Here is a 63,151-nt window from a genome sequence, read left to right on the forward strand (position 1 = left end):
GACCACAGATGTCACATTCAAAGTGCTTTGGCATTTGTTCCTGTCAAGCCTTTAATTGGAGAATGAATTCCAGTAGAATTGTCATGGAAGATATATACCAAGTTTTTTCTAGACTACAAGATTCTCACATAGTCCTAGATTGGTATAAGATCGATTGTGTAGTGTTTGCTTCATGAGATTGAGGCTGTGGATCGTAGGTCTAATGCATATTAGGCATGAGTGACGATGAGTTGGAATGTTTTTGAATTTTGCATTATACATAGCTGTATCTATTAAGATATTCAACACTTATAACTCTTAAATTTAGAGATTTAAATGAACCAAATGGTTTGTGAGTTATTCGAAGTTCGGTTTGATAAAAAGCTCGCTCAAGTTCGTTCGTTTATCTTATCGAGCCGAGCTCGATTTCGAACTCGACAATTTTATCGAGCCGAGCTCGAGCTTAAGGATATTCGGCTCGTGAGTTTGCGAACATGTTCGTTTGTAAGCTTACGAGCCAAAAAAACGAGCCTTAAAACGAGTCTTGAAATGCACCTTCAATCGAGCAAAAAAAACGAACTCTAAAACGAGTCAAAAAATGGGTTCTAAAACGAATTTTAAAACGAGCTAAAAAAATGAGCTCTAAAATAAGCTCGAAAACGAGCCCGAGCTCACTTAACGAATTAGGCTCATTAATTATGATAATCGAGCTAATAACGAATCGAGCTCGAATTGTTCGTGAGCTTGATAATTCCAAATCGAGCCGAGCTCGAGCCTTGTAATAAAAGTTCGATTCGAGCTCGAGCCGAGCTCGAACCCGAATATAATTTAAATGAGCCGAGCTCTAACCTAATATTGTTCAGCTCGATTCAACTCGTTGAAATGTTGAGAGTCACGTATGAATCATACATGGGACGGTGAGCACGATATATATCAGACGTGGTGGATAGTGGAGATCTCCATGTGACAAGATCGATTTAGAAGTTAAGCCCTTGGTCAAAAGTCAAGTAGAGTTGTAAGTCAGGCGAGTTGATGTTTTTGAATTTTGCATTATATTCTATCTATTAAGATATTCAACACTTGTAACCCTTAAATTCGATTGTTAAAAGATTTTGCAAAGAAAACAAAAGAAGAAGAAATCTCTTCCTGTTATAGCACCTCATCATTTGGGAGACTAATAATTAATTATTGTGATAAAAGGTGAATACGTTTCCCCCCAATGTCCTCGTTAATCCGTCTCAAGGTCAACACGGAGGAGGTAAATTACGGGTGGCTACTAGCCGTTGGAATAGTGACTAGCACATAAGGGAGACATTTACCTCGACTTTGTCGAGATTTGAACCCCAGACCTCATTATGATAACACCTCATGCACTAATCACTAGACCCATCCGAAGGACAACTAATAATTAATCAAGCATATAGAAGTTTGGAGTTCGTCTTACAATTTAATAAGGATTAGTATATATATATATATATATATATATATATATATATATATATATATATATATAATAATTAATCAAGCATATAGAAGTTTGGAGTTCGTCTTACAATTTAATAAGGATTAGTGTATATATATATATATAAAGTTTGATATGATGGCCAAGTTACTTCCACACCTCATTTATATGACTGAGATGAATTGGAATATCCCAAAATGATTTGGGTGCCCCGAGTGACTTTCGATACATGTGACGAGTTGCTCCTAGCCGAGATTTTATATGTGACGAGTTGTTAAACATAGTTGTTAATATTAATCTTTGTAAGATTTTTAGGAATGGGTAAGAAGAATGAATCTTCTAAAGTCGTATGAAAATAGAAATAGTATGATCCTTTAGATACATGTCAGGAAAAACAAATTGCAAATAGAAATGAGGTATAGGAGTCTCATAGAGAGAGGTGAAACTAGGGCTAGAAGTCGGTAGAAAACCCTATATGCATGGAGAGGAGACGACGGTGAGCACGAGCGAGAGGAACAATGAAGGAGAAACTTTGCTGCCCAAGCCTCGCTACCCTAGCTTCGATGCGAAGCTTCCCTGTCGAGGGAAGAGGACACCGCACAGCGAGGGAAAGCTTCGCTGTGAGAGGATGCGACAAGCGTCGCGGCGAGGATGCTGAGCACAGAGAGCGTCGCGAAGCTTCGCGGCCGAGAGAACTTGTCGCGATGAGGACGGCGTCAGGGCGACGAGTTCGGCTCTACCCTAGCTTCGTGAGGGAAAGCTTCGCTGTGAGAGGATGCGGCGAGCGTCGTGGCGAGGATGCTGAGCACAGAGAGCGTCGTGAAGCTTCGTGGCCGAGAGAACTTGTCGCAGCGAGGACGGCGTTAGGTCGACGAGTTCGGCTCTACCCTAGCTTTGTTTTGAAGTTCTAAGTAAACCCAATATTATGTTCTGTGAAGTGGGAAGTCAAAGAATCCACGTCTGCAACGCCAGCACAGGAGTCGTGCACAGGCGCGTTTTCGAAGTCCCGCAGGATAACAGGATTATATATATCTATTTTATATGACGTCCAAGTTACTTCCGCACCTCAATGAATTGGAATGTCCCAAAATGATTTGGGTGCCCCGAGTGACTTTCGGGCATTGTGATTCATCTCAATCGTGGAAAATGAAATGTGGAAGTGAGTCTGGCACCATATCAACTCCCTATTATAACTTATGAGTATCCCATAAACAAACTCTTTTTCATATTTCTCTTCCACGGCAATGGAGCAACCATTTGTTACCTCACCGAGCTCGTGAAGGAGCGCAACACCCAAAAGCCCGTAGAGGGCCAGCTTCAGTCGCCATGAATCCATGGCCTGAGATGCCTCCTTAATGAGATCACAAAGCATAAAGATTCACCAGGTCCAAGATGCCTCCACGAGTGTAATGTAGTAGTAAAATACCTAAAAGAACAATAAAAGAATCAAAGTTCAAAACTTAAATGGAACAAATATATGTTAGGTTGCATGGTTTACAAGTTTCTATTGTTACTTTAGAGGAGGAGAAGAACGCAGAAACAGAATGGAAAAAACAACTTGATTTGATATCAAAAAACCAAATCTATATATAGGCTTTTACAATGAACCTATTCAACTCCACGTTCAACCACGCAGCAAACGATTAAATCAAAAAACTCGGACAACACTAAAAACCCGGACAAACTTTTATCTACAGAAGACTCGGACAAAAACTTATCAACTCTTAACACCCTCCCTTAAACTGAAGTCGGCAGAAAACAGTTTAAGAAAAAATAATAGCAGTACGCGAACAAACTCCAAGTAGACCACGTAACCTCACAAATGTAGCAATTTTGAGAGGCTTGGTCTGTATATCTGCAACTTGATCTTCACTGCGGCAATAAATCAGTTTGATTGTTCCATCATTGCTGAGATCTCTTAAAAAATAATACTTCACATCGATATGTTTGCTTCTGCCATGTAGCACAGGATTCTTAGAGAGTTTGATTGCTGAATTATTATCACAAAAAACTGTAGTAGCTTCAACTTGTTTGAACTGAAGCTCTTCAAGAATTTTTCTCAACCAGATAGCTTGACAAGCACAAGCTGTTGCAGCAATAAATTCAGCTTCTGTAGTTGACAAGGAAACAATTGGTTGCTTCTTAGAAGACCATGATACGGCTCCTGTGCCCAGCATAAATACATAGCCTGAAGTACTTTTTCTATCATCTTGATCTCCTGCATAATCGCTGTCAGTAAATCCGAACAACTCCAATTTTTCACCCTTCTTGTAGAATAGTCCAAAATCTTTAGTTCCTTGTAGGTAACGAAGGATTCTCTTGGCAGCTAACGGATGTATTTCTGTTGGATTCTCCATGTATCTACTTATTAAACTCACAGAATACATTATGTCTGGCCTTGTCGCAGTTAAATACATCAAACTGCCAACAATTTGCTTATAAATTGTACTGTCCACCTTCTTCCCTTCATGATCCTTGTTTAGCTTCAAGCCAAACTCAGTTGGAGTGCTTACAGGATTGCAATCTTTCATTTGAAACCTGTCCAAAATTTCTTGCACATACTTCTTTTGAGAAATAAAGATTCCTTTAGTTGATTGCACTACTTCCATGCCAAGGAAGTAATGCATCATTCCAAGATCAGACATTTCAAATTCAACCATCATGGATTTCTTAAATTCCTGAAACAGGAAATCATCAGTTCCAGTAAATATGAGATCGTCTACATATAGGCAGACAATGAGCAATTTCCCCTTATCTCCAATTTTAATAAAGAGTGTGTGCTCATATGGACATTTGTGAAAGCCTTCTTTGAGGAAATAAGACTCAATGCGACTATACCAAGCTCGTGGAGCTTGTTTTAATCCATAGAGAGCTTTCTTTAATCTATATACTTTATGCTCATTTCCGATCTTAATATAACCAAGGGGTTGTTCTACAAATACCTGTTCCTCCAAGTTTCCATGCAAGAATGCCGATTTGACATCTAACTGGTAAATAGACCACGAGTTTTGTGCCGCTAATGCAATCACCAATCTGATTGTGTCATGTCTTGCAACGGGAGCAAAAACTTCTGTATAATCAATCCCATACTCTTGCTTATATCCCTTAGCTACCAGACGTGCCTTATACTTATCAACTTCACCATTTTCTTTTATCTTTGTTTTGAAGACCCACTTCACACCAATGGTTTTGTGCCCTTTCGGAAGATCAGTCAACTCCCAAGTATCGTTTCTTTCAATGGCTTCAATTTCATCATCCATCGCCTTACGCCATTTTGCATCTTTGACAGCACTTTCAAAGGTTGTCGGATCACAATCTGAAAATAAAGCAAAATGTGTAAGAGGATCATCACCTTGATCAATTCCAGTCACCTCGTAATTAGACATCCATGCTGGTCTTCTTCGAACACGTTGTGGCCTTTGCGATTCTGCTTCCATTGGACTTTGATCTGTTATAGGAATATTTTGAGAGACTTCCTCATGGTGCTCATCCTCCATAGGTTGTTGTACTTTCTCATTATCATCAATATCTGCTGGGATAATTTTTTTAACGCCATTTTGATTCCATGGCCAAGTGTCTTTTTCATCAAAAACAACATCACGGCTTATAATGATTTTCTTAGTGCAAGGATTATATAATCTATAAGCTTTCGATGTATTACTTATACCAAGAAAAATGCATTTTTCACCTTTGCTGTCTAGCTTCTTTCTCCTTTCATCTGGAATATGGGCATAAGCGATACATCCAAAAACCCGAAAATGATCAACCGTTGGTTTTCTTCCACTCCAAGCTTCCTCTGGTGTCATATTTTGAACAGATAATGTGGGACTTCTATTCAGTATATGGATGCTCCAATTAACTGCTTCTGGCCAAAAATTTTTAGGAACACCACTTGTCGTCAGAAGGCTTCGCACCATATTCATAATAGTGCGATTCTTCCTCTCGCATATACCATTCTGTTGGGGTGTGTAAGCAGCTGTAAGTTGCCTTCTGATTCCATGATTCTCACAGAAATTTGCAAATTCATGTGAGTTATATTCTCCACCACGATCTGTACGCAAAACTTTAATCGAGTTCCCAATTTCTTTCTCGACAAGGACTTTATAATTTTTGAAAGTAGTAAAAGCTTCGGATTTTTCTTGCAAAAAATAAATCCATATTTTGCGACTGTAATCATCAATAAAGGTAATTATGTATCTTTTACCTCCATTAGAATGTGGTGTTATTGGCCCGCAAATATCTGAATGCACAAGCTCCAATGCCGCCTTTGCTCTCCAAGATTTTCCTTGTGGGAATTGATTACGGTGTTGTTTGCTAACAACACATTCTTCACAAACTTGAGAAGGAGTTGTAATTTGAGGGAGACCGACTACCATATTCTTCTGTTTTAGTGTTTTTAACCCACTAAAATTTAAATGTCCATAGCGAAAGTGCCATAGCCATGCTTCATCATCAAATTTTGCTGAAAAACATGAATGAGATGTAGTATGAAGATAAAGCGGAAACATACGATTAGCTGTCATGTTAACTTGCGCAATTAAGCCCAACTTTGCATCTTGAATGCGACAAACTCCTTCTTTAATAGCAATTTCATATTCTTTTTCTTGTAGCTGACCCACACTAAGCAAATTAGTCTTTAAATCTGGCACAAAAAGAACATTAGAGATAGTATGGGTAGTATCTCCTTTTGCTTGTATGGTTACCTTTCCCTTTCCCATAACAGAAATTGTAGAGTTATCGCCAAATTTGACAGAACTGCGAAAGGTTTCATCCAAGTCAGAAAATGTATCTTTTTCTCCAGACATGTGATTGCTGCAGCCTGTATCCAAATACCATACATGTTGTTGTGTTTTTTCTTTCTCATGACACACCATCAAAAGAGACACTTCTTCTTCTTCTGCAAAGTTAGTCTGATCTCCATTTTGCCTTTTCAAATTAGTATAACATTCTGATCTATAATGGCCATACCTATGACATCGGTAACATTCAACATTGGACTTGTCTATTGACTTTGTTCTATTCGTCGTTGAATAATGACCTCCACGCCCTCCTTTTTGAAAATAATTCTCTTGATGTTGATTGTGTTGTTGGTTTCCACGATCGTTGTTATTTCTACCTCCTCTTCCTCGACCTCTGCCTCTTCCTCGTCCTCTATCACTTCTATAATTTGTAGAGTGATTTTCTGATAAAGCCTTCAATGCTTGCTCCTCTATTATCATGACATAATAATCCCCTTGCCGACCCTTGTAATGGAATAACAACTCACACACAATGTCTGTGGAAATGGTCGCATGTATTGCAATCGAAGCAATCTCCATATTGGAGAAGACACATTCAAAAGGTTATGTGCATGGGGATGTGAAGCCTGAAAATTTTTTACTCGGACCTCCTGGGACTTCTGAAGAAAAGAAATTGTTTCTTGTTGATCTTGGCTTAGCCACTAAATGGAAGGATAGTTCAACAAATTCACATGTTGAATATGATCAACGGCCAGATGTTTTCAGGGGGACTGTGCGCTATGCTAGTGCTCATGCTCACCTTGGGAGGACAGCAAGCAGAAGAGATGATTTAGAATCCCTTGCTTATACACTTGTCTTTCTTCTCCGTGGTCGTCTACCTTGGCAAGGCTATCAGGGTGAAAATAAAGGTTTCCTCGTCTGCAAAAAGAAGATGGCTACATCTCCAGAGTCTCTTTGTTGCTTTTTCCCACAACCTTTCAAGCAGTTCGTTGAGTATGTGGTTAACTTGAAGTTTGATGAAGAACCTAACTATGCAAAGTGCATCTCTCTTTTTGATGGCATAGTAGGTCCTAATCCAGATATTAGGCCAATTAACACTGATGGAGCTCAAAAGCTTATATATCAGGTAGGCCAAAAAAGAGGTCGTCTAATGATGGAAGAAGAAGTTGATGAACAGCCCAAAAAGAAGATTAGAATGGGGTTGCCTGCAAATCAATGGATTAGTGTTTATAATGCACGACGACCTATGAAACAGAGGTACCATTATAATGTTGCTGATATGAGGCTTGCACAACATATCGAGAAGGGGAATGAAGATGGTTTATTCATCAGTTGTGTGGCTTCTTCTAACAATCTTTGGGCCCTGATCATGGATGCAGGCACTGGCTTCACTGCTCAGGTTTATGAGCTATCTACAAACTTTCTTCACAAGGAATGGATAATGGAACAATGGGAGAAAAATTATTATATTAGCGCACTAGCAGGGACAAACAATGGCAGCTCCTTGGTGGTTATGTCCAAAGGTACTCTATATGCGCAGCAATCATACAAAGTGAGTGAGTCATTTCCTTTCAAGTGGATACATAAAAAGTGGAGGGAAGGTTTTTATGTTACTGCAATGGCAACTGCTGGCAATAGGTGGGCTGTCGTTATGTCTCGTAATGCTGGTTGCTCTGATACCACTGTTACTTTAGAGGAGGAGAAGAACGCAGAAACAGAATGGAAAAAACAACTTGATTTGATATCAAAAAACCAAACCTATATATAGGCTTTTACAATGAACCTATTCAACTCCACATTCAACCACGCAGCAAACGATTAAATCAAAAAACTCGGACAACACTAAAAACCCGGACAAACTTTTATCTACAGAAGACTCGGACAAAAACTTATCAACTCTTAACATCTATTATATAATTTTTGCATTACCTCTCACACATGCTCAATTTTTATTTGCCATCTTGGGCTATTTAGCATGAGCACATCTGGTAACATTACATGCTTGTAACACATCATTTGAAGCTACAGATTTGCACAATCCTCTTATTTACAAATTAAACATTTTTTATGCTCAGATACATGCTGAAAATATTCTATGGCCACTGAAGGCGAGGCAAAATACCATGTATAATGCTGACAAATAGGCATATATATTCATCACAACAATATCGACATGAGCTGCAGCGAGAGATAGAGCTGTATCGAATGTATCAGCAGCAGGAAACAGGCCTGACAGGTTACAGTTAGAACATCTGCATCGCATCTGAGGAACCTGCCAATAGTATCCCGGGAGATGAGTACCCGACAGTGTTAGTGAATCCTGCTGATGCCTGAACTAGAAAAGTTGGAAGAATAGGCTGGTAGATCCATCCGCAAATGACCGGAGATCTGCTGTTTTAACCAGAGCCCTGCACAATGGACATGTCCGTTCTCTCTCGAACCTGAGAATGATGCAAATGTAATTATTAGAAGTGCATTGGGAGAGGACGTGTTCCTTGTTAGTAGCTAAGAGAAAAATACTGCATTAACAAGGAAAACATTTGGGAAGCAAAGTTGCTATTAACTTATCCAACTGCAGTTGCATTTGTGATAGCAAAAAATTCTGTCAATGGTGTCTGGAACTTCAATTAGCAAGGTCATACACATTGAGTTTGCACATAAAATATAATGTTCAGTTGAATTCTATCAGCCAAGTCAACTCATAAATAAAAATAATAATAATAAATGGCAATGCAATTCTGAGAGATGTCTACATTACAGAATATGAAGCACAGGGCAGGCATGAAAGGATACAAAATGAACAGACGAGAGAGTTTACCATTCAGAGACACAGTCCTCACAGAAAATGTGTTTACATTGAAGTGAGATAGGAGCATGCATTTTCTCTTGGCAAATGGTGCAAAGATCACCAGCTGCAACTACCTGCATCAATTCCATGACATGAGAATATATCAAAATTTTCATTGTCTTCAGATCACAATGAAATTCTTATGTGACTTTATAGTTAATAATTCAAGTATTTAAGGATAGACACAAATGCAAATTTTTTAACAAACTGATGTCTCAGCGACAGGATGTAATTTATGGTTAAAGCACTAACCAAACTAGATATGGTCGTCTATGGCAGTTCAATGTTGTTTCAGTATATAACAGAAGTGCCTTAATTATTTTCTTGCTTGCAGGGTGGTTCTCATCCACTTCCCCTTTCTATTTAATGAAACTGGATTGCCCAAAATTGCTTAATGAGTTGTGTGAAAGGGTGTAAACGAGTTGAGCCGCTCGCGAGCTATTCGGGTCTCTGTTTGAACAAAAGTTCAATTAAGTTAACAAGCCGAGCTCGAACCTGATTTCAAGTTCGAAAACAATATCGAGCCAAGCTCGAGCTTAATAATATTTGGTTCGTGAGCTCGCAAACATGTTCGTTTAGAGGCTTGCGAACATGTCCGTTAAGAGGCTCGTTTATATATATATATATATATATATATATATATATATCTTAATAATTATAATAACTAAATATCTTAAACGTACTCGAATCAAGCTCGTTTAACTTTTAAACGAGTTATTTTCAAACCGAGTTCGAGCCATTTGCGAGCTATTTAATTTCATTACAAACCGAGCTCAAGCTTAAGAATTAAAGCTTGAATCAAACTCGAGCCAAGCTTGAGCCTCTTGCTATTCGGCTCGGCACGACTCGATTACACCCCTATTTGTGTCATATTCTTATGCCCTAAAAAAGGAACGGCTTAAAACTCAGTATTCCAACTGGTAAAGGAAATGGAGTTCATGATTTTCCAATAAATTATCAACAAGTTATTAATCAATGTCTCTAATGAGGCACATGCAAAAAAAACCATTATCAGTATCCAATTCTTGCCTTTTTTTTCCATCTCATTTTTCACTTTGTTACTTTTCCTGTTTGATTTCCATCCTCTCTTGTTTTCTACTCTGAACAGAATGCAGCAGTAGCACTATAAATTCAACTCGATGGCAAGTTACCTAGGGTCCCGACTATTTGGGGCTTCGTACCTCAATCGAGTTGTATGGGTAAAGGAGCTAAGCATTCAAGAAAATATCACTTAAACCAGGGTAAAACTGATCAAATATCTAATATATAGCAAAGCATTTGGCAAAGAATGCCCCACAAGAACACACACCAATCAGAATCAGATTATAATAGGTTTTCATATAGTACAAATACTAAAATTTTACCTGCTCTGTAGTTGCATAAGAACCATAATATATTTTTTGTGATAGGGCTTTCAATGCAGCAAAAAATGATTGAATCTGCAAAAAGAGAATAAACAATATGGTATTGTTTCTAAACAAAAGTGAAGAGTAATTGTTGGATTTATAAAAAAGTACCAAATTCAGCAGACGAGATACTAATTTCATAAAAGAAGAACAACATACTTTCTCAATGACTGAAGTCAACTTGAAAGTCAGGTATAGCCCTGTAGTGAGGGATGAGAACAGGCTCCCATATTCCTTGTTCAGGAAGAACCGGTACCAAACAGGTGTTGGCAAGAGAGAGCGGTATAGTAGCAGGAAGTATTCAACAAGCGTTAACAATTTCCCCTGAAAAGAAATAAAGAAACAATTAATGTTGTGCTTCACCTAAAGCTGATGTGCATCTTGAGCTAAATACATCTACGACGTTACTTAATCACCAAATACTGTATCAAGCTTAGCAATTTCACATAATTACAAACTTGGATTGAATATTCATGTACAACTATTAGATTATCAAATATATTCCTATGTATGCATAGAAAGGAGATCATACAAGAGGTAACTAATAACAAGCCTTGGCATATTTATAGTCTCATGTTGTGGATGACTATCTCAAGGCCAAAGTATGCTTTTCCACACCAATACTTTATATGTTCAGATGATAACTCAACATGATCCTCACAGTTTGTGTTAAAGGTACTAACGAGATTTGTTACTACAGATACTTCCAGTAATGACGCAGAGAATGGCACTAGTACACCTAAGAAGACTTGCAGAGAGGATACTAGTATTCAGAAGTTGGAACTAAGTTCGAAGTCAATAAGAAAGACAACTTTATTCAACTTTGTTTCCAAATTCACAATAAATGATATAAAGATCCATACGAAGTGGAACAGTCAAACCACACTTCAAGTTACAAAGCAGCTCTACTTTGAACACCATTCAAATAATAACAGTTAATACCATTAATATTCTTCTAGAGATTATTTGTCACTTGTTAGCATGGTATCTTATCTAAATATGTACAAGCTACTTGAAGAAAAATTATAGACATATTTAAGAAGAACAATTTCAAACGAAACATGCTGGATTACCTGCTTTCGATAGTTATGCCCTCTACTATTTTTGTAGCAGATCAACAGCAAACACTTAAGAACCATGGCTACCTGACGCATTAAAATATCTGAAATGTGTGCAACAGGTCAAGATAAGCTATCACTCCAGGTGATAATTTAAAGCAAATGTTCACTACCCAATAGATCTCTGAAACTTAACAAGAAATCAGTAAAGGAATAATTAAATCTTGAAAAATACCAATGAATAAAAATCAAAATTTAAAAAATTGATTGCCCTTAATTTTTTTTTCATAGTGAATGCATGTATTCCTAGGCATTAAGGTTCTCTTTAATAATGAAAAGTATAAAAGTTGAGAGAAAATATGTTTGCAATTTGTAATTATAACAAAAACACTTTATATGTAAGACTCCTAGAACACCTACTAACTAAATACCGCATCAGGAACTAAACCAATAACCATATAACTATAATTTTTATAATTCTAACTCAAATAAAAAAGTTACAAATCTCTAGTATTTTTATTTACATAAAATAGAAAATATCTCGTGGGGGCAAAAAGAAAAAGAACTTGAGATATTTGACAAAGAAAAAGAACTAAGATATTTGACAAAGAAGAGGATAACACAACACTAATACAACAATTGAGGAACTCTGCTGATGTAATGCCTTAGATTGATCTTCAAAAAGTTGAAGGCTTGCCGAAATTATGATTTCATCTAATTTTCACGTGGATACAATTTTCTATGGTACAATCTACTCTCATACCTCTCTAAAGTTTCAATAAGATTTTGATGTTAGCGAAGATGGAGGGACAATAGAAAAAGGAGAGAGATTAAGATTCCAATATCTACTCTTATGGTGAGGTAGTTGAGAGAAAAAGATATTGCAAGTGAGATTAAGACTAAATAATCTTTACAAATGCATCTAATAGGGAGTGATAAAAGCATTGTGGGCATAAGTGAGATTAAGGTTTTAACATTGTCTAAGAGGGAATAAATATTGGAAACAGGCTGAGTTTGGTCAATTTTCTCCAGAAGTAACAAAGACACTATAAATCATATATACAAAATGAACTAAAGATGAACATTTATGGTGAAAGTCAAATCATGAGTTTGTTGTACTTACTTGAAGCAAAGAACTTTATTTTTTTCAGGTATTTGTATTTTTAATCGAGCCGATATTGATTTGATTCTTTTTTTTCCTAGTTTTCGCTAATTGTTTAAGTGGGCCTCTTCTTTTAAGGGCACAACTGGAACACTAGCCTTAAGACTAAACTTTTTTTTTTTTTTTTTCATATTTCCCTAGTGGGATTGGGCTACTAAGCCTAAACTTTAGATCAAGTTTGGGCCTGTTTGATAGCTGCGTACCAAGGTGCTAATACAAAGACATGGAGAGAAGGGGGCATAGCAAGGAGCATAGGGCACTCCGTCACATCAAACTCTCAACTTCCACCTAAGACATTTGGAAGAAAACCTCAAACCTTGTTTAACCCACTAAAATACTATGACACCAAGTTGAGAGGAAAACTTGTGTATGGTGGTGTTGTATTGGGTATTAAGAGATAACAATAACACCATATATGCAAGGCTCAAATATAACACCCAATAACTATATAATGGATGTTCAACTTAAATCATAACCATGTAACTATCAGTTACAACAACTCTGACAAAAACAAATACAATATTGAGATAGATTTGCATGACTAAAGAAACTGGTACAGTGGAAGCAAGTTAATGTATATGGCATCTTAAAAAAAGTTTACATTGTTGAAAAGTAGAAAATTTGATCAGAGTAAATTAGTCTATTATGTAACAAGGATGAAGTTTCATCCAATTCATAACACTAGGAACATAGAAATCAGTGTTGCATATACCATTGACCACGATGATAAAGATGGCGTGCCAAAATGGTGGTATCTCTCTCGGGGGTAGCATGATCAGTGGGTACAGAAGATCATCATTCCTGTACCACCAGTATACTCCGAATATATGAATTATGAAGATGAAGGTAATCCCAAAAAGAACATATATTTTTCTCTCACCCTGCACAAACCAAAATCAGAACATCTAGTTCATTGCAGAAAATTCTTCATATGAAAAAAATCCAGATATAAGCAATATACTCAAAAAGTGAAACTTGACAAAAGATTTTCATTATATCCAATGTTCAATTCTCCCTTAGTTAGGCTTCCTAATTATCATCTATATTCCAAAATTACTGGAGGCAACCAAACATTCCAAGTACCAATATAGATCTAGAAACAAAGCTTGGATAAATACGCACTTTAATTTTCTCATGGAACACTATTAATCTATTATCTATCATTAATTTGCATGTGGCCACAGTAGATTGTTAGTTCAAAGAGCGTCATAACAGTGGGATCAGGTATATATACCTTTAAAGCAGTCTGTTTTCTCAGAATATCATTAGACTTGAACATCACTGCAGCAATCCAAATAGTTACGAAGAAACCTGTCAGGTTGCACAAAGGTAAAATATCGTATAGGAGAAAAACATAAAATATATGGTCTTTTCAGTCAGTCTAACAGACATGACAAGCCTATTTGAAGAAGGTTTATTTTATAAGGATTTGATACTACGGTAATAGATTACTACAGTTCACAGCTTGTAAATATTGGACACATACTCCGATAAAAGATGACGTTGTAGAACACTCCGAGTGAGCAGGTAACTTGCTGAATGGAAAATCGATGAGCAAGAAGGCATCATCTTGTGTACCCAAACTATCATACGCTTTGTCCAAATACATCAGCTTAAGGCATGGAGTGTTGATATTTGATAGGGATGATAAATCAACTCAATGAAACAAACAAAAAAGACAGAGAATGATCGAAATTACTATCACTCCTGATATAATCCAAAGAATCCCCTGGAAACCAATCAATACTATCACATAAGCATAACCGCATGGCACCTCTTTCACAAGTTTTATTAAATTTTAGAAGATAGCACGTGAGCTTATGAAATGAATCAGCTCATGCAGAGATTGAACTCATGGACATCACAGTGGAGAAAAAAAAATTGGAAGAACGGATGTTGATACTTGATAGTCATACCTTGCAAGTGCTGTCTGATGAAAACCACCAAGAGCAATAGCGAGAATGGTAGTATCTGTTCGATCCACCTTGCTATTTGCTGTATATCATATCTCTGATACACAGAGTCTCTACTAGTGCCTCCAGTGGCGTTCGCCTCTCCATCCACACTCCTACCACCGGCGGACGAGAACGACGCCGGCGATGAAGATGCTGATGAAGCCGACTCACCAACTTCATCGCCACTCCCTTCACCTCCTACTTGTCTTCCCGGTGAGGAAGAAATGGACTCAATGGGAGAACCAGGCCCACCGGAACCCCCGTCTGTCCCAGTTCCCGCAGCAGGAGGCAGCGGCACGCTCGTCCCCGCCCGCAGACTCTCCTGATCTCCCGCTCCAATGATTCGAATCGCCACCTCACCCTCGCTGCCGATAGATGCCGCAGGCACACCGGTGGTCCGTCCGGAATCACGGCCTATCAACGCGGACGCCTCCGAGCTCGCCTCCTCCGCATGACCCGCCGTCGTGCGCAAAATCCCCAAGTGCTCCAACGCATCCGAAAGCCGCGCGCGGATGAAATTGGAGGGAGTGAGCTGTAGACTGTACCTCCTCGACGAGCTGTCGCTGGGAGAAGCGGACCGGCTACGTTGGGATCCCAAACTTCCGCCGGAGGACTCCATCGGCGATCAAATTGGAGCAGTAAAACCTCAAAACAAAACTTCGATGACTGAGTCTGATCGACGGCAAGAGGGTGAAAGAGAAACCTTCAACGATCTCGATCGAGATCGAAGGAGGAAGACGATGGTAGATGATCTTTCAAACGTAGAAGATGCGTGAGGATCGGGTCTCAGCAGGTGACATCTCCCTTTTTTTATTCTTTTTCTTCCAATTTACACGAACATTTCGACAACGAGGTACGAATTTAGGTACGAGAAGTTACAGTCTGAGAGAGCGTCGGCAGATTTTTTTTTTTTATTGCCTTGCCTCATTTAACCGAATATTTCGTTAATAGAGAAAATTACATTTTACCCCTTGTAGTTTTCAAATATCGTCCCTTTGCTCTCTCCTATTGTTTTAAAAGAAATTTTATATAGTTTTTTGGAAAAAAAAACATTCTACCCGATAAATATTTTTAAAAATGACCCTATAATTTTTATAATCAAATTAGAAATGAAGAAATATTTTTATTCTGTTATACATTCTAGTCACATGGATTCAATGCAGAGACTTTAAGACACGTGTTTATCTATCAGAGTGGGCAATGGATAAATAAAATAAATATGTATAGAAAAAAATATAAATGGAAAGAAATCTTTTTCTCTGCCTGTTTATTTATCTTTGATTGAAAAAAGTTAATATATGCGTGTAATTTTTTATAATTAAAAAGGATATATATATCATTTTTGGGTATATGACATAATTTTATGAGTTAGAAATGGTACATTTATTATTTTTTTGGTATATATAGTGCAATTTTATCGATGGAAATGGATACATACGTCTTGTTTTCCATCCGCGACTTTCAATTTAATTTTGAGGTGATCGATTTTAGCTCCAAAATTATCCGTTGATGGATTATGTTTCTCTTCCTTCTTAAAAGTTTAATGAAGTAAATGACATAAATATTTTTACCGTGGAAACTTTTTCTTAGTTTTGTTTTTCATTCTCCCAAGTAAACAGAGCATCTGTTTATCTAAAGGAGGAGACAATGAATGGATGAAATAAATCTAGGAGCATGAGAAGATAATGGAAAGGGAAATAAATCTCTTCCTCTACATGCTTATTTACCTTGGTCCTTGTCCCCGGGGCCATGGTGCCGTAGTAGGACATCCAGGTTGTTTCACAGGCACCCGCGGTTCAAATCCCAGCTACGACGTATTTGTAGGAATTTTTCCTCCAAATGGGGGGCGTAATCAAAGGATGCTGGGCTTCTGCATTGGTCACCGCGTGCGCTTCCCGATTTACCCTGGTGGCCGGTGGAAACTTCCGTGGGACCGGGCCGATCACCCCAGAGATAGTCATTGAGGCTAACTGAGATTATCATTTTTTTTTTGTTTACCTTGGTCCTTGATTGAGGAAGGTGGGTACATGCTGTAACTGAAAAATGATAGATGTGTCATTTTTTTATATGCAGTGTAATTTTGTAAATGAAAGAATACATGCGTCATTTTTTTTTATCCGTTGTTTTTTGTCTGATTTTAAAATGATTGATTTTAACTCCCAAATTATCTACTGATAAATTGTATTTCTCTTCCCTCTTAAAATTTTAGCATAGTAAAGGATAACAAACTTTTTCATTACTAAAATTTTTTTTAGTTTTACTTTTCATTCTCCCAAATAAATAGAACAATAAATTTTTCATTCAAAACTTAAAACTTGTAAGTAATACGTCAATCGAGTTTGAACTACTATAAAAGTTGGGCTTATGGACTATCAAACTATTTGCACTTTCGGATTTATCTGAAGAACGCATTAAAGGAGAGGGTCATCCACCTATAAGATTAGTCGAGTTACTAAGTATGGATAGTTCGAATCTTCTATCCCGAAATTTCTTTGTTCTCGTGTCGCCTTGTCGATCGGACGGACCAGATTACATCTCAATGATGTCTTGCACATCACGAGGATACTGCACACATCTTAAGAATGTCATGATACCTTAAAATATAATTTGATTCATTCGATCGACAGGAAATATGGGGACAGAAAAATTTGAGGAGAGAGGATTCGAACTGCAATTATCAAAGGAAAAAAAGGGACTTTCAAAGCTAAATTAATAAGAAAAAACTTCATATTTTTTAAAATAGAGTTGGTCTTAAAATTCATTTTTAAAAAATAGAATATCATAAAGAGTTTGGTGGGGTCAAGAAAGAGATAAAGGAAGGAATGAATGAATGAAAAGACAAATAGCATCATTTTTGCGGTTGCATGAAGCAAAGCAAGCCATCACATTGCAAGCTTGGAAGACATCTTTCTCGCCATCATTTGCTTGATTCTGTTGTTTTGCCTTCTTTTTTTTTAATGTTTATGCTCTTCTTGATAAATTATCTAGTTTGTCATATTATGATCGATTGAATAACTTGTTATTTATTCAAAGAGAAACTTATAAAGTAGATATCAAATAATTGGCTCTCCAATATTTTATTCATAATTAAGGGTTAAGTACTGAAAATAAATAGACACATCAACTAGTCGAATATGAAATGGAGGCGTTCAATTAAAATTGAATTAGATTTAAATCTAACGATAGGTAGAGAAATAAGAATTACTTTAATTCAAATTGAAATTTATTTGAAATTGATTTGATTAAATTATAATCGAGTTTAAATCAATTCGATTGATTTAAAATGAATTAAAATATTTTTAAAAACTTTAGTTTTTTTATATTTTCCTTCTCTTTTCTTCCTATGTAACAGTCATCCCACCGCGCAGCCATCCATTTTCTTTTTCCATCCTTCCTCTTCTTCCCCATTTCTTCTCCCTTTCTCTTCTCCAACGGCAACAAGCAGAGCAGCAGTCCTCCCCTTTTCTATCTTGTTTTAGTTTTGTTTACATGGCGAGAACAAGTCGGTTTTGCCTTTTCTTGCTTTTTTGCGTCATTGTCGAGTCCGTTGGGAGACTGTTAAGCGAGCAACCCTTTTTCCCTTTTGTCCAACCATCATAAGGAGGTAGTTTAACAAACTACCTAACTAATTTAGAGGTGATCAATTAGGCTCTATAAAATTTTCTTATCGACCACTTGATAAATCAAAAAGTACTTATAGCTGACAGTTAATCATTCATTAAACAAAATTTATTCATTAATTTACAGAGCCGTAACTTACATGAGGTCAGAGCGGCAATCGCCTCAGGGCCCAGCCCAATGAATGACTCATTTTTTTAATTATATTGAAAAAAATGAGAGACATGGATCCTAAATGGCCATTAAAACTATTCTCACGACTCCGAGGTACACATCGACGCACGCTCTTCTTTGCATGCGATTTCTTCTCAGATGTTCTTTCTACCAAGGCACGGATCCACGAAACAAGAGTTAATCATAATCTTCTTCTTCGACCATCTTCTTTGTCTTGCAACACTTGGCACTAATTGTAACCTACTCGTGCAACAAGGATCGTTTGTGCGACCTAATTGCGTCGATTCTCGCAGTGGCTATCTCACTCGACGCGGGCTGGCGATTGACCTTTGCTCGCGTGATCTAATTGAGTAGCACAGGGTTGTCGCACGCTACCTCAGTCGCTTGTGCGAATTTGCGACCTAATTACATGGTGGTTACTACTTGTCGTCTTGCTACTACCTGCAGCCACCGCATTGGTCTCAGTGTTACAGGATATACTAACTGGACTATCAATGTTATCGATTGAAAAGAAATAGTTCAACGAGTAGTGTTTATATAATTATTTTAAATATTTATTAACTTTTTATTGATGTAATATATTTACTTTTAGTTTATTTATATATTTAGTATATGTTATTTGTAAATTGAACTTTATTATTATTTACTGTAATAAAAGAGTATTTTTTTTAGTATGTGCTTCAGGTCCCGTTGAATAAAATAATTCGTTGAAACTATAATTCAATCCTTAGATGTATGAAAAATTGAGAAAGTGTTTTATCACTGTATCGTTGCCTCGAGCCCAACAAAAGAAACAATTGTTTAGTCAATTGGAGGAAACTATATGGTATATATTTATGTTAATAGATTGGTTAATAAATAATTATTTGATTGTAATAGTCAATATGGTAATAGTTCAACACGGATCCTTTGGACCCGTGCTCCCCTATTCCCCCAGACCACAAAACTCGTATAAAAAGATGAATCACGTGTAAATGCAGAAACACGACGGAGACCTAACCTCATCTCTCGCAATCTGACACCTCCACCGACATACCTGAGAGTGGTGCGTCGTGTCCTCTCGCGCTCCTCCTGTGACCTCCCTAAGCAAAACCCAGAGATCCGCCGGCGACGACCCAGTTCTCGCACCACGCAAAAAACGCAGAAATGCGACGGAGCCCTAACCTCACCTCTCACGATCCGACACCTCCACCGGCATCCCTGAGAGCGATGCGTTGTGTCCTCTCACGCTCCTCCTTTGACCTCCCTAAGCAAAACCCAGCGATTCGCCGACGATGACCTAGTTCTCCTACTCCTCTGAGCCCTCGCCTTGTCTCAAAATCCTTGACCTCTGCCGTCGTTAGGGCTAATTTGCGGTACTATTTCACCCTAATTTCATTCTCAGATTTGTGAGTCTATAGTTTCATATTGAAGTTCTAGCTTATTGTCTTCTGCTTCAAGGTTAACTCAAATATCAGGTTTTGGTACTTCCGTTGTTAACTTTGGGTAAACAACCTCCCTTGTCAACGTAATCTTAAGAACTTAGATATCAAGTTTTGGTACTTCTGTCCCGTTAGCATAAAATGAATTTGTTGAACTATCAATCAAATTTATGTGACTTGAGTTTACAAACAAGCAGATTTAATGGACAACATTCATCAAGTAATTCATGTAGGGATTCATCAACCGATGCTTGAGAGTTCAACAAATTCATTTTATGCTTTCGCCGAGCAGATTCTTACCATATTTCTATTGGGACTATAACATCTCCTCCATAGACTAGATGGAAAGGCGTCATCCCTGTGCTTTCGCGAAGCGTGATTTAGTAAGCCCATAAAATGCTTGACAATTCTTCCACCCAACTATCTTTAATATGCTTAAGTTTGACTTTAAGCCTCTAGACAATGTTTTGATTGACAACTTCTATCTGGCCATTACTCTCAGTATAAGCTACGAAGGTGAAGGTTTGAAAATGTCAAAGTCGTCACACCATTCTCAAAGCTTGCGGCCCTGGAATTGATGACCATTGTCCGAGGTAAATTTGTGGAGGTTTTATATCGACAAAGGATGTTCTTCTATAATAATTTAATAACCGTCGCTTCAGTTATTTTGGCTAGAGTTTTAGCTTTCACCCACTTGATGAAATAATCCACCGCTAGCGATTTAGGGTTTAGGAATCTTGGGAATTCAAATATAGGGTTATTTCCCCCTATACATATTTTGGTTTGTCAATAATAATTCAATAGATTTTGGTACTAACATTCATGTGATTAGATACTCTTGCTACCATTTAGGGCGGTAAACAAGTTAAACCAAGCCAAACTTTGAGGTATTCAAGCTTATTTGATAAAGTAACAGAGTCAAGCCAAGTCGAGTCAAGACAAGCTGAACCAAAAATGAACCAAGTTATTTGAATGATTGTTCAAACTTAACTTAGTTTATTTTTTATGAATTTGAAATTGATTTAAGCTTAGTTTGAGTTTGATTCATTTAGATATTATTGAATTCTTAATTCAAATTTATTTAATTTGTTTGAAACTTTTGTCTAATTAATTATTGAATTTCATAAATCAAACTTATTTATTCATTTTATTTTATTTTTTAATTTAGTATGTTAATAAAAGTTTTATGAATGAACAGGATTTATTTACAAATATTATTCATAAATATTATTTATGAATATTGTTCATGAATATTTTTCCAACACAGAACAAAATATTTTACCTAATAATTACCTTTCTCTTTGCTACATTACTATAGTCAAAAGCAAAGTGAGTTCCTTCTGGTTCAGTATGCCTTTTCTAAATTGAAAATAATCATTTTTAATAGTAGACTCAGATCCAATAAATTCTTTCTATTCCCTCGAGTTTCACCACACTCCAAAAACCCTTAACTCGAACCAGGGGCGAATTTAGAAATTTTGTTTAGACGGGGCACAATTCATATAAAATGACAAAAATATAATTTATATATATCAACTAAAAGACAAGTAAAAGAGTTAAAATATCATTATCAATTCAAATTCAAATGTGACTTACAATTAATTTTTACAACCTTTTATTTTTTCAACACTCCAAAACAATAAAAAAGATTTAAGATTCCTACTATCACATATATATGAAAACTCAAAAGTGCCAAACTAACAATTAAGACATAAATAACAATAATAAATGAATATGATATATGTTTCTAAAATGTCAAAATAGAAAGGCCAGTTGTGAAAGAAATTGAAAATAATGTTTGGTGGCTTTTTGGCCCATGACTCGAACCTTTATTGATTTATAAAAATTATTATAAAAATTCAACTTTTCTCTACTTTTGACTTGTATCAATGATGTACCTTTGAAATTTTTAAACTTTAACATAAATATTAGGAGAAATTATTAGGGCTCCTCTAACACAAAGCATGTAAATATGTGGTCCTGGAAAATTACTTGATTGGTTATTGTAAATTAGAGATATCTCATCCAAATATGAAATATTATAAAAGCAAAAAAAAAAAAATAAAGGATAACTTAATATATAAAACTCCTATCAACGTGAAATCCCCAAAAATGACCTATTGTAAGCAGCCTATCTTGATTTGCAAAATATATTTTAAAGACTTGAATCCATGATCTATAAGATTATACAATAATAATTTTATCATTATGCTAAGGTTCTTCTTCTTTAAACTTTTTAAATAATTTTTCTAAATTTGTAAGGAATATGAATCAAGAATTTTTTTTAGTACAATCAGAATCATGAGAGTAAAAAAAAAACTATTGGATAAAATTTGGATTGAAATTAATTTATTTACGTCATCAATGAGTTTTGGATACTTTTCAAATTTTGAAATTTAGGAAACTATTGCTATTGTTCATTAAATCAGATGCGCATAAGTCCATATATCAGGCAGGATCTTCTGGACCACTTTTTGTGGTCTAGGGGATGTGTCACTCGTATTTACGGTTAGATTGCGATCGTGATCCGACCGCAAATGATTGCGATCTCTTCTTAAGTTTACCTTCCCTATCAGGTTATAGTTTTTGTTTGGAGCGGGTGGTCGGAGGTCACCCGGAGGACACTCTCGCTCGGCGCCCAATAACCTAATCACTTATCCACCACCGGAGGCCTTCGGTCGGCCTCCGACTATCCGCTCCGAACAAAAACTATAACCTAGTGGGGACGGTGAACTTAGGAAGAGATCGCAATAATTTGTGGCCGAATTACGGCCACACTCCTATCGTAAATATGAGTGACACATCTCCTGGATCATAAAAAAATGATCTAAGAGATCTGTGCTCATCCATATATCACACTATACCAAAAGTAAAAAAGATTACGTTTTTTAAACAATTTATCTAAACTAATAAAGGTTATGAATAAGAGTATTTGAGTCTGTTAGACCAAATTTCTTATTTTGGAAAATTAAGATGGTGATGTTTTAACGAAATTAATACCAAGATGATATTTTGATCAAATTAATAGGGTGATGCTTTAATCAAAACAATTTTGAGGAAGTGACGTTTTGAGTTTATTTTTAATTTTTATTTATTTGATTTTGTTTCGGTTTTTCTCTTATAATTAGTTATTAAAAAACATAGAAAACTAAAAAAAAAACTTTTATTATTCTCCTTTTATAATTTTATATTTTTATTCAAATTTCAAAAATAAAAATAAAATATGGATAAATATTGACGATCATAATAAAACGAGGTAAATTTAAAATTAAATTAAATTGTATTGAATTGTAACGTTTGGTCAAAATTCATTGATGAATTTAAAAATTTTATTTTTTTTAAAAAAACTTTATAAATAAATTAAAGAGGTTATTTAAAGTAAATAATATTAATTCGATATAAATTTTAGATTTTTAAGGTTGTTTACTCTTTGAAAAAAATAATTGAATTTTTATTTTATTTTATTTTATTTTATTATTAATTTTATTTTACCTTTTCTTATTTCCTTATTTTATTGTAATTAGATATTAAATAATAAAAACACCCCAAAAAATAATTCTTTATTAACTTTGTTTTATATTTTATTAAAATTTCAAATTTTCAAAAATTTAATAAATGAATGCATTTAGAAGATTATCATCAATTTAATGATATAATTTTTTAAAAAAATTAAGATTTAATGATTTTTATATAAAACTTCTTATAAGATAATAAGTTTTTATTTTTTTTCTTGATCTGGTTCATTCGATTTAAATAAAAAGTGATTTTTTTTACTTTAACTTAGAATTGAATTAGATGAAAAAAAATATTCTACAAATTAGAATATTAGATATATCTTTAATTAGAATTAGATTTTTTTACTATCGCTTCTGTTGCTAAAAGCCAAATCATTTAATCCCACATTGTAATTCTATTTATTTCTTGTGTCTATATTTGATTCCTTCGACACACAGCTTGTTGAGCTGAGTTGCATTAGCCTGTGATCTATGCGGGGGCATGAGTCATTCGGATCATGTGGCTGCGTTCTGCTGAGTGGCATCACTGAGCCTTCCCTGGCTTGCCCGTTCAAGTTGATTGTGAGCCGGATAACATTGGGCGAAGGTCAAGTCTGGCTGACCAGGTTGGCTGCCGTATCACAGAACTCAGTTCTATCAAACCAATCACTGTTTTTTTTAAAAAGAATCTTTGTTCTTATAAATTTTCAAAGAATCGTTGTTCTTATTTACTAACAAGCTTTCCACTGCCAAGAGAAGCTCTACCATACGATTATTCCGGCTAGCCCTCACTCGCTGGCTTGAGAACATGCTGGAGGAATCACTCAACTCTTATTAAAAGATAATCACACTGTTCTGCAGCACAATATTGTAACACTGTCAGATTAAAAGATTACTTCAAAACCAACTAAGAAAAGACACTTTCTCTTCCAAAGTACAGAGCGAGCTGAGCTCCCAATGCTACGATTTGAAGAATCATCCAAAAGAAAAAGTGCAAACAACTGCTCTTGAACAGAGGTGAGATCTTCTATTGGCTTTGTTGTTAATGTTTGATGTTTGTGTGCGTTTGAAAGGCACACGATGTCCAGTTTCGCAGCAGCGATATTCATGGCCATTCTTCAACGAGCGAAATGAATCACAATAGGAATAGAGATCTCAATAAAAATGTATTATCCCTGTGAAATTTCCACTCTCCAAATCCAATCAGCAGGAAATGAGAGGAATCGCAGGCAGCGAGAGGACGAAAAGGGGTATAATCGTTACCTTTTCAGTGAGCGAGAGCACTGATGGGAAGAGTTCCCTTTCGTCTCGCGCTCGCCGCGGCGAAGCGATGCCTCTTCTTCCGTCCGGCTTGTAGACTTCCGAACGAACTCTTTTAGTCCCACAGCGTTAAGTTCATTTTTTCTACATGCCTTTATATGGATATGTCGTTAGCCTATTAGTCGCCGAGCTGGGCAGCGCCAGTTTGTGACCCAAGTGGGGGCAATAAATGATTTGGATGGTGTCGATGGGTTCTGAGGCGTGGATTCAACGTATGGTTACCGGCCTGCCCGTTCCAAGTTAGTAGTGGATCGGTAAAATTAGGCGAAGGCCTGATTCTCCTGGTTCATAGAGTGGAGGGCATCGGTCTAGGCTGGTTTCACAGAGCAATCACACCCACCCGCTTTCAACGGTGGAAGGATAACAGGCCGGTTTACGCTGAATCTGCAATATCCCTCAAAGCCCGCTTCATCAAACAAATTATTTTTAGTGTTTTTCCCTATAAAATTATGTCGTTCCCAGATTATTAACCAATAAAAAAGGGGAATAAAAAATGATTTCAATTAATCATCAAAAGATTAGATGAATGGTACAATTGTACAAGGTGTTTTAACTGGATTCATATTTGGCGAAAATACTTCACAGTTTGTCATCCACCCTCTGGTTCTCAGCTCTGAGAAATTTATGAAAAATAACTTCTTTGAAATTCACTTTTAATTTTTCAAAAGCCTTGGTCAACTATGAGTATGAGTAAATCAAGATTCTAGAGATTTTCATACATTTTGCTACTTGAAGATCCGTGAATAAAATTTTATGTTCAGTTTCATTATTAGAAGTTCTAAAATTTAACCAAACAAAGAGATGGAGGACATTCTCTTAGAGAAATATTAGCAGAATCCCCACGCACCTGAGTTAGTTCTTAAGATTACGTTGACAAGAAAGGTTGTTTACCCAAAGTTGACAGCGGAAGTACCAAAACCTAATATCTAAGTTAACCTTGAAGTAGAAATTATTTTTAGTGTTTTTCCCTATAAAATTATGTCGTTCCCAGATTATTAACCAATAAAAAAGGGGAATAAAAAATGATTTCAATTAATCATCAAAAGATTAGATGAATGGTACAATTGTACAAGGTGTTTTAACTGGATTCATATTTGGCGAAAATACTTCACAGTTTGTCATCCACCCTCTGGTTCTCAGCTCTGAGAAATTTATGAAAAATAACTTCTTTGAAATTCACTTTTAATTTTTCAAAAGCCTTGGTCAACTATGAGTATGAGTAAATCAAGATTCTAGAGATTTTCATACATTTTGCTACTTGAAGATCCGTGAATAAAATTTTATGTTCAGTTTCATTATTAGAAGTTCTAAAATTTAACCAAACAAAGAGATGGAGGACATTCTCTTAGAGAAATATTAGCAGAATCCCCACGCACCTGAGTTAGTTCTTAAGATTACGTTGACAAGAAAGGTTGTTTACCCAAAGTTGACAGCGGAAGTACCAAAACCTAATATCTAAGTTAACCTTGAAGTAGAAGACAAGTTAGAATTTCAATCTGAAACTATAGACTCACAAATCTGAGGATGAAATTAAGGTGAAATAGTACTGCAAATTAGCTCTAACGATGACAGAGGTTGAGGATTTTGAGATGGAGCGAGGCTCGAAGGAGTAGGGGAACTGGGTCGTTGGCGGTGGATCGTTAAGTTTTGCTCATGGAGGTCACGGGAGGAGCGCAAGAGGACAAGACGTACCACTCTCATGGATGCCGACAGAGGTGTCGGATTGCGAGAGGTGAGTTTAGGGTTCCGTCACATTTCTCCGTGGTGCGAGAACTAGGTCATTGCCGGCGTATTGTTGGGTTTTGCTCAGGGAGATCATAGGAGGAGCACGAGAGGATGCGACACACCTCTTTCAAGGATGCCAACGGAGGTGTCAGATCACGATAGGTGAGGTTATGTCTCCGTCGCATTTCTACATTTTCTGCTTGGGGATTAACCAATATATTTTGAAACTTAAGAGATTTTCAAATTTGTTATTACTATTATTTGTAATTCTGAGTTATTTTTGTAGAAATAAGTTTGAGTAGAATATGGTACGGGTGATCTATCAATATTAAAAAAAATTATTGTTACAAAAGTAGGTACATTTCTTTGACTCTCAAATAATTATCCTTGTATCATTATTTGATTATTTGTATAATTTTTTTAAAAAGGAATTCAAATGATATTTAAAATAATGAAATGCTTGTTTAAAATAATTAAACCACTAGAGAATAAATAATTGATATTATGTCCGGTTCAATTCATATGGGGATTAAGATGGAAAATTTTATTTTAAAAAATTAAATGAATATCCTAACTTACTTTTCCATTGGTTTCTGTCTTTATATTCTTTGATCTTCCATACTCTTTGATATTTTAAATGTTAATATTTGTAGTTTCTTGTTTTATAATTTTGCTATACTTAAATGAATTAACATATTTAATATGAAAAGGTTGACTTGTGTTGGCTTTTCAGATTAACCAATAAAATATTAATTGGAATTGAACAATGGTAATAAATGGAGAAAATGACATCCTAAAAATAAAAATTTCGAGTCTAACTTTAAATAGAGTATCCAACCATATACATGAGTTGTGATTGTGTGGTGTAGCTTACGGTCAATATTTCTTTATGTGATGATGTTTTTTTTTTTGTCATCCTTCAATAAAGACTTTTAGCTTGTATATTAGATTATCCCTTCGTATGTCTATGGACTATGTGTCTGTATGAATCTTTTTCCATATCCATAAGGTCGACACTAGGGTGACCGCTAAGATAACGGATCTATCTTTTTTTAACTTGTATATTAGATAACTTATAATATTATTATACTTTGAGAATGTTGGCTAATTCACTTTTTAATTGATTTATCAAATTTATATCACTAATACATTATGTTAATACTCACATGATTTATAATATTTATTTATGCTAAGATTATATTATTAATTGAAACAAAAGTGATACTGTTCAACCCAATCAGTCATGTATCGTCGGCTCCCATGACAAGATAAAGTCACATAAATCATGAAGAATATTTTATCCTAATGTAATGCTCTTTACATGTGAGAAGTTAGACATCTAATGAAACATTTTACATCAGTTGAAAATTAATCTTCAAAATATATTTAGAGTAAATAATCATGCAGATACTAACTACTTCAGTTTGTTGGATGAGATTATATCGTTGATTAAATAGTAAGAATTGTTAAGTTTTCACGATAATAAATGATTTCAAATTTCAACATAAAAATGTTATATGATTAAGAAAATCTAAATTTATCAAAAAGCGTATACTATTTTGGTATTTACCAAAGAGCGCACTTTTTTAAAAGCATTTCCTATTTTACCCTCATGATAATTTGACTTTTTCTATTGTTTTTCTTTTCTTCATTATATTTCTCTGACTTCTCTCTCTCCTCTGTCGGCAGAATATAGAAATAACATTAGTCAATCTTTAATCACATTTTAATACATTTGAAGAAGCCAAAATAAATAATGAACACCATATTTGGACTCCTTGCAATTTTAGAAATCCACAGGAACTTAAATGGGTGCAATCGGAGCTTTCTAGGTCGATCAGTGGGTTTCGGTCAAAACCCACTGATGGACCTAGAGAGCTCCGATTGCACTCATTTCAGTTTCTATGAATTTCTAAAATTATAAGTAGTTCAAATATGGTGTACATTATTTATTTTGGCTTTTTATAGATGTTAACAAGCAAAATCAAAGAATCAGCATAAAAGCTCACGTTGGACCTGATTTGAGTCGATATCATGCCCAATGTGGGTTTTTTTGCCGATTCTTTGATTTTGCTTGTTAACATCTATAAAAAACCAAAATAAATAATGGACACCATATTTGAACTCCTTGCAATTTTAGAAATCCATAGAAACTGAAATGGGTGCAATCAGAGCTCTCTAGGTCCATCAGTGGGTTTTGACCGAAACTCACTGATCGATCTAGAAAACTCCGATTGGATCCATTTCAGTTTCTATGAATTTCTAAAATTACAAAGAGTGAAAATATGGTGTCCATTATTATTTTTGGCACTCCTAGTGGTGGACCAGAGGTTTTGAAAAACCCTAAATCTCTCTTTCTTTTTTTTTTTCCTTTTTTTTTGTTTAGGCATGATATGAAGAGATATCATGCCCATGTTGGGCCTGATATCTCTTCATATCAGGCCCAATGCGGGCCTGATATGGGAGATATCAGGCCTAGATACAAAAAAAATAATAAAAAAAAAAAATAAAGAGAGATTTAGGATTTTCAAACTCAGTCCATTAAAAAAATAATAATGGACACCATATTTTCACTCATTTTAGAAATTCATAAAATGAATGCAATCGGAGCTCTTTAGGTCGATCAGTGGGTTTCGGTCAAAACCCACTGATGGACCTAGAGAGCTCCGATTGCACCCATTTCAGTTTCTATGGATTTCTAAAATTGCAAGGAGTTCAAATATGGTGTCCATTATTTATTTTGATTTTTTATAGATGTTAACAAGCAAAATCAAAGAATCGACATAAAAGTCCACGTTGGGCCTGATATCATTCCATATCAGGCCCACGTTGGGCCTGATTTGAGTCTATATCAGGCCCAATGTGGACTTTTTTACCGATTCTTTGATTTTTGCTTGTTAACATATATAAAAAGTCAAAATAAATAATGGACACCATATTTGAACTCCTTGTAATTTTAGAAATCCATAGAAACTGAAACGGGTGCAATCGGAGCTCTCTAGGTCCATCAGTGGGTTTTGACCGAAACCCACTGATCGATCTAAAAAGCTCTGATTGCACCCATTTCTCTATAAATGATTTCCATTGCACTCATTAGTTCCTGAGGATTTCTAAAATTACAAAGTCTAAATATTTTTTTTATTTTTATTTTTGATTCTTAGTGGTTACCAGAGTGAGCCCACATTGGACCTGATATGGATCATATCAGGCCAACATGGGCCTGATATGGTTCATATCAGGCCTAACAAGGGAAAAGATAACTTTTTCTGATATTTTAAACAAAAAGTAAAAATAAAGAATGGATAGTATATTTTAACTCCTTGTAACTTTAGGAATTCACAGAAACTGAAATGGGTGCATCCCTTGAAGGAGAGTACTCGATCCATGGAAATTTTTAAATCATATATATTGAAATCGACAATGCAAGGAGTTCAAATATGATGTCCATTATTTATTTTGACTTTTTATAGATGTTAACAAGCAAAAATCAAAGAATCGGTAAAAAAGCCCACATTGGGCCTGATATAGACTCAAATCAGGCCCAACGTGGGCCTGATATGGAATGATATCAGGCCCAACGTGGGCTTTTATGTCGATTCTTTGATTTTGCTTGTTAACATCTATAAAAAGTCAAAATAAATAATGGACACCATATTTGAACTCCTTGCAATTTTAGAAATCCATAGAAACTGAAATGGGTGCAATCGAAGCTCTCTAGATCCATCAGTGGGTTTTGACCGAAACCCACTGATCGACCTAGAAAGCTCCGATTGTACCCATTTCAGTTTCTATGAATTTCTAAAATTACAAGTAGTGAAAATATGGTGTCCATTATTTATTTATTTATTTTTTTTTTTTATTGTATCTAGGCCTGATATCTCCCATATCAGGCCCACATTGGGCCTGATATGGGGAGATATCAGGCCCACATTGGGCCTGATATGAAGAGATATCAGGCCCAACGTGGGCATGATATCTCTTCATATCATGCCTAAACAAAACAAAAAAGGGGGAAAAAAATGAAAAAAAAAAAGAAAGAGAGATTTAGGGTTTTTCAAAACCTCTGGTCCACCACTAGGAGTGCAAAAAATAATAATGGACACCATATTTTCACTACTTGTAATTTTTGAAATTCATAGAAACTGAAATAGGTGCAATCGGAGCTTTCTAGATCGATCAGTGAGTTTCGGTCAAAACCCACTGATGGACCTAGAGAGCTCCGATTGCACCCATTTCAGTTTCTAAAATTGCAAGGAGTTCAAATATGGTGTCCATTATTTATTTTGGTTTTTTATAGATGTTAACAAGTAAAATCAAAGAATCGACAAAAAAATCCACATTGGGCCTGATATGATTCCATATTAGGTCCAACGTGGGCTTTTATGCTGATTCTTTGTTTTACTTGTTAACATCTATAAAAAGCCAAAATAAATAATGTACACCATATTTGAACTCCTTGTAATTTTAGAAATCCATAGAATCTGAAATGAGTGCAATCGGAGCTCTCTAAGTCCATCAGTGGGTTTTGACCAAAACTCACTGATCGACCTAGAAAGCTCCGATTGCACCCATTTAAGTTTCTGTGGATTTCTAAAATTGCAAGGAGTCCAAATATGGTGTCCATTATTTATTTTGGCTTCTTTAAATGTATTAAAATGTGATTAAAGATTGACTAATGTTATTCCTATATTCTGCCGACAGATGAGAGAGAAGTCAGAGAAATATAATGAAGAAAAGAAAAATAATAGAAAAAGTCAAATTATCATCAGGGTAAAATAGGAAATGCTTTTAAAAAAGTGCGCTCTTTGGTAAATACCAAAGTAGTGTACATCTTTTGGTAAATTCAGATTTTCAAGTGCGCCCTTTGATAAATTGCCGTAAAAAATAAACAGTAATTTTTTTAAAAAAACTTTCTTTATTTTTAAATCTGTCCTCCAAATAAAAATACGCTACATTCTTTCATGTACACATCACAATAATAAAAAATTATTTTTCATTTTTCACCCTCTCTATTTTCTTTTAGATTTTTTTTTCTTCGTATTATTGTCTAAACTGGACCGCTATGGGCCGGCGGTTGAACCGGGTCGAATTAACTCCAGAACTCTGGCTTTGGACATGATTCGGTGGACCGGACGGAATCGCGTGGTGCGCTATCGAGCAAAACCCTACTCCAATCGGCATCCTCAGTATAAATTGCAAGCGAGCTGAAGCAGGGACAGCATTCGTTAAGGGGGCAGCTTCCATCTTTCTCGTCGCTGCCTCCGCCGTAGTTCACTATCGCTGCCTCCTCTGCCGTATTCGGCCGTAGTCCACTATCGTTGCTGATTCGGGGCTAGTAGTTTGGTTCGGGAGTGTGTTCCAGGTACTTGGATCGATGATTCTGTGTTCCAGGTTTGGGATGCGTTTATCGGTTGATCTTGTTCCAGATCTGTTCTTTTTCGTTTTAATTGTTGATATCATTTTCTGCTATGTTTGGTACCAGAGCTTTGATCTGATAGCTCCTCTGTTCCTCTTTCTGGCTGTAGTTTCTGTTCTAATGGGATTGTTTTTTGCGGCTTCAGATTCATATTTGAAAATTTGAAGTCTAGAACAATATGGCGGGTGGGGATCCTACTGAACTGAAGGAGGAGGTCCCAGAGGTATCAATGTTGGGGTTTTCTCTAGCTAGTATTTTTTATTATTGAAACACTGCAGGTTGCATTGCTCTTTTGGTAGGATCATTGTATCGTCCGGTTGTAATTAATTTGACCCCATTGATATGTTGTCAACTTTTCATTCTCCGTTGCATTGTTACTTTATTATACCTTTTACCTTTTTATTTCTATTTGTTAATTTTCTTTTATAACTTTTGGCTACTATGGATATAGTTGGTGCCCTTCGATCCAACTAAGAAGAAGAAAAAGAAGAAACCCGTGGTTCAGGATCCTGTTGAAGAGGTAGACAAATTAACTGAGAAAACAGAAAATTTAACAGGTATTATAATTGGTGAAGCCCATTACTCTTTAAAACTTGTTCACCCTTGTTGATAAATCATATTTGTGATTTTCAAAGATAAAATTATCTTCTTGTTTCAGTTACTGAATCAAGCGAACCTAGCTTTGTTGGCTTGAAGAAAAAGAAGAAGAAACCTGTCAGTAGGAGAGCTCTACCGATTTGAGCCATATTTGCTAAAATTACTATAGCTACTTTTTTCTTAATTATATTATTCTTTTGCATATTTATTGACAGGTTGAGACTAACTTCCTGAATGATGAAAATGAAGACCAAGACCAAACCAGTAACATCTCTTTGCGTAGTTTGTTAATTCAGAAGATTTAAGTGGGTTAAATGAACTTTTTGAAAATTGCAATAATAGATGCATCCTTATCAGTGAATATTTTATTTCCAGAAAAATAAAATACCCATGCTATTAAAACATTAACCATGCAAGTGAGTGTTGATGTGCAGCGAACCAAGTGCAGTGAGCTTTTAAATTCAACGCATTCTGTCAGTTCAACAACATTGGTATTCACTTTATATCAAATTTTTCAAATCATGTTAAGAGACTTTCGTGAAAAACTAATATTTAAATAATATAGTCTGTTTTTGGCTAGTTTTCAAACAATTAGAGCACCCTTTAGCTATTTGCATTAACTAGGGGCACCCTAGGGTAAGTCATCCAGTGATATTTCTGAACTATGCATGGTAACCATATGCAACAATCTTTCTTACCATTAGAGATTCAAGAAATTGTATTTAATGAATTTGCTTCTAGATAACAATGTAATTGATCAACAGGTGATCAAGTTGGGGAGGATGAGGAAGGAGAAGGTATTGTCCTTGGAGTTAGTCGATACCCTTGGGAAGGAACTGATCGTGACTATATATATGAAGAGGTATGTACCGTTTATTATTTGCATTTTTTTATTCCGTTGAAAATGGTCTTGAAAGATGACTTATATAAACTTTAAAGTGGGTGTCCTCTTGAATTACATGTAAATCTTTTGGGTGGCAATGATTTTGAAAGTTGGCTTTCCTTTTTGTGTGAACTCTTTGGTAGATTGTTTTAGTGGAGTTAATCAACTGAAAGTGATGAGTAGTTTGTGCTTTTGGAGGGAAGAAGAGATCAATGGCGAAACTATACACATTGTACCCTTCTACCACCATCTTTGTTGATGTTTTTTACAGGCCCAATCATTGTACTGCATTTTATTGGACCAACCAAACTCAGAGTCTGCCTTTATTTGTATGATTTGCAGACTGTAGTACCACTTAAAAGTTGCAGGCTTGCATCTTGTGAATTTTTTTTTGTGTGGGTGTGAACCAACGCGCCGATCCCACCTAGTGGGATAAGCCTTGGTTTGTTGCAAGGCAGTTCTTATGATAAGTTGGAAGTTGGATTTACTGAGGCCTTCCTACATTTACATGTCTGGTGACCTTTTGTTTTCTCTTGGAGCCATAATTCTCAGAATTTTTATTTAAATTCTGATATTTGTATATGTTAATACAGCTTCTGGGTCGAGTATTCAATATATTACGTGAGAATAATCCTGATCTTGCTGGAGATAGACGTAGGACTGTGATGAGGCCTCCACAAGTTCTTAGAGAAGGAACCAAGAAGACAGTTTTTGTGAATTTTATGGATCTGTGCAAAACGTATGACTGCTTTCTCTTGTGTTTGCATGTTCTCTTACTTCACAGTTTTACTACAAATTGCATTTCATGTTGTTTCGTATGCCATTGTTGGCACCCTTTTTTAGCGCAAAATTGTAAAGCTTGTTAAGCGGTAGTGATGTTTGTTGCATTAGGATAAACTTGGTTGGTATCTTACAATGGAATGCTAATTTGAAAGACAATTAGGTTGTTTCACATTAATTTTTCTTGTTCTTGACATGAGTTTGCATGTTAATTTTTTTTCTCTCTACATACATTCTTAAGCTACTGGAAAACTGAGTTGTTGTTTAGACCCACAATTTATGAAATGATTTTCTGGTTGGTTCTAAATTGTAAATTCATCTGCTGTAAGTCTATAACTCTAAACCAAAAGCACATCTTTTGTTTGCTTTACCATAAGTCTCACATTCATGAATCATGATATTTCTATATAATATCTTATTAATAGGAAATCAATTTTTTTGGATGTTTGTAAATTGCAAATCCATCTGCTATAACTCTAAACTAAAAGCAAAAATCTTTTGTTTGCTTTACCATAAGTTTCACACTCATGATACTTCTATAGTATTTTTTGTGTGTTCAGTTTTCGGCGATGACAATTGCATTGTATTAAGTTATTTATGTTCTGCAGGATGCATAGGCAACCAGAGCATGTTATGAATTTTTTACTGGCTGAAATGGGAACAAATGGATCACTTGATGGGCAGCAGAGATTGGTTATTAAGGGAAGATTTGCCCCAAAAAATTTTGAGGGAATCCTTAGAAGATACATCAGTAAGTCTTTGCGAGAATTTTGAAGTTTACATTTTTGATGCATTAGCATCCATTATAGGCGGCCTGTTTACTTTAATGTCAAACATCAGCTTATTTTCTTCACTGAACAACTGGCTAGATAAATGAAGGGCTGCTTCATTCAAAAATTTGGTTCATAACCATCATAAAACATGTTATAGCCTGCTGGTAGATTTTACCTTCAAATATAGCCAATTAATTATTTACTTAGTGGATGAGCCTGAGTAAATAAAGCTTATTTAATTATTCTCTTGTGTTTGTATGTTCTCTTACTTCACAGTTTTACTACTAATTGCATTTCATGTTGTTTCCTATGCCATTGTTGGCACCCTTTTTTAACACAAAATTATAAAGCTTGTTAAGCAGTGATGTTTATTGCATTAGGATAAACTTGGTTGGTATCTTACAATGGAATGCCAATTTGATAGACAATTAGGTTGTCACATTAATTTTTCTTGTTTCTTGATATGTGTTTGCATGTTAATTTTTTTTTTGTCTCTACATGCATTCTTAAACTACTCGAAAATTGGGTTGTTGTTTAGACCCACAATTTATGAAATCATATTCTGGTTGGTTCTAAATTGTAAATTCATCTGCTATAACTCTAAACCAAAAGCGCATCTTTTGTTTGCTTTACCATAAGTCTCACACTCATTAATCATGATATTTCTATATAATGTATTATTAATAGGAAATCATTTTTTTTGGATGGTTATAGATTTTACCTTCAAATCTAGCCAGTTAATAGTGGACCTTTACATCCTATTTACTTAGGTGGATGAATAGGAGGAACGAGGGGTGGTGGAAGGAAAGGGAAAGGAACACTATTTCCCTCCAACCCATTCCCTTGTGTTACTCAATTAGGCATGCCATGTGTTTGTTCTTTCCAATTTGTCCAATAATCACCTTTCTTTTCCTTCAGATGAGTATGTAATATGCAATGGCTGCAAAAGTCCTGATACCATACTTTCAAAGGAGAACCGATTATTCTTTCTTCGCTGTGAACAGGTGAATGTTTAATCTGATCACATGTCTAATTAATTGATATATTTTACTTTGATCCTGTTTATGCAGGGTTACTTTTTCCTTTTCCTATGTTCCACAAGGCCTATGATGATCAACTAGTATATTTTTGCCTACATTGCATGATTAGTTTGTGATAAAAAAAAAACATGGTATTCTGAGGCCTTGCTGGTAATATAGCAGCAGAATTCTTGTATGTTATTGTGGCATCCTGCAGGTATAAACATGATATAAATACTGGTGCAAACTTAATAAAGTTGCACTTTATGTGTTTTTTTTATTCTGTTAGATGAGTCTGCACCTTTCCTAAAATGAGAATGGAATATTGTTCACGTCATCCCTTTATCTGTGCACTGTCTATTTGTTTATATTCGTCATAGGGCCTATGATGACCAACTTATATTTTGCCTACATTGCTTGATTAGCCTTATGATAAAAATATCAAGTTGTTCTGAGGCTTTGGGAAGGATTAAAACATTAGCAGATTGGATTTTACTTGATATAGAACAGCAATGGTTTCAAAACTTTATTCAAATGTCTGGCACAGACTCCACAAACTTACACCTCAAGTGATCAGCATTTCATTCTTTTAGCTTGTGTTTTCTTCTTTCCCTGATACGGACTTCAAATTGTAGTCTTCTCATTTTATTCTTCTGCACTATGCAACATTTCATGGTTTTAATTTATCACAAGGCCCAGGATGATCAACTAGTATTTGCCTACATTGCTTGATTGCTGTATGATAAAAGATTATGTTGTTCTGAGGCTTTGTGAAGGGCTAAAACATGGAAAAGTAGCTCTAACAATCAATGCATCTAACTTGCAAAATGAGATGACATATCATAAGCATGCTATCTGTCTTCTATTGTTTGTCTTCATCATTCCAGAAATTACGCCTTTTTTTCTATGATATTAGTTTTTCCTATTGGCAATGTCTATCCTCGTTCGAGCCCCTAAAATTCTTTTCCTTTTGTTTCTCCTCTTCTGGTCCCTAAATTTTCTTCTTCTCGTTTCTTCCACTGTTTTTGGTTTTCTTCTGGCATGATGAATTTGTTCATTTTTCATGCAGTGTGGCTCTTCGCGCTCAGTCGCACCTATCAAAGCTGGTTTCGTTGCACTTGTGAAGCGTCGGAAAGGCACTTAAGGTGGTTTCATTGCACTTGTGAAGCGCCGGAAAGGCACTTGAGCTGTGCATTCAACCTGTTTGTTTCTGCCTTTCACGAACCAAAAAGAAAGGCATTTCTCGAGTTTTGTTTCCCTACAGTTTTGAGCTCGACATTATTGCATCTGTAGCCTGTTCACCATCAATTCAACAGTAATTAAGTATTTGCCTTGGTCCTAACAAAAAAAAGTAAATACACTGGCAGGATTTACCAGATTGTTAAAATTATTTGAAAATGTTCTGGTCTTGCCTTGAGGATTATAAATTAATGTTCCGTTTTGCTTTATCAGTCAGCTGACTAGAAAGTTAATACTCATAGACAGGAAGGGTCTGTTTAAATCGAAGTGGGAAATAAAGCAAATGTGTGGATTGCTGAGATTTTTAAGATAGCCTCAAGTTTCCATCCTTTGTTCATTCAAGTAGACTTGAGGTGAAGGGGCTTGAAACTGTCTGGATACAATTGTCGCTAGGCGTGTGCGGCAAGGTCAATAGAGCTCAGCCAGGTATGTGCCTAGTTAAAACTTCATTTTATGTTCCTAGTTCAGTGAGTGAAATCTAGCCTTTTGGCATTCTCCTTTGTGGGTCTTGGTTAACTCTTGCACCTACCACTATTGTAACAGAACAACTTTGCGACTTACCTCTTTGTTTTTGCTTTGCAGTGCCAGAAAGGGCGACAGTGGGGTAAAGACCAGGAATATTTGCAGTTAAACATCGATGAGAGGCCAATTGGGTCGTGGTGGTGTCATGAATCAGGCGTGGTGGCAATGGGACCGCTTGGTTGGGGGAACCTTAGTAGGTTATCCAAGATAACTTTGTTTTGTTCAAGTAATCAATGATTTCCGGTAATACAACATTCTCATCATGTCAGTAATTAGATAATATAATCCGGAATCGGAAAACATTGGAAGTTTTAGGTTTTCCACTATTTTAGAGTTAACAATAATTTTCTTCCAAAATTATCCTCTAAGTGAGTAGGGGCGACTGCAAGCAGGCAGCCACTGCGGGGCAACAACAGCCAAGGCTGGCGATCGCCTAATGACGACGGGTCGCCATGTTTGTGCTGCTTCTTATGGGGAAAGGTAACGAAAAGCTAAGAGAGGGTTTAGTTTGGGCATTTTTTGTTTTCTTTTTTTGAGAAAATGGGATTTTTAAAAATAGTGTTTGGTTTTGTATTTTTCATATTTTTTTTTAGAAAAAAGTTTATTTTTTGGAAAAATAGTGAATGCCTCAAAGTTATTTTCCATGGAAAGGAAAAAACACGGATACTTAAACCCATTGCACAAAATAATTTTCCTCCCATATCTTACTTTTCCTTTCATTGTGGAGAGCTTATCTCCAGTCTATAAATTATAGATCAGAGGATGATTTCTTATATGAGATTGGGTAATTTAGATAGATCCTATCTATATACAGATGGAATCCATCCAAATCACCCAATTCCATACAAGTGACCATCGTCGGGTCCATAATTTGTGGGCAAGAGGATCTCGCCTGTTAACCGTGTCGTCTCTCCTCCTTCGCACACCGTTTGCTCATGCGCCGCTGCTCCTCCATCTCCTTTTCCTCACATGCCGCTGCTCGTCCCCTTTTGCTGTGCACAGTCCTGACGTTGCCGCCGTGTGTTCCCGTCATTGCTGCAGCCATTTTCTGGTGCCACAAGTGATTTCGCAGCCTGTCTTCCTGAGGTAGGATCTCTTGGATCATTTTATTTTATCCAAGGGATGTGCCATTCGTATTTGTGGCCGGATCGTGATCGCGATTTGACTGTAAATTATTATGATCTTTTCTTGGGTTCATCATCTTTACCATATTATAATTTTTTTCGGAATGGGCGGTCGGAGGATACTCTTGCTCGGCGTACAGTAACTCGATCACTTATCTACTACCGGAGGCCTCCGGTCGGTCTCCGGTCGTCCGCTCCGAACAAAAATTATAATTTGGTGGAGACGATAAACCTTGAAAGGGATCGCAACAATTTACGACCGGATCACGACCACGATCCGACCGTAAATACGAGTGACACATCCCCTAGACTTTTGTGGTCTAGGAGATCTGTGCTCTAGGAATGACAATTTTCCCTGCGGGTTTGGGGCCCCGCGGGGAAAACTCGAAATGGGGATCGGGATCCCCGATTTTTTGGGGATGGGGCGGGTATGGGAATACCATCCCCGAACCCGCCCTGAATATTATTAATATTAATATTAATAAATAATAATATGATTTTTTTTTAAAAAATATTAATAATAGTGTTAATATTAATATTAAAATTTTTGAAAATATTATTAATATTGATATTAATATTATCATTAATAATTATTATTAAATAATAATAATAATATAAATTAAAGTTGAAAATGAGGCGGGGATGAGGACAGGGATGGAGATTTGATCCCCGTGGATTCGGATTCGGGGAATTTCTGAATCCAAAAAAATAAAAACGGGGCGAGGATGAAAATGACAAATCCGTCCCCGCTCCGTCCCATTGTCATCTCTATTCTGCTCTGTCTTCCTCCCGGTCAAGAACAGAGCTCGTCGGCTGCTGCATCGTTCCCTCTTATGGTATCCATGCCCTATCTCTTCTTTTGCAGCTGTTTCTACCACTGGAGAATAAATTTATTTAAATTAATTTATTTAACTATTATTTATTTAGCTTACCTAATTTATTTAAATCTTAATTCAGGTTCCGAACTAGAGAATTTGGTAATTTACTGAAGACATTTGAACTTCCATCTTTACATATTGATTTTGTCATAGTACAACCCTTTAATCCCACGGCTCCTTCCGTGATATTTGTAGTTTCGGACAATAGGACTATGGTGGTGCTCTAGAGAGCAGTCATACTTTATGATCAGTTGCAGATTCACAATACTTTTTTATTGATTGGCAGAATCATCCGTGATTTATCTTCTCTGTATTAATTCTGAAACAAATTAATAAAGATACTGGAAACTAATGTAATCATCTTTTACCATCATAATAGTGATCCAGAGAGCATTTTTTTACTTTAAGATCAGATAATGATCTTTGTTATCTATTGGAAGAGATGACCAAAAGAAAGGTGCCAATAAGGATAATGCTTAGTCCATCAAGAATTAAAACGAAAATAAGATAGAACTATTTGTTACCGATTTGAAAGGGACTCCAAAGAAGCAATTGATACAGAATTTTCAAGTAGCATAGTCAATATGTTGGTATTTTCATATGTTTTGTTTACTTTAGAATTATATTAAAATTTTCTAAATACTAAGGTAAATTTTTATAGAAGATACTATGGGAGGACATAATTTCAATATCAAAGTTGAGAAATATGAATGATCAAAGGTTAATGTTGTCATATTTGTTGAGATCATTTACAAAAAAGTGAAGCAAAATAAATATCTACCTTTAGTAATACGGTTTGAGAGGAGATCAATAAAGAATTATATCTCTAGCTACGAAGATAAATTATGGTGTATATAGGTTCAAAGGTAAATGGAATCATCTACACACTAGACAATGACTTTTTACTACATTGCTTGTTCATACTATTGTTACAAGGGATCTTGATATCAAAAAAGTGAATGCTCCAGAGGAAGTGCGGGCAAAATTTTATATGATACATGTTTGTATCCATTCAACTATATATTTGTACATATGTTAGTGTATAATAAAATACTAATTTTCCTAAACAATGCTATAGAAAAATAGAAAGGAAGGCTATGATTATTTCCACATTTTTAGTGAAGTTTTCAGTGGAATAATTGTAACATATGATATGCACAAGGCTTCTACTCAATTACGTCTCACATCTTATATAGAGGGAGAGCTCTAAGAAACATTCATTAATAGAGGTGTATGTTGAAGTCGTTGATGACGAGAATAAGGAAGTTGGAGGGGAACCTAATAATCGATGACTTCGTGGTGTAGAATCATTCAATAATCATTGACGTAAAGATCCTAAACTTTAAAAAATTGTAAAATATGAAGCTTGTGGTGGATCTATGGCTAGGCAAACATGGAACTAGCTTGTTCAATGATCCTTACTCTATAGACATGTGCATGCAGATTTTAAATGGGATGAATAATTTATCTACCTAAGTATACACAAAAGCTACAAAAGCTTTCCTTAAACCTGGCCTGTGTGAAATTTTCATGAAAATTCCATCAAATAAGAGAGCTGAATGGTTGAATTGCCTCAATCTTGAGCACGCGTAGGATCATATGTTGCCAAATTGACGAGAATTGCTTTTATTACCTAGTTGAAGACTATTTAATCTTAATGGAGTTTGTTTGATTTCTAGGCTTGAATATTTATACTTATTTGATATATTGGAATATAATGTTGAAGACTATGTTGAGCTTTTTAATTTGAATTATTTATTGATTTGAGATTATTCTATCAATAATTTTATGAATGTGTGTGTGGATTTTAATATCAATTTGTTACGGATCATGTCAAGCTCTAATGATGAATCTATTGAAGTAGGCCTAGATATCAATTTGCTTATAGTTTTGGGTATCGCAAATGAATTTTTTCATGACATGATAAGTGATTTTCATGGATACATTGATCGAATGTCATCAGACTTCATCTCTTATCGGGAGGATGTATATACAAGAAATATTTGATGGGCAATCCCCAAGTTTGCTTTGACAATTTTGTATATCAAAACATGTGTTTGTGAATTTTTATAGAACATTAAAGGAGATGAATCCATTGTAAGATGGAACGAAAAATATAGTTGAAGAAGGTGTCGCTATGTTCTTACTATCATCGGGCACAACACACGACATCGAATATGTGCAAATCGATTTCAGCATTCATTCTACACCAATAGCAAGTGGTTCAAACGAGTTCTATGAACTGTTTGTACGTTGGGCACATATACTATTCGACCATATGAACACAATGACATCCATCCTTACATATTGAACATCCAAAGTGGTTTTTGTATTTTAAGGTATATATTGAACCCTAATGTGTCTAGATACATTAACAATATATCCTTAATAACACATTGTGGATTTTTAGAATTGTCTCGGAGCTATCGATGTGACTTACGTGTTGGCATGGATACCTACATCAATTCAAACATGTTTTCTGGTAGAAATATTATTGTTACACAAAATGTAATGCTTGCATGTGACTTCAACATATTTTTTCACATTTGTGTATACTGGTTGAAAGAGGACAATAAATGATTTCAGGTTGTTCATAGACGCATTGACAAAGCATGAAAATAACTTTCTTAAACTTCGCGGTGGTAAATAACAGATAAAACTTTCTATATATATATATTTATGTTGGTCATAATATTATATAGCAGTACATTGTAATATTATAGAGCAATATATTGGGATGCTCAAAGCAAGGTTCCGAATTTTAAAAGATATGTCAAACTATGAAATTGAGATTGATTTTAGTGATCAAGAACCCATTTCAATTGATCCGAGCAAATAGCTCAACTTACCATATGTATTTTTCAAATTTCTTTTCTATAAAAATAGAAATACAGCATATCATACCAAACACATTTTCTATTTTCTAAAAACTATATTAGCAAACACAAAAATAGAAATAGAAAATGAGAAGTAGAAAATAGAAAATAAAAACAGAAAACACTCAAACCAAAAGAAGCTAATAGCCTACTCCTAATTTGGAGATACCTGATGACCCGTTAAACAGCAGAGATCAAAGGGTGGAGCAGACCATTTCTTTGAAGTTTTGCTTTCAGCAATTATTAACAGAAATCGAAAACCAAGGACCAATCCAATCTGGTTAACATAACAAAACATTCTAGTTCTACTAACAAACCAACACCTCTTTATTTTGTTACACGACCATTTCATTCTTAAGAGCACACAATACAAGATAATTCAAGTTCCACGGATTACTTGAAACCTCAATATCTAATAATATTACTATGCAAACTCAACAAATCCAGTTAACAAGGACATTAATATCAAAACAAAAGAAAAGCAAAGGGCTAGAGTACCTTGTTGAAGATTGATGCGCCATATCACCTTTGAGCTCACCTTCCCTTTGGGTTCATGATCTGTGAGAACACAGCACTAGGAGTCAAGCTGTCAGAGTCGACACTTGCTAGACTCTGCCCTCCGATACTTATCGAGGTGATTGATGTCGTTGTGATACTCGGTTCCATGGATGGATCATCGACAATTTTATTTCCAATCATCATAGGAGTTTCATCAGACACACCGGTACTGATGCTGCCGCTTTCCTCAGCACTCTCCTGCAGCTGGAGGGCAAACTCAAGGTTCCAGAGAACATCGCCCATGGATGGTCTTTCTGTGCTGTTATCTGCCACACACTTCTCGGCAGTATCCGCGAACTTCTTGAGGCACTGTGGTGCGATCTTGCCCTTCAGGTAGGGGTCGATGATGTCATCAAGCATTCCCTTCTTCTGGCAGTGCACTGCCCACTCAGCCAAACTCACTTGTTCCTTTGGAAGTGCTGGATTAAGAGCTGGCCTCGCGCAAAGGACCTCAAACAACACAACCCCGAATGAGTAAACATCCGACTTGTCGGTAAGTTGCTGCCTCCTATAGTACTCCGGGTCAAGATATCCAATGCTACCCTTCACAACTGTGCTGACATGGGTGTGGTCGAGCATCGGGCCAGTCTTGGAAAGACCAAAATCTGAAACCTTAGCAACCCATTTCTCATCTAGCAGGATGTTTGTGGTCTTCACATCTCTGTGGATGATGATATACTTGGCACCCGTATGGAGATAGTGCAGTCCGCGGGCAGCTCCAATGCAAATCTCAAGTCGTTGCCTCCAGGTGAGGGGTGGCTTCTGAGTCTTGTATAGATGCTCTCGCAGTGTGCCGTGCGCCATATAATCATACACGAGGATCATCTCGCAGTTCTCCTCACAATAGCCAATCAAGGAGACAAGATGCCTGTGCCGGAGCTTCGAGAGCATCTCAATCTCAGTTTGGAACTCATGCACGCCTTGCCCGGACATTGGGTTACCGCGCTTTATAGCAACGTTTGTCCCACCATCTATCTCCCCGCGGTAGACCTTCCCGAATCCACCAACGCCAAGGAGGAGGGACTCATCAAAACCTTTGGTTGCAGTCTTTATCTCCGCGAACGAGAAGTGGCGGCATAGGTTGGCCGGGAGCGAGGAGGCATAGCTGCCAGTAGCATTTGTTTTGGCTGATGTCGCCGAATGAGAATTGCCATAAAGTGAGAGAGGCAGCCAACCAGAAGGCCCGTCGCTGCTACCCGCATCCTTCCCTTTCGCCTTGTGGCGCCTGCAGAATCCCACGAGACAAAAACCAGCAATCAGAAAAACTAACCCTCCGGCCACTCCACCGGCAACGACTGCAGCTCTACTCTTGTGGCTTGTGGACCGACCATAAATCCGGCTAGCATCCACAGGCGGCTGAGGTCTCGGCGGCGGATTAAGTCCGGCAAGACTAGCATTGCTGTTTTGAATCTTGAAGATCTCAAGACCATTCAAGATCGCATCATAGTACTCTGGCTTCTGTTCGATATCTGGATGGAGAGCAACCCACATATCCATCTGCCCACTTCCTGTTGTAAACACAACATAGTCCTCAAACACAGGCTTGCCTATCCCATGGCTCCATGCGATTACATCAGCATTCTCCTGCACAGTCTGGTTGTTAACGTAGATATGGAACACTCTCTGATTCACCTTTGTCATCGGATACTGTATCTCACAGAAATGGAACCTCACAAGATAAAAGAAACCAGCATCGACGGTGACAATCCATGTCAAGTTGTAGTTCAGGTTAACGTTTGTATCCGGTCCCATGGATCGCGCGGTCGAGTAAACATCCAAGGGCGCGGTGTAGCTCGGCACACCGGCAGTGTAAGCAACTGTGACATTGGGGTCATTGGAGTAGCTCACGCCGAAAGCGGCCCCGAAGATATACTCCGAATCATCACTCCAAGTGCGAAACAGGCCTGAATCCTGAGTAGGGGAAAGGAATTGGCCACCCACATTGAGCCGATACATCGTCTCCATTGCCATGTCTGGCTCTATAGGGAATGACACAGGAGGTCCACCGGTGAAAAGGCTAGGACTTCCTAAGGTGAAGACGTCCGGCATCGACACGATTTCGACACCATTAATGAAGGCAAAGGCATTTGGGTGGGAGCTCGATGGGGTGAAGGTGAGGTCCAGCCCGCCGCCGGTCGAGGTGTTGACGGAGTACTCACGCGTGAGGTGGTCGTAGTTGAGAGAACTGGCGGTCAGGAAGGCGCTGAAGTTGCTGAGAAGGGTGTGGTTGTTGCAGGTGACGTCGAAGAAGGCGTCGGACTGGGCGTGGGTGGAGTAGTTGGAAGGGTAGAAGTAGAGGCGGATGAACTTGCGGCCAGGGCCGACGGGGAAGGAGTAGGTGTACGGCGAGGTGAAGATCCTGGCCGTCATGTAAGGTACCTCCGCGACCGAGGAGGCTTGCTGGGAGGCCGCGAGGCCGGCGGAGTCCAGCGAAGGGGCAAACTTCGATCCGGTGTCGCCGTTCCAAACACGGCCGTCTGAGTCACTGGCCCGCCCAGAGGAGCCGCAGTTCAGGAGGATGTAATCCCTGGGGGTGTACGTCGAGTTATCACCGGCGGCGAAGACGAGCAAGAGGAAGGAAGCAAGGAGGAAGGCCGAGGGCCATCTGAAATGGCGACAGTTCACCATGGAAAACAAGGAGGGACTCCGATCTAGGAACGGAGGAACCCTAACCACGGCGAGGAACTGGATCTTGAAGGAAAACTTCGAAATCTCACCCGAGTTCTCGCATTTTTGCTAACTCAAACAACAAATCGACAGAAGGAAGAAGAAGAAGAAGAAAAATGCAAAGATCCTGCAAGTTTAGTCAGAAACATCGAGAGTTTCAACTCGAAATCGTCAAAATGAAAGCAGATCTAGCAAGAAGAGGAAGGAAATACCTCCGGCGAGATCCGAGCGGCGGCGGAGATTTAGAAAAAACGGCTCTTGCTGTCTTGCAGCTCATAGACGACAACGCTTTTTCTGGATTCCTATAACTCTCCGGTCTCTCTGTACTCAAATCGGGTGAAGTTGGCTGGCATCCGCCACCGACGTGGCGGTGGTAACTGTCTCTCTCACACTCTCTCTCTCTCTCTCTCTCTCTCCGGACGCCACCGCGTTGCGCCAGCTCTTTGCCAGAGGATCGACGGCGGGATCGCGGGGTCCGATAGATCGATCAGTCGATCACGCGGCGGGCAGCCGTCGGATGGAGGCTGGGCACGGGAGGGTGGTGGTCGGGCCCACACGCAACGTGGGCAGCGTGAAGGAGATTTTACGAGTCCCCGAAGCAGCGCTTTTTGGGGAAAGGAACATTTTAGTTGCTTTTAGTTTAAAGTCTTCGAGAGCGCGCTCTTGACGGTGATGACCTTTAACTAGCAATATACCTTTTTTAAATCTAAAATATATTTTTATTGTTTTTTATTATCATTAAAGTGCTTAATTATTGGCGGGCGTTATCGTTAATAAAATTTAGAGATGTTTTAAAAATTAAATCTTAGGTGAAAAAATAATTTTAAAATAAATTTAAAGGTTAAAATGGAACCAAATAAATCCAAATTTAATAAACCGAATAAATTGATTTCCTTTCAAAAGGACGGAATAAAATAAATTTTTTAAACTAATCGATAAAATTAATTTTTTTAATAAAAATCAAAATAAAATAAGCCGATAAATATTAATTAATTTGGTAAAAACTAAATTAATCAAAAAAATTTAGGAATAAAAAAAATTTAACTAAAGTTAAATTTTTTTTAACATAAAAAATTTATTGACTCAATTTTTTTTCCAATTTATTCAATTTAATCGAATAAAAATTCATTAATTATCCTTTTATGGATAGAAAAATTTTGATTTTTTTTCTGCTAAGCTAATAATTTTTTTCATTATCAAATATGAAGTTTAACAAACCAGATCATGGGCTAAAGTCAAAAAGGTTGGACGAGTTGATAGTCAAGTGAAATCGAACTCAATTTACAAAAAAAAAACAAGTGAAATTAAAATTTTACTTACAAGTGAAATTAAATAATTTGTTTTAGAACAAATCCATAGCTCCTAGCTATGAACATTAGGAACGTTATCACACGCAGCTCTCTCTCTATATGCGATCGACAGGTATATTTCCTAGCAAAAAAACATTAAATCAGTGAGGTAGTTTCAATCATGCAGCACAAAACAAATAGACAGCATATTGAAATTGATAGCTAAAAATGCTCAAGTAATTGTATTAAAACAGGCAAACAGAACATAACAATTACTTCAATGGTTCAAAACAAAAGAAAAAAGGAAAAATTGAAAAGATCAAGGGCGTAATTAAGAATATCAGATGAATTCCCTACTGTTCTATCTTGCAAGATTTAAAAATTTCTAATTAATTACTTTTTGTGAATAGAATTCTCCAACTAATTGGATCCATTTCCTATTGGAGTGAGATTCAATGGCCCCTCTTCTTCCTCATCCTCCCCCTGCACCTTCACTTTAGTCCACTGTGTCTTTTGGAGGTAAACTTTTTTATCTCAAGCCTCAATCACTCACTTTGTTACGTTCTGTCCATGTATGATCTCAACTTAGAAAAAGGCCAATCAGATTCCAGCTTTAAAAAATGTGGAGATATTAAAAAGTGTATAATGACATTCAGCAGAGGGTAGGCCGAATCCGTTCATATTACTACTGTAGTAAATAAAATATCCCTATTTAACAGCTCAAAGTGATCAAATGTTTCATTAAAGTGATTGTATTAGTGCTCTATCAAGTATTAAGCCCAATCCATCAGATGTTGGACTCCGAAAAGCAAGAACATATAGATCATTATAGGTCACAACTAATACATTTATATACAACATAACAAATTCCAAAAAATTGACATAAGCTAATTTGATACAATACAAATATCCTAGTCGAATTCTCTTATACTTAATTTGTTTGTTTGGCCTTGTGGTATTCACTAGTTTTTGTTCTATATTCCAAAATATCATTATATGTTATTATATGTTGCTGCTGCTCATGTGTTTCTTTTTTGTCCTTCACCATCCATCCATCCATCCATCCATCAATATTAGATGAAAGTCATTTCAATCAAAGATGATTTGATAATTAATGTGTCCACAATTTAACATAAATGGATCACAGACGTGACCATTCTCCTTTCTTTTACTCATCGTGCAGCTTTGGAAAAAAAAAAACAGCCATTGTCCATTCTTTTACCCTTCGTCTCCTTTTCTGATTTACAAAATCAAGTGTCTATTTTAATCTAGATAGTATCATCTTTTCCTATCTTTAGACCAATTTGCCATCTTTATAAATAACAACTAAATTACACATTACTATCTAATAACTATCATGACTTAGTGCAAGTTAAATTGTTATCTTAGTTCCTCCAACTTTATAAAATTGCTTTACAAAACAATTAGCTAGATAGAATATTTCTAATTACATTATAACTAATTAGATAAAAGTTAATTATTCAATAAGATATTTAATGTTATAGAAACAAATTGCATAAGTAGAATTCACTCAATGACGTTAAACAATAGTCAAAACATGCTCCAAGGTAGATTAAATTGTAAGGATCAAGTAAAAGTTTTATAACCAATTATATAGATCTTCTTAACATACATGATAGAAGTGATTAGGCAGCATACCAGAACCAGCAAGGTAGATCCAAACCCCATGCAGGGGAGGAATTCTACTACTCTCTTTTATCCTCCTCATGGTCACCTGCCGACACAAATGCATGATCAATGTTCTTTCTTTCCTTCCTTTCCAGTTTGCTCAAGGGATCACCAATGCCTCTGGCACCGCTTCCCGTAAGAGGACCCTCATCATCGAAGTCATCATTTGTATCCTCTGAATATGCATATCTGCAAGTAACACAACAGCACATATGTATAGCAAAGTCTATAAACAATCTAATCATATAATTAAACGAAGTTATAGCCATAAATGGAAGAATTTCACGGTAGTGATAATTGTCAAGGCAGATCTTCAAGTAGGAATTGATATTTCAAATATAAAAGGTGCATAAAGGTTGAGAGCGGCACCATCAACTTATTCAGCATATAGATTTTACTTCATATAGAAAACAGAAAAGAATCTTCAAAAATCCTGCGACGACCAAAGAAACAACACCATGGTGTACCTAGTTGGATTCTGAGATGGAGCCCACAGGATGCAGATAACTCCAAGGAGTACAAAAGAGAGAACACTCCAGAATGCAGAGACAATCCAAGCCCTTTGCCAAAGCTCACTTAATGGATCAATTGCATTAAAATACAACTGCAATAAAACAAGAGTATATTTCAGGTTAACTAGAAAGTAATAAGTGGAATAAACTGCTTTTGCAGGTGTGCGAAAATCATCACTTCATGACTAAAATAAACACATTTGCAACAAGCACTCTGCCTACAAAGCATGTCTATCTCTTCTTGATGTTGAGAACTTTATATGATTAGCATCAGCATAATACTACAAACTGATTTTTTTTTTTAGCCAAAGGAAAAAAGCAATTATATGTGAGATTAGGGTTTCAGTATCCTGTAAACAGCCTCTTGCAAAAAACAGGGTAAGATTGCGTACAATGGATCCTTCCCCGGGACCCCGCATGGCGGAAACTTCGTGCACCAAGCTGCCCTTATTAGGGTTTCAGTAAGTGTTTAACCTCCTCTTATGATAGATACTGGTCAAGGTACTCCAGTAAGACGTATAAAAGGGATAGCATAACATGGATAGAGATACAAGGTTGCCTTGTGGGAACAAAGCAATGAAGCATAAACAAGTCGCTTCAGCTTAAGAAATTTTATTAGATATGCTAATTTACCTCATAGCCAATCCAGACAATTGATAGAAGCACAGAAACAGCAAGAGTATTGGTAAACTTGCGATATAGTTCCAGTTTTGCTGTGTTTCTCCTAACCTGAAGCAACATGCCAATATTTAGAGCAAGCTAAATGGTGAGAGAGAATCAGTAAATCAACAATTAGAATAAGACACATGCCCTTTTAACTTGAATGTTGTAATAGTAATCTTTAGAGTTGCGTAATCTGATACAAGAGCATCAAGCAATACCAGAGACCTGGTTTAGTAGCCTTGCATGAGGTGATCATGTTTCAGTTCTTTTCTTATTTAGATGCATAAATTTGGAGTCTAAATTGCTGATGCATGTAGATGTTCATGCTTGATAGGTCAGCTGATATTGATTCCAGTTTATTAATTCAACGTAAAATGACAAAAAAAAAATTGAGAAAATGATGTACAAAATAGTAAATAGATCTAAAGGACAACTCGATCTTTTGATCCGTTGATGAATTATGAAAATGCTAACTTTATAATTAACTCCTAAATGTAATATTTAAAGAGGGAGTTCCCAACTTTATAGCATTTGAAATTTTGTTCCCTGTTGCAACCTATTTTCTCGCCTTAAGTTTCACTCCTTGTAGATCTTGAACAATTGCTTCTCAAAGATTGCACAAGAAGATGCTTAACCTGTTATAAGTGCAGATTTTTTGGAAACGCTGTTCTAGAGTTCTTCAATCAACTCCAATTACCTAAATTCCTACATCCAGAGCATGTGTACAAATTTTCTATTTGGTTTGTTCATAAAACTTCCGGGCTTCATCCAAGGAATTAAATGCAGAAAATAGGCAAGACTTTTTACCAGTCAACTGTCAAATATAGTGGCACAGACCTAAGCACCAAACAAAATGGTATGCCAACTTTTATATTATAGTTCATCCTGTGCTTAAGAAGTATGCTAAGGCAATACTGACATACAACCTCATGCCACAAAATACAATCATTGTCAAAGACTACATGAACTAATTCATAGATTGTGCATTCCTCTTTTATTATATGATGCAGATATGAAATGTGATAGCTACTAGCAAAAACAAAGAAATGTGTAAGACGATCATCAAGTTAACTCAACAGCAATCTAACATGGATGTCATGGATAGAGTTACCTGAAGCTTTTCTAGAGTTTTTGATAATGATGAAAACATCCAGACAATGAAAGTTGCATCCAAAAGAGCAACAGGCAGCACCAGGAACAGTCTTGCTTTTCCAGCAAAGTCATTGATGTTTCCCAAATGCTCAACAAGTTCTAGAGCTTCCGAGGCAATGAAATATACGACCCCGAGAAGAGCAACTGTTGTTGTTATGCCACCCAAAGTTGGTCTGACAACACCATATCCCATTGAAACAACAAGAAGCAGAAGGCGAGAAACAGTCTTTTTGATGGCCGTGAAAGTGACTGCCCAAATGGTTATACCCATAGGTCGAGTTCCAGTAGAATTGAAGTTTCCGTACTCAAAGTACCAAAAAGACATTTCACACATGCCTAAAGCAATAACAGCTGTAATATGATAGTGAAGATGCAGTGTATGCTTCCAATGCCGCACAAATTGGAGAAACCAAAAGAGACCAAGCAGAAGATATGCCAATGACATGAATCCATAGAATGTCATTAAAGGAGCCATTTTCCCAGGAAGATAGCCATGTGGATTTCTCCAAACAGTTCTACCTTTAATTACAGTGCCCACAAGTTGTGGATCACAAAACATAAAGTAAAGATAGTACATTCCAGTTTTATTGATGGGAATAGCTTGTGCATTCATGGTTGCCTCTTCACCATTCCCATCAAAAAATGTTTGCACACGTACTGGTCCATCTGAGTTATCCTGACTTGGGCGAATGATCACTTCTCCTACTTTACAGAGGTTCTGATCATGCAACTCACGTGTGCAGCATATATCGTCAGTGTCCAAGAATCTACCACCAATCTTGTCCCTATCTTGGATTTCAACTAGTATAGCTTCTATTAATCCAGTCTTTTGCTGCATATCACCATGCTTGGATGCTGACTCTTTTGTCCGTTTGAATATTACAAGATCAAACCTGGAGAATACATTGACTAGCTATAGTGGTTTGTATTTGAGAGAAATGATACCCATTTAATTAAAAAGAATTTCCATATATTTCTGATGAAGTATCTCTAGGCCTTACTTGCCTGTCTCTATTCAGTTGTAATCAGTGTCAATCTCTAGTTTATATATATTTTATTAAGTTTAAAGTACACCAGGCTATCTAATTACAATGTAAATCATGGAGGAAAAAAACATGATTAAAACTGTTTAATGCCAACCTACATACGGAGAATATTATACAGAAGAGAAATATAAATAAGTGCCCTAATAAGACCTATCTTGAGCTCATTATACGTCAGCCCTTGTCTAAACTTTCTAGCAATCAGTGTCCATGCAACACTGCCCTATAACATATTAACATACAGGTCAACAAATTGAGACCGAGTTTCAGCCACGCAGCTTGTTCAAGTACAAAACAAAAAAACAACCACTATGCTTCAACATTTATTTCTGTTTATGCAAACGTGAAATAAAAAATAAATAATCTAAGGAACACATTAAAGCAAATTAGAAATATTTGATTTTGGGGGGAATATAAATACATTTTTTTTTTGCCCCAATATACACAATGTTGCAAAAGAGCACTTTCGAGGATAGCAATTCTACCATAGACTCTCGCATATCAGTTTCTTCAATGCCAATGAGGGAACGGGAAGCCTAGTGTTTTTTAAAAGTCATTGAAGTTCCTAAATTCGATCAAATAATTCACCAACAGCAACAAATAACGAAATCGAGCACGACCCAATCAAAGCTAATCCGAGAAGAGGGCAATGTACAAAATTCGCCGCCCTGGTCAGATCGGAGGCATAAAATACGAGATCGGAAAGGGTAGAGGGAGGGGAAGCTCACTGGACGAAGGAATTGCCGTCGGACGCTGGGGCGGTGATGTTGACCTCAGAGGACGCGTAGAGACCCTCGCTTCCGCCGTGGAAGAAGAAGGAGTTAGAGCGCGGGGCGAAGACACCATTGGAGTACTCGTGGATCGAAGCCTCGCCCAGGCGGAGGAGCAACAGGAGGAACCCTAGAAGAAGCATTGCGCCCGGCGACAGTTGGGAATTCTGAGGAGGCTGGAGAAGGATGGCTCTGGGGGAATCGTCGATTTTGGAAGGATCCGAATAATCGCCGTGAATCGGTAAGTGGACAAGCTGAATAATCCATGAAAACAATAATAATAATAATAATAATAATAATAATAATAACACTAACTTAATTAAAATTGTATTAAGAGAATCGGTGGTTTCTTTTTTGGTGGCATGCAACCGGCCCACCAAATGGTCGGCAACGGTTATTTTTATTTTATTTTATTTTTTAAAATTCAATCGTCTTGGAAAATTAAAAAAAAAAAAACATGAATGTTGTCAAAAAAAAATTTAACTCAATCGAAGTTTGAAAAAAATAACTATATTAAATTGTTATTAATAATCAATCAATGTTATTTTTTATATTAAATAATTATTAAAATATATAGATAAATATTAAATAAAAATTATTTATAAATAAATGGAAGACGAAATATTAAATTGGAGAATTATAAAAATATAATTAATTTTATTTAAATATAAAATTAGATGTAAATATTTAGTTGGTAAGATATTTAATTATAGAATTGAAGATATTTGAGAGTCAGTTATTTGATTGATGAAATTCATAAATATTTAGTTAGTAAAATATTTGATTTTAAAATTTTAAATATTTGTATGATGAGATATTTGAATGATGATATGAAAATGAGGATTATAATTATTTGGAAAAAATATCTCTTTATATTGTGGAAGCCCTAAGATTGCTATAGTGACACTGGGTCAATATTGTCATAATAACATGGTCCCACCAAGTCTGATCTCCTTTACCCATACAACAAGAAATCATGCTGGAGCATGCTCTCTTTGATCTCAACTTCAGATAGTCACTAATGTGAAATCGATCCAATGAGACTGTCTACCTCAGAAGCGACATTGGACTAATGAGCAGAGAATACCAAAAGTAATACGAAAGCCAATAACTAAAAGACTTTAAAAAAAATAATTAAATCGTTAATACGTTGATGTAACGTGATTCAAAAATGATATTCTTATTACATGATTATTCATAAGGTGAAGGATCCCTCAATCCGTTGGTGAATTAGTTACTGAAATTTCGACGAGTTCAATCCTTCTTCTCAATGGAGAAATCTCGCCACATTCTTTTGATCACACATAGGGACTACATATAAAGATTACACTGAGAGCTTTGGAGATTCTAATAGACTTTAACCAACTCTATTTTGATCAATTAAATCCGCTATCACGAGCTTCATTATATAGAGCTCAGGAGGAAACATCAAACTATGTTTCCAACACCAGTTGACTGCCTTCATATAATTCAACTATTACAACCTAATAACATTGTTAAGACCCGCGGCGGCCGGCTAGAGGGAGAGAGAATAGCCCCTGCACAAAAACAAATAAAAATGTCTTCCTCGAACTTATAACTTAATATAACACTTGTATAAAAGAATAATAAAGAAAATAAAAAGAAAAAGGCACCGAGAAGTTACTTGGTTATAACCAGAGAGGTTGTTAATCCAAGAAAGCTAAAGCGCACTAAAAAACATCTCCTTCAAGCGGAGAAAACTCTTTACAACAATGAACGCACAACAAGACGAAGCTAACATAGAAAAGGAAAAGCGCACAAGTGTTGTTTGGATATTTCTGGTTGTTCTTTAACTTTGGGAGCAGGGCTACTTATATAGCTCTGCTAGAGACGCTTGGAAGGGTTCCAATCGCTTGGAAGGGGTTAAAACTTTATCCCCTTCGTAACGGGTCGCAGTCAAACACGATCCGGATAAAATCTTATTCCGGGCGCCTAGAAGGATTTCGGGCGCCCGAACCAAGAAAGTCAACCAAGTTGACTTCTTCCAGTTCGAGCCTTCCGCTCCGGTTTCCCTCACCTCGGTCCGGGTCTTTCACTCCGATTCCTCTTGCTTGGATGATCTCAGCCATCCGGAATAGGACTCACCCGAACCCAACTTCCAGCATTCTCGAGCAAGCTTCCACTCCTGGCTTCTCGTCTCTCAAAAACGTCACGTGCCTCCTTCTCTTTCGCAACACCTCGTCCCTCAGACGCACCGAGCACATCGGCTCTCTCACATGCCGTCTTTCTCACTAGCTACGTCTTTTACTCGACATCCTGTGCTTCTAAGTTCTTGCACACTTAGACACAGGATTAAACACAACGTGACCTAACGTAACTTATTTGATCACATCAAAACTATTTGGGGTACCAACAATCTCCCCTTTTTGATATGAACAACCCAAGTTAAGTTAGGGTAAACCAACATAAAGTAAAAGCGATAAATTTACAATTAAAGTGCAAAATTTTAAAAAGTTAAAATTACCTCCCTTAGACTTAATCTTCCCTTCTCTCCCTTTGATCACATAAAAAATGGGGTACCAAAAGATATCTAAGGGTAAAAAAAAAAAAAAAAAAACTGATTTTCAACCTTTTGAAAACTTATCAAATTTTTGAAAATTTTAAAAATAATTTTGGTAACACTTAAAAAATTACAATAATTTTAGAAAAAATATTCTAAGTAAAAAAATGTTTTCGATACTTCAAAAAAAAAAATTAAGTCTTAAAAAAAAATTCTAAGTTAAAAACACCAAAAAAAAATGTTTGAGTAATTATTTAAAGTATTATTTAATTATAATTAAATACTTTATCAGTTAGTCAATTAAACATTTTATTTCATTAATTGGCTTACAAGATATGGTAAGACACTAGACCTTCTTGGTTATTGGAGCAATAACCACTTTCTAGACAAAGTCTCTTAAGGAAATTCAAACATTTAATTTTCTTGCTAAAAGTCCTAAGTCTAATTAAAGTCCAATTTAGACAAAACTTTTGAACCCAATATAGGTTCGAGCCAATTATGTTAATTAAAAATATTTTAAGAATATATTTCTGAGAAATTTTCCTAATTTGTCCCTTGTGAAAATTAAAATACCAGTTCCAAATATTATATTTTCTATTTTGATTTTTAACATTTAAGCATGCACAATTTTTCAAGTCTTCTACATGTATTTTCAATTCATCATTTCCCAATTTTAATTTTTCAAAATCTTCTAATAGGCAAGATTCGGTTAGAATTAACTTTAATTCTTTATTTTCTTTTTCTAGTTTGCAACAGTCTTTAGATAATAATTTAACAAATTTAAATAACTTATCGGGAGGAAGAGATCGTACATGACTTACCTTGTCGATCTCGTTATCCTTAGCTCCCCCTGAATTGCTGCTCTCTTCCGATGTCACTCCCCCTTCATCGATGCTCTCGATGCTCATTTCGAACGATATTGCTTTGTTTTCGTCGTCTTGATGACTTGCCATTAACGCAAGTCCAGTAACAGCTTCAACTTCTGATTCAGCCGATGTTCCATCCCATGTAACCTTTGACGTCTTGTACTTGTTAGATTAGACAGACTTCTTGTTTTTTCCTTTGTCCTTGTCCTTTATCTTTAATTCAGGGCAGTTGTCTTTAACATACCCTTCTTCATTGTAGTGGTAGTATCTGATTGTTCTTTTCTTTCTACCTTGCAAATGGTTAGATTTTCTAATTTTAAATAATTTTTTAAATTATTTTACCATTAATGTTGTTTCGTTGTCATCAAGAGAAGATTCTGAATCTTATTCGTCCACCCTTGCCTTAAAAGCTATGTTGTGCTACGACTCCTTTGAATCTGTACATCTCGTTTCATGGATTTCAAATGTTGAAACTATTTCTTCTAAGGTGACATCTTCTAAATCTTTAGAAATATAGTAAGCATCTACTAATGATGCCCACTCAGTAGATCTAGGAAATGCATTAAGCGCGTACCTTAGCGAATCTCGGTTGCTTACCTTTTCTCCGAGATTCGTGAGTCCGATGATTAGTTCCTTCATTCTTAAGCGAAAATATGCAACGATTTCTTTTGCTTCCAATTTTATGTTACTTAACTCATTCTTAGTAGATACCGTCTCGCGAGCTTAGCTTCGGGCATCCCTTTGTGTAGCTCAAGGAACTTCTCCCAAAGCTCCTTTGTTGAGTTGTAGGCGCCGATCCGGTTGATTTCTTGTGACGATAGGACGCTCAACAGATGGAATATTATTTTGCCATTTGCCACGAAGTCAGCCTGCTCCCTCTTCGTCCACTGATATTCTTCCTTGCCTTCGGGTGCTACAAAATCGAATTTCATTATTAAAAGTAATTCAAAGTCAGTTTTAAAGAATACCTCCATTTTCTTTTTCCAGCTCGCGAACTCTCCCTCGAACTTTGGTGGGCAGGTTCGGCCATCTCATTTGCTTTATTCGGTGGTAAATCCTCTTGAAACAACCTAGCTCTGATACCACTTGTTAGAACCCTTGGCGGCCAGGGGTGAATAGCCCCTGCATAAAAACAAACAAAAATACCTTCCTCGAACTTATAACTTAATATAACACTTGCATAAAAGAATAATAAAGAAATTAAAAATAAAGAGACACTGAGAAGTTACTTGGTTACAACCGGGGAGGTTGTTAATCGAAGGAAGTTAAAGCACATTAAAAAAAATCTCCTTCAGACGGAGAAGCCTATTTACAGCAATGAATGCACAACAAGACGAAGCTAAAATAGAAAAGGAAAAGCGCACAAGTGTTGTTTGGATATTTCTGGTTGTTCTTTAGCTTTCGAAGCAGGGCTACTTATATAGCCCTGCTCGGGACGCTTGGAGGGGGATAAAACTTTATCCCCTTCGCAACAGATCGCGATCAAACATGATCCGGATAAAATCATGTTTTGGGCGCCCGGAAGGATTCCGGGCGCCCGAACCAGGAAAGTCAACCAAGTTGACTTTTTCCAGTCCGGACTTTCTGCTCCGGTTTCGCTCGCCTCGGTCCGGGTCTTCCGCCCCGGTTCTTCTTGCTTGGGTGATCTCGACCATCTGAAATATGACTCATCTGAACCCAACTTCTGGCCTTCTCAAGCAAGCTTCCGCTCCTGACTTCTCGTCCCTCAAAAACGTTGCGTGCCTCCTTGCCCACCCACGTACTCTTGCGCAGCACCTCGTCCCTCAGACGCACCGAGCCCGTCAGCTCTCTCCCGTGTCGTCCTTCTCGCTAGCTGCGCCTTTTGCTCAACATCCTGTGCTTCTAAGTTCTTGCATACTTAGACACGGGATTAAACACAAACAGGATCTAACTTAACTTGTTTGATCACATCAAAATTACTTGGGGTACCAACAAGCATGATTCCGGTTGATTGTTTACCATGAATCAGTCGACTTATCCACATGAGCTAAGTGAACAAAAGTATTTTGTCCACTCTCAGTCGACTGCCTAGTCGACTAGTAAAGTTACTAGCCGACTGATAACCCTAGAACAAAAAACTCCGAAATTTCATTTCGAATTTGCTGATTCTCAACCACCAGTCAACTAATAAATCATAACTTAGGGTTTTACCCCCGAGTACAATCACTCAGCTCTCGTTCTCGCCCGCACAACCTTGACCTTGCCTTCTAGCCATCTTCCATCAACCTTGCATCCCTTAAATGTTTGTCCATCCTTCGCATCTTGCCTTCAAGATTCCTTCGACCTTGGCTTTATTGCTGGGTCTTCCTTTGCTAGCACAACCTTGATCTTGTCTTCTAGCCTCTTTCATCAACATTGCATCCCTTGGATGTTTCTCCATCCTTCACGTCTAGTCTTCAAAAACTTCTTTCAGTCTTATCCTTGTTGTCAGGTCTTCCTTTGCCAAGTCACACTTGGACGTACACGACCAAGCCTAATGCTTGTGTTAGTGCAATCAATATCAATGGTCAAACCTGAGTTTTTATGAATGACAAATAGGTTAAAGTTAAATGTGTTGCTATCTAACTTTGCTACTAAATGTGTAGAGTTGACTAACCCCAGTCAGGATGTTCAATTTTTGATGGGTTGAAGTCTAGATGTGGGAGTCTGGAAAGGGTCGGGATGCGTGATTCCTGATGGGTGAAGACGGGATGTGCAATTCCCGAGTGGATAAGACCAGATGTATGATTCCGGTAAATCGGGATGTCTGATTCCCGATGGGTGAAGACCAGATGTGTGATTCCTGTAAGTTAGGATTTTCGATTCCCGAAGTTTGAATGTGTGATTCCGGAAGGTAACTCTACACCTGGTAAGTAAAGATAAGTCACCGGAGGAAAGTGACTAAATGAAGATGTGTCCCCGTTCAAAGGGACAGTAGGCATTGGTCCAATTTAAGTCCATTTCGAAAATCTAAAATTAGACCTTGACTAGATCCTAGTCTCCAGACAACATGATCTAATTACTACTCTTTATTACTGTGCTAACACTGTCTTGCAAGTTATTATTTGATTTACTGGACTAACACATTTTACAAGGCAAGAGGAGCACAAAATATCTCAGGTGAACAGTGCCCGAGGCGTCTTCCATGCGACTTCCACACTGTTCATGGAAGGTGCCTTCAGTGTCATGGAAGGTACCTTTCAATAAATAAAATTCAGAATTCATCGTTGATAAGAGCCGGATTCATCGGGATCAAATTTGAGGGATTGAAGGCGCCTTCAAGGCTATGGAAGGCGCCTTCCACCCTCTATAAAAAAGCATTCAACCTCTTCATTCAATATCAACGTCTCACGTGCGTCTCGATACAATAGCTTGGACTTTCACCGCCAAGACTCTCATGCTTGGAATTCACATTTACCAATATCACACTTGGACTTTCCTTTGTAGTTATCACTTGCACACTCAATAGCACATATCAACTATATGTATAAAACCTAATTTAAACCTTTTGTTTAAACATCAAAACTTAAGGAGACACCAATTACTCCAACACCAAGACCTTCCACCTCTGCGACTATATAAAGCTTCAAGAAAGTAAATGAAAATATGATTTTCTCTTACCCGCAAAGACCTTCATCTCCCTTGAGATTTTCTATTCGTTAGTCTTTTCCTTGTACACACGAGCTCCTCTCAGTGCTGACCTTGCCGTTAGAGGGGCAATGCGGGCTCCCATCAACGATCTTCATAGGTAGAGACATAGATTTGACTAGGAGTAAATTAGAGGAGTAGAATAAAAATGATCCATCAAAGATGTTTCTTTTCCTTTTAATTTAAAGGAATCAAAAATAAAAAGACATTCCATTTTTTATTTATTATTGAAATATTATTCCACCATTTTAATTTTTTTATTTGTAAAAATACTCTTATTTTTAACGTTATTATAAAATATACATTTCAAAAACAATTACAATAATATAACGTTTATGATAAATTATTTATATTATAGTAATTATAAATTATAAGTATTAAAATATATTATTATTAGTTGTAGGATGATTACGCCCAAGTCATCTGAAAGAAGACCATCAAATATTAGAGGATATAAAAAATTATTTTTTTATATTTGACTTTTATTTTATTATAATAAAATTATCATTCTCTAATTAATTTGAGACCATCAAATATATTATTATTAGTGTGGAAGTGTCAATATCATAATAATTATGGTATTTTAAAAAATATAAAATAAATTGAAATGAAATAGAATATTATTTTAATAATAGATGATTTTTACTTTTTTAGCAATTTTAATAAAAAAGAATGCCCTCTTATTTTTTTTAAAAAAAAAAATTGATATCAAATGCTCTAATTTTGAATTTTCTCTTTTTTTTTAAGAAAAAAATATGGCTCGAAGTCAATGAGGAAAGAAAACAAGAACTACTAGACTTGACAACTCAGAATTTATTCAATCCGGACCGGACGGACCATAAATGGTGGAATTACAACATTCAAATTTTGAAAGAGAAGAAGACCTTCGAGTTAAATTTAGACCGGGTCGGTCTTCCCTGCGACCCGAGAATCAAAATAAAACACTATGACTCGGACCAAGTCCGCAGTCCTCTTTCTCATCCCATTCTTTACACCAACTAATCCCTCCAAATCCGAGATGAGATTCTCTGTCCCGAAAATAATGTATCATCGTGTTTTCTCGTCGATCGGACGGCTATGATATTTTCATGATAAACACTACATCCTAGAGATGTGATTTAGTTCGTCCGATCGACAATGAAACACGGGAATACATCATTTTCGGGACAGAGAATCTCATCTCTCCAAATCCACCTCTTTTATATATATAAACAGGACGGAGCCCAACCGACCTGACCACGGTTCGGAACTGACGGTTCGACGGTTTGGAACCGACGGTTCGACGGTTCAAAACCGCCGATTCGACGGTTCCAGGCAGGTCGACCCTTAACCTTAATCACCTAAGACGGTTACGGTTCACGGTTCAGAAACGCCGGTTCACGGTTCGGTTCACGGTTCGTCACAGTTCAAGATTAATATGTTAAAAAAAATTAAAAATTAAAAATTAAACATTAAACATTAAAAATTAGAAATTAAAATTTATTGAAAAAAGGGCTTGCACTTAATTAAGTTGTCTACGTAACCCTCCTTTTACATTTTCATTCACTTTCATTTCCTGTTCTTATCGTATTTGTTCCTTCAGTATCAAAATCTTCAACTTCGTCAACTGAAAGTTGCATTCCTTGAATTCTTTTCTCCGCTCTGGTCCAATCGTCTAGTAATGCTTGGGCTTCCAATGAGTCGGGAGACAAAGTTGATCGTCGTTCATCTAATATGTTGCCGCCGGCACTGAACGTCTACTCCACAACAACAGTTGACATTGGACAAGCTAAAATTTCTTTTGCGATCACGGAGAGAACGGGAAAGCTTTGAGCCTTCTGTGACCACCACTTTAAGATATCGAAGTTTTCGCTATCTACTTCATTAAAATCAAAAGAAGTCATAAAATAATTCTCAAGTTCCTGTGTGGAACTTGAGGATCCTCGTGAACGTTTTATCCGTTCTTTTAATAAGAGTTGTGCTTTTATAAGTTTTAAATTACTACTAGTAGTTTGTTGAATTTCAGAAATATTAATTTGTGTTCCATATTTTGCATAATATTGATTATAAATATCATATAAATAAATTCTAACATTATATATAATATTAATTGGATCAGGGAAAGAAGAAACTTTAATTGGAATTAAAGCGTCATAATATAAAGTTAACATTTCTGGTAAAACTTCTAATTTAAATCTAGGATCTAAAGCAAATGTAATTAAATAAATTTCAGGAATTAAATAAAAAAAAATTCCCATTTAGTTTTCATAGCTAAGATGCAAAGAGATAAAGATTCATAATTAATATGTTCATTTAAAACTAATACTATATTAGAAAAATTTTCTAAAACTAATTCAGCAGTGGGATAATAAACACCGGAAAGTTGTTCAGTTGCATCATTAAATACTTTTAAAATTTCACAAATACTACTACAAATATTCCATTGTTGTGAAAATAAATATATATTAGTTGATCCCGTCCGAAAGCTGAATCAACGGACGCTGGGCACGTGGCGCTCTCCAAGCGGCTGACGTAGATCTGCTGACTATTCGCCCGGACCTTCAGTGAACCTGCACAGAAGTCGGGCGGGGAAGGGGTTCCCGGCGACGACCCTCCGACGCTCAAGTCAGGCGAAGCTCAACAAGAAAGTGGCTCCAAGAATCGAAGAATGCGTACCTCCGGCGAAGGAGGAGAGCCTTTATATGGGGCTGTGGAGAAGCGGGTGCACACATACCTAGGTGTACACGTGTCCTCAGCCCATACCCCAGTAAATGCCTATCAGTGAGCTTACCTGACCCCATACTGCTACAGTCCAAGCACGTCTTCGATGGGACAGCGGAACCCCCTGTCATAAGGTTTGGAGTACGGCCTAGTCCTAGAGCATGACAACTGTCAGAAGATGTTCCTTGTCCTTCTCTCCCTACTCCATGCCGGGGCGTCCGGCCGGCCAGCACTCACATCACGTCCGGCCCCCCATATGCACTAGTATGCTTGGAAGATCCTCGATAATGTGCTATGTGGGGACTGTTCGCAGTATGCTACCTTGTGTCTTCGCCCGAGCGTGCCATCCGCTCGGCCCTATGATCCTGTTCAGCGAGCGTCGGAATCCCGACTCCAGCCGGGGCACCTTTTGCCATCATTTAGACACCGGTGGGCCGTCCGGGCGGTCGACCCACCCTTATCCGGTCGGCCACCTAGCCCTTTGACTTCCACGTGGCGTTGACTCCCCGGAACGGGAGTCCCCTGTTCTTACCGCCGAATCACTTGCCTCCCCTTCAAGTCTAGTCGAAGGAGGCGATTAGTCTGACTGACTGGACTGCGAATAT

The 63,151-nt window shown here is 36.7% G+C and overlaps 5 protein-coding genes and 3 non-coding genes across 8 annotated transcripts; 5 read left to right on the forward strand and 3 right to left on the reverse strand.

Moving 5' to 3' along the window:
- Positions 1 to 6,691: 6,691 nt before the first annotated feature.
- LOC122048068 (casein kinase 1-like protein HD16) lies at positions 6,692 to 7,948 on the forward strand (the record flags this gene model as incomplete). Its single annotated transcript, XM_042609677.1, has 1 exon — positions 6,692 to 7,948. A coding segment is annotated over one exon (1,257 nt), but the record flags the coding sequence as incomplete, so codon positions are not given.
- Positions 7,949 to 8,069: 121 nt separating this feature from the next.
- Positions 8,070 to 15,454, reverse strand: LOC122044998 (RING finger and transmembrane domain-containing protein 2-like). Its single transcript, XM_042605038.1, has 8 exons — positions 14,571 to 15,454; positions 13,889 to 13,965; positions 13,367 to 13,535; positions 11,508 to 11,596; positions 10,594 to 10,758; positions 10,393 to 10,467; positions 8,999 to 9,102; positions 8,070 to 8,621 (listed from the first exon to the last, which is right to left on the reverse strand). Exons 1-8 carry the CDS (start codon positions 15,226 to 15,228, stop codon positions 8,516 to 8,518), a joined length of 1,443 nt encoding a protein of 480 aa, XP_042460972.1. The 5' UTR covers positions 15,229 to 15,454; the 3' UTR covers positions 8,070 to 8,515.
- A 16,100-nt stretch (positions 15,455 to 31,554) lies between these two features.
- LOC122045001 (eukaryotic translation initiation factor 2 subunit beta-like) lies at positions 31,555 to 37,913 on the forward strand. Its single transcript, XM_042605041.1, has 11 exons — positions 31,555 to 31,723; positions 31,923 to 32,000; positions 32,229 to 32,334; positions 32,436 to 32,491; positions 32,590 to 32,638; positions 33,139 to 33,236; positions 33,851 to 33,996; positions 34,646 to 34,788; positions 35,729 to 35,814; positions 36,899 to 37,494; positions 37,651 to 37,913. Exons 2-10 carry the CDS (start codon positions 31,956 to 31,958, stop codon positions 36,971 to 36,973), a joined length of 804 nt encoding a protein of 267 aa, XP_042460975.1. The 5' UTR covers positions 31,555 to 31,723; positions 31,923 to 31,955; the 3' UTR covers positions 36,974 to 37,494; positions 37,651 to 37,913.
- Positions 35,909 to 35,997, forward strand: LOC122049993. The gene has a single exon (XR_006131218.1). It is a non-coding gene; the product is annotated as a small nucleolar RNA SNORD34 (small nucleolar RNA).
- On the forward strand, positions 36,207 to 36,291 carry LOC122049995. Its single transcript, XR_006131220.1, has one exon. It is a non-coding gene; the product is annotated as a small nucleolar RNA SNORD34 (small nucleolar RNA).
- LOC122049996 lies at positions 36,519 to 36,600 on the forward strand. Its single transcript, XR_006131221.1, has one exon. It is a non-coding gene; the product is annotated as a small nucleolar RNA SNORD34 (small nucleolar RNA).
- Positions 37,914 to 42,749: 4,836 nt separating the features above from the next.
- LOC122044999 (receptor-like protein kinase FERONIA) lies at positions 42,750 to 46,358 on the reverse strand. Its single transcript, XM_042605039.1, has 2 exons — positions 45,906 to 46,358; positions 42,750 to 45,820 (listed from the first exon to the last, which is right to left on the reverse strand). The coding sequence occupies exon 2, from the start codon at positions 45,652 to 45,654 to the stop codon at positions 43,003 to 43,005; it is 2,652 nt and encodes an 883-aa protein (XP_042460973.1). The 5' UTR covers positions 45,655 to 45,820; positions 45,906 to 46,358; the 3' UTR covers positions 42,750 to 43,002.
- A 561-nt stretch (positions 46,359 to 46,919) lies between these two features.
- Positions 46,920 to 53,063, reverse strand: LOC122045000 (transmembrane protein 87A-like). Its single transcript, XM_042605040.1, has 6 exons — positions 52,770 to 53,063; positions 50,958 to 51,891; positions 49,817 to 49,912; positions 49,139 to 49,275; positions 48,642 to 48,860; positions 46,920 to 47,124 (listed from the first exon to the last, which is right to left on the reverse strand). Exons 1-5 carry the CDS (start codon positions 52,952 to 52,954, stop codon positions 48,689 to 48,691), a joined length of 1,524 nt encoding a protein of 507 aa, XP_042460974.1. The 5' UTR covers positions 52,955 to 53,063; the 3' UTR covers positions 46,920 to 47,124; positions 48,642 to 48,688.
- Positions 53,064 to 63,151: the final 10,088 nt, after the last annotated feature.

This window comes from Zingiber officinale, chromosome 2B, assembly GCF_018446385.1.
Source record: "Zingiber officinale cultivar Zhangliang chromosome 2B, Zo_v1.1, whole genome shotgun sequence".
Lineage (NCBI taxonomy): Eukaryota > Viridiplantae > Streptophyta > Magnoliopsida > Zingiberales > Zingiberaceae > Zingiber > Zingiber officinale.

What these genes read in the sequence shown, in the direction of transcription:
- LOC122045001 (XM_042605041.1), top strand. Translation starts at nt 31,956, where the DNA reads ATGGCGGGTGGGGATCCTACTGAACTGAAGGAGGAGGTCCCAGAG. An exon ending in GTGACTATATATATGAAGAG is followed by an intron (nt 33,237 to 33,850) that starts GTATGTACCGTT and finishes ATGTTAATACAG; the next exon opens with CTTCTGGGTCGAGTATTCAA. An exon ending in AATCCTTAGAAGATACATCA is followed by an intron (nt 34,789 to 35,728) that starts GTAAGTCTTTGC and finishes CTTTTCCTTCAG; the next exon opens with ATGAGTATGTAATATGCAAT.
- LOC122044998 (XM_042605038.1), bottom strand. Translation starts at nt 15,228, where the DNA reads ATGGAGTCCTCCGGCGGAAGTTTGGGATCCCAACGTAGCCGGTCCGCT. An exon ending in CATCAGACAGCACTTGCAAG is followed by an intron (nt 13,966 to 14,570) that starts GTATGACTATCA and finishes GCAACCTGACAG; the next exon opens with GTTTCTTCGTAACTATTTGG. An exon ending in GAGGACTGTGTCTCTGAATG is followed by an intron (nt 8,622 to 8,998) that starts GTAAACTCTCTC and finishes CATCATTCTCAG; the next exon opens with GTTCGAGAGAGAACGGACAT.
- LOC122045000 (XM_042605040.1), bottom strand. Translation starts at nt 52,954, where the DNA reads ATGCTTCTTCTAGGGTTCCTCCTGTTGCTCCTCCGCCTGGGCGAGGCT. An exon ending in AAACTCTAGAAAAGCTTCAG is followed by an intron (nt 49,913 to 50,957) that starts GTAACTCTATCC and finishes ATGTTGCTTCAG; the next exon opens with GTTAGGAGAAACACAGCAAA. An exon ending in CCATCTCAGAATCCAACTAG is followed by an intron (nt 48,861 to 49,138) that starts GTACACCATGGT and finishes TGTTACTTGCAG; the next exon opens with ATATGCATATTCAGAGGATA.
- LOC122044999 (XM_042605039.1), bottom strand. Translation starts at nt 45,654, where the DNA reads ATGGTGAACTGTCGCCATTTCAGATGGCCCTCGGCCTTCCTCCTTGCT.